At 33.3% G+C, this 72089-nt stretch overlaps 5 protein-coding genes and 2 long non-coding RNA genes across 7 annotated transcripts in view; 2 read left to right on the top strand and 5 right to left on the bottom strand.

The window, feature by feature from the left end:
- Positions 1 to 3413: 3413 nt before the first annotated feature.
- LOC116030548 ((+)-neomenthol dehydrogenase-like) lies at positions 3414 to 10934 on the bottom strand. The gene is made up of 5 exons (XM_031272831.1): positions 10877 to 10934; positions 9832 to 10078; positions 9044 to 9103; positions 4926 to 5099; positions 3414 to 3947 (listed from the first exon to the last, which is right to left on the bottom strand). The coding sequence occupies exons 1-5, from the start codon at positions 10912 to 10914 to the stop codon at positions 3573 to 3575; spliced, it is 894 nt and encodes a 297-aa protein (XP_031128691.1). The 5' UTR covers positions 10915 to 10934; the 3' UTR covers positions 3414 to 3572.
- An 18350-nt stretch (positions 10935 to 29284) lies between these two features.
- LOC116030572 (cytochrome P450 704C1-like) lies at positions 29285 to 34323 on the top strand. Its single transcript, XM_031272870.1, has 5 exons — positions 29285 to 29815; positions 30948 to 31235; positions 32446 to 32802; positions 32911 to 33111; positions 33901 to 34323. Exons 1-5 carry the CDS (start codon positions 29303 to 29305, stop codon positions 34138 to 34140), a joined length of 1599 nt encoding a protein of 532 aa, XP_031128730.1. The 5' UTR covers positions 29285 to 29302; the 3' UTR covers positions 34141 to 34323.
- A 10315-nt stretch (positions 34324 to 44638) lies between these two features.
- LOC116029329 (cytochrome P450 704C1-like) lies at positions 44639 to 49561 on the top strand. Its single transcript, XM_031271281.1, has 5 exons — positions 44639 to 45311; positions 46347 to 46634; positions 47864 to 48217; positions 48319 to 48519; positions 49177 to 49561. Exons 1-5 carry the CDS (start codon positions 44799 to 44801, stop codon positions 49360 to 49362), a joined length of 1542 nt encoding a protein of 513 aa, XP_031127141.1. The 5' UTR covers positions 44639 to 44798; the 3' UTR covers positions 49363 to 49561.
- Positions 44642 to 45804, bottom strand: LOC116029331. The gene is made up of 2 exons (XR_004100317.1): positions 45560 to 45804; positions 44642 to 45461 (listed from the first exon to the last, which is right to left on the bottom strand). It is a non-coding gene; the product is annotated as an uncharacterized LOC116029331 (long non-coding RNA).
- Positions 47835 to 51703, bottom strand: LOC116029330. The gene is made up of 3 exons (XR_004100315.1): positions 51274 to 51703; positions 48394 to 48508; positions 47835 to 48238 (listed from the first exon to the last, which is right to left on the bottom strand). It is a non-coding gene; the product is annotated as an uncharacterized LOC116029330 (long non-coding RNA).
- An 11068-nt stretch (positions 51704 to 62771) lies between these two features.
- Positions 62772 to 66120, bottom strand: LOC116030363 (plasmodesmata-located protein 8). The gene is made up of 3 exons (XM_031272592.1): positions 65271 to 66120; positions 63729 to 63839; positions 62772 to 62979 (listed from the first exon to the last, which is right to left on the bottom strand). The coding sequence occupies exons 1-3, from the start codon at positions 66019 to 66021 to the stop codon at positions 62975 to 62977; spliced, it is 867 nt and encodes a 288-aa protein (XP_031128452.1). The 5' UTR covers positions 66022 to 66120; the 3' UTR covers positions 62772 to 62974.
- Positions 66121 to 70652: 4532 nt separating this feature from the next.
- LOC116030757 (protein GRAVITROPIC IN THE LIGHT 1) overlaps positions 70653 to 72089 on the bottom strand; it is a 2137-nt gene continuing 700 nt past the window's right edge. The window contains exon 1 of the mRNA XM_031273085.1: positions 70653 to 72089. This exon is cut by the window's right edge and continues 700 nt beyond it. Coding sequence (XP_031128945.1) covers positions 71143 to 72089 — 947 coding nt within the window. The 3' untranslated portion in view covers positions 70653 to 71142.

The following is a 72089-nucleotide window of genomic DNA, read 5'->3' on the forward strand; positions in this document are numbered from 1 at the left end:
TGAAGGATCGGCTATACGGATCAGTCTTTTGTGCGTAGTATTTACCCATCATGTACCTTACGAATTTTTCTTATTCTTCACCTTAAGGGACATCTTCGCATTTGAAAAAAGTGGCCGACTCTTACCAATACATCTCATACATAATTTGATTTTATTTAAACTTGGGCTCCATGACTAGCTCATTGAACCTTTCCTCATAGGACATCTTGACCCAATTGACTTAGTTAAGTCAAACGCATCATAATAATAGATAAAAGGCACGCAAATCCTAATTTTACTTGATCACAAAAATGGTGCAATATCAAAAATAAATAACATTCATTCAAGGGTCCAAAGTTCATGACTAAACCGACATACTAGGCAACTAATGCATAGCATAAAACTAAATAATGTATTAATTTGTGTCTTTAGAAGATATAATCAAATTATACCAAAATTGAGTTTTTTCAATTATCACAATTTAAACTTTTATGCAAACAAATTTTCAAATAAGACATCAAACATTCTATTAATGAATTGCATACCAACATTAAATTTGTATAAAATAAGACATCAAAACATATTATTACTTTCATCATCCCAATCTTACAAAGGAGCTAATATATATATATATATATATATATATATATATATATATATATATATATATAGGGCTCATGTGCATTATGTTCTTTAGGTGACAAATAGGATGGAATTATGGCCATAAATCTAATTCAATTCAATGTATGAAATTGCATTCCAGATTTCAATACACGCGCATCATTAAGGGTAGATTTGTAATTACCTCATATTATTTTTCATAGTTACTTGTAGTGCATAATTTTCACTCGTGTAGTGCACATTTTTGTGTTTAGTGCATATTTTTGTGCCTAGTAGTGCACATTTTTATACCTAATAGTGCACGTTTTATGTCTTAGAGTTCATGCTATTAACCATCTAGGAGGTTAGTTTTATGCTCTGTAGTGCATGTTTTTGTGTCATACAGAGCAAAAGTTTGTGCCTACCAATGCACATTCGTATGGTTAATCAAATAAAATTAAACAAAACACACTATTTTTTCATAAATGTTTGCAGTGCATAATTTTCAATCGTATAGTGCAAATATTTGTGTCTAGTAGTGCACATTTTCTCAACTAACAGTGCACGTTGTTCAGTCGTAGAGTTGAGGCTATCATCTATCTTTTAGGTTAGTTTTATGCTCTGTAGTGCATGTTTTTGTGCCATACAGAACAAAAGTTTGTGCCATACAGTGCACATTCTTATGGTTAATCAAATTAAAATACACAAATCACACTATTTTCTCATAAATACTTGCAGTGCATAATTTTCAACCGTATAGTGCAAATATTTGTGCCTAATAGTGCACATTTTCTCAACTAACAGTGCACGTTTTTCAATCGTAGAGTTTTGCCTATCATCCATCTTTTAGCTTAGTCTTATGCTCTGTAGTGCATGTTTTTGTTCTATACAGAGCAAAAGTTTGTGCCTACCAGTCCACATTCTCGTGGCTAATCAAATAAAATTGCACAATACACACTATTTTTTCATAAATACTTGCAGTGCATATTTTTCAACCATATAGTGCAAATTTTTGTGCCTAATAGTGCACATTTTCTCAACTAACAGTGCACGTTATTCAGTAGTAGAGTTTGGGCTATCTTCCATCTTTTAACCTAGTTTTATGCTCTGTAGTGCATGTTTTTATGCCAAACAGTGCTGTAATTTGTGCCTACCAGTGCACATTCTCGTGGCTAATTAATCAAATAAAATTACACAAAACACACTATTTTTTCATAAATACTTGCAGTGCATAATTTTCAACCGTATAGTGCAAATATTTGTGCCTAGTAGTGCAGATTTTCTCAACTAACAATGCACATTGTTCAGTAGTAGAGTTTTGGCTATCATCCATCTTTTAGCTTAGTCTTATGCTCTATAGTGCATGTTTTTGTGCCAAACAGTGTAGAAATTTGTGCCTACCAGTGCACACTCTCGTGACTAATCAAATAAAATTGCACAAAACACACTATTTTTTCATAAATACTTGCAGTGCATATTTTTCAACCATATACTGCAAATTTTTGTGCATAGTAGTGCACATTTTCTCAACTAGCAGTGCACGTTGTTCAGTAGTAGAATTCATCGACTTCACTTCGTCTTCTTCGCCGGAGAGTAGCTTGTTCAAGACGAAACACAGAAGTGTCCTCGCAATAATAACTCTTTCCGTCAACTGTCCTCGCAATAATAACTCTTTCCGTCAACTGTCCTCGCAAATCACAATCCGCCATGGACGAACCTCGAAAGCATCAGGTTCCTATTTCACTTTGTATGCAATGATATTTATATCTCTGTTTCGTTTATATACAATCTATCCTTTTCTTATACTGTGTGTGATTAGTGGTAGAGCTTGACATAGAGAAAACAGAGAAACGGGAAAAGGTAGTGGAAAAGCTACGGACGATTTTGCCCAAAAGCGCTAATCATACTACAGATCAGTTCATGCGCAAATTTTAAATCCAATGGTCTATATTTCATACTATTTCTCATCTAAGGGACTAATTTCACAAGATCCCTTATATATATATATATATATATATATATATATATATATATATATATATATATACAAGAGTTAATTCTATTTTTGGTCCTAGATTTTTAGGTGACAGTCCACTTTTAATAATTCTTTTTCATAATATCTCTCTTTGATCCTAGTATTATTGTGGTATAACTATTTTTTTTGTCCTCTATCAACAAAATCGTTAAAATATGGATTCACAACAATAATTTAGGGTCCGTTTGAAACTCGAAAAATGACTGAAAGACATTTTCTAGATTTTCCTATGTTTGGATATTCAAGAAAAATAAAATCAGGAAATTATTTATTCTGGTCCACGGGAAAAAAAAAAAAGAAACCTAATTTTGGTGGAAAATGTTTACCTAAATTTTAGTCGGAACACATTTTTTGAATTCTTTTTTTTTTTGTATTTATGTTCTTTCTCATATCTTTTGAAGTTAGTTTCCGAATTAGTATTACCACCACCAATTATTATTATTATTATTATTATTATTATTTAACAAATAATATGTTCATTTTCGGGAAAAATTAATCAAATAGACAAAATACAATTTTTTAATTTTTAGCCAAATAAAATTAAAAAGATTTTTGTATGACCTTCAACTAAACATTAGAAAATTAAATTATTTTTCAAAAAATAAATATTTTTTTAAAAATTATTTTCTGGAAAATATTTTTCAGATTTTCTAATTAACGCTTAGTTACCATTATCAATTCCAATCATTATTTCATGGATCATGTTCCACACATTTGTGTGGACCATAAATAAAAAGTACATTATTTAAAAGTACATAATTTTATTTTTATATATTATCAAATAATTACACAAATAATATATTTTAAGATATTAAAAATGTATATTGCATTCATGGTAGGTTCACACAATAGTTTGCCTAGTATGATGGTTTCTCTTCGTCTTATTGATATTTAAAACTTGAAAGTTAAAATAAAAAACACAATATAATTGAGAAACCACAAATGAAAAAAACTCTTATTAAAATGCTACAATTTTATTGCAATCAAAGAAGAGGCCGGAAGGTCCATCTTCGGGTTGCAAAGCCACCCTCACAATATTCTGAGCTCCTTCATTTGCCGTAATCTTTCCCGTGTTGAAATTTATGTCTGTCTTAACATAGCCAGGGTCGACACAATTCACCTGTAAGGAAGGGTACTTGTGTGCTGTGATTCTTGCATGAGCATTCATGGCTGCCTTTGAGACAACATAGGCTGACATGCGTGAAGGCCATTCCTTTTCTTTTGAGGAACCATTTTTTAAATCTTCTAGGAATTTATTCACCACTTCATCTAGCTTTTCAGGTGGACTTTCCACGTTGTTCAATACTCCTTTGGCCCACTCATTAGGTATATTCTGAAATATAAAAGAATTATATGGCGATTTCTATTCGTGATTTTTAGTAAAATTTTTGAGACAAAATGAATGATGTAGAAGTGAGAAAAGGGAAATTGAAAAGACGAGATCCTTAGGGTAAGTTGAATTTTTTGTCTCCTTAAGTGGACCTCACAAATAAAAAGGCAAATTGATTTGCAGCTACGTGAAGCAGCTGCGCCCAGTGGGGCGCGTTGAGCACACTTTTTTTTTTTTTCTGACAATTCATTGTTTTCTTTTTCATTTTTTTTTTTTGGATTTTGCCTCCTACCTTTCTTTCCTAGTTGGCATTTAAAAATTGGTGCTAAAAAGTTAACTATTGAGTAAGGCCTAAGAGCATTTCCAATAGTTGTGGTTTTTGATGAATTTTTGTAGGTATGACTAGGAAAAAGAAGATGGGAGGGAAGAGAAAAAAAACAAGTCTGCCAAAAAAGAGATATAGAAGATTTTACGCGCCCAGGGGCGCATGCAGCACGCAAGTTGCGCTAAACACGCGATTTTGGCACGCCATCTCCTCCATGTAGGCCCCACATTTTAAAACCAAAACCATACCTCCTACAAGAAACCATTTTCTTCTCTCTGCTCACACTCTTTCATCAACATCATTCATGTTATCTCAAAAATCACACCAAAGATCTACCGATGGAGATACTATAAGTTTGTCCACAACTAAAGCTTTCAAATATTGTGACATTATATTTCTATTTTTATCATCCAATCAGCTAACAATTTGATTTTTTTTTTTTTTGTTCTTCCAATGTTTTTAAACCAACCAAAATATTTAGTTTAAAATGTTCAAATTTTCCTCATAATAAAAAAGAGTGAATTAATTATGGTTGATCATGGAATTTAAAATTGACTTAATTTTATTTTTTACTATTAAAATTGTGTCACTTTTTGTCAATTAAATGTAAACTAATTTTTTTTTTTTAAAAAAAAAAGAAGAAAAAAAAGAGGTACCTCCAATTTTGACCAACCAGAGGTGACGTATACTATTCTTGGAGATTTAGATTGTTGGAGGAGGGGTAAAAATGCCTCAGTCATTCTCTTTGAGCCATAGTAATTTATCTCAATGCATTCAGCACTCAACTCATAATTATGGGAAATCGCACCCATCATATTGAGTAGACGTTCCTGCATCCATTTAATTAAGGATATCATCAATAATTTAATTTTCACACAACATTTTAAAAAGCTAAGTAGGAGAGAGATAAAAATAAAAGAGAAAAAGATGAAAAAAAATACCGAAATTAAAAAAAAATAGGAAAGCGACGGTCCTTATTTAGAGTGGTTGTCAGCTGGCAGCCACTCTGATGTGCCCACTGGGGCACAAAGTGTAGTCCAAACGCACTCCTGCGTATTGTTTTTTCTATAAAAATTTTAGTCTTCGTAGGAGAATCCAAACTATTCTATCTCATCACATTCTCTCCTCTACGCACTGTTGCAAAAATTCTCACTTAGGTGGCGCTCCTATATCGAGGCGAATTGCTCCCTAGGCGTCCGCCTAGCTGGCCGGCTGCCTAGGAGGACGCCTAGCGCCTAACTCGGTCGACTAGGCCGAATTTGGCTGAGTTAACTTGCCCAACTCGACAGAGTTAGTCGAGTTAACTCGAGCGAGTCGATCTTGTTAATTTTATTATGATATTTATATATATTTAAATTTATTTATTTATATAAGTAAGAGAAGTAAGATATATATATATATATATATATAACATACACCCACACACATGAATTGATTTTTTGTTTTTATAGGTCGCTGCCTAGGTACCGCCTAGGCGCCTAGACCGCTTTGGCGCTAGGCGCTAGTCTACCGCCCGACTAGCGCCTAGCGCCTACTGTAACCATGCCTCTACATTAGTTAACATTTCTTTAAATAATGTGAAATCTCTAAACAAATAACATGAAGCAAATATCTACTAAGTGTAAGCATGAACTTTCATAATTCTTACCTCTTAATACTTTTTTTTTTTGGTGAGTGAATTCCCAATTTAGTCATCGACTATAATGATTTTTTTTCGATTTATTCTTAAATGTATTTTAATCCAATTTAATTCCTATATTAAGGCTATGTTTGGCAAACGTAGCTGAAATGGTAGCTGAAAGCTGAAAAGTAGTTGAAAGCTGAAAAGCTATAAGCTCGAAGCTGAAATCTGAAGAGCTGTTATGCTTAAAAGTGTTTGGTAAAATTAGCTTTTTGATAAGCTGATAAATGTAAAAGACTAAAAAGGACATTTTCATACAATTTAAATAATTTTTTATTTAAATAGGTTTGTTTATGTATTAAAATATAAAATAATGAAATCAATATATTTAAATAAAATATAAAGTAAGAACATATATTTGAAAATATATAAAGTAAAAAAAATATTTATAATTCATAAGATTAGTTCATACAAAAATTAATGTTCAAACATAAATATCAAACTGAAATTACAACCAAACATAATGAAAATAAAATGTCAAAAGGGTTTTAATTGAGAGGGTAAAGGATGTCATTTATTTAAAATAATAAGGATAAAGATGGAAAAAAGTTAGGAAGCTAGTAGCTTATTTTGAAACGCTACCTTAGGTAGCATTAAAAAATAAGCTCTTATTTTAAGCTACTAGCTTATTTTAGTGACATCACCAAACAGAACTTATAGCTTATTAGTAGCTTAAAATAAGCTATAAGCTCCTAATTAAACTCAGCCAAACAGAGCCTTATAGCTTATTTTAAGCTACTAATAAGCTATAAGCTCTGTTTGGTAATGTTCTCAAAATAAGCTAGTAGCTTAAAATAAGAGTTTATTTTGAAACGCTACTTGGGGTAGCTTTTCAAAATAAGCTAGTAGTTTTTTAACTTTTTTTTCCATCTTTAACATTTTTATTTTAAAGAAATGACATCATTTACCCTTCCCAATTAAAACCGTTTTGGCTAAACCTTTTTTACCTTTTCTCTTCAATATGTTTGGTTGTAATTTCAATTTGACATTTGTGTTTGAACATTGATTTTTGTATGAACTAATCTTATGAATTATAAGCATTTTGTTTTACTATATATGTTTTCAAATATATGTTCTTATTTTATATTTTATTAAAATATATTGATTTCACTATTTTATATTTTAATATATAAACAAACCTATTTAAATTTAAAACTATTTAAATTNTTAACTCGAGCGAGTCGATCTTGTTAATTTTATTATGATATTTATATATATTTAAATTTATTTATTTATATAAGTAAGAGAAGTAAGATATATATATATATATATATATAACATACACCCACACACATGAATTGATTTTTTGTTTTTATAGGTCGCTGCCTAGGTACCGCCTAGGCGCCTAGACCGCTTTGGCGCTAGGCGCTAGTCTACCGCCCGACTAGCGCCTAGCGCCTACTGTAACCATGCCTCTACATTAGTTAACATTTCTTTAAATAATGTGAAATCTCTAAACAAATAACATGAAGCAAATATCTACTAAGTGTAAGCATGAACTTTCATAATTCTTACCTCTTAATACTTTTTTTTTTTGGTGAGTGAATTCCCAATTTAGTCATCGACTATAATGATTTTTTTTCGATTTATTCTTAAATGTATTTTAATCCAATTTAATTCCTATATTAAGGCTATGTTTGGCAAACGTAGCTGAAATGGTAGCTGAAAGCTGAAAAGTAGTTGAAAGCTGAAAAGCTATAAGCTCGAAGCTGAAATCTGAAGAGCTGTTATGCTTAAAAGTGTTTGGTAAAATTAGCTTTTTGATAAGCTGATAAATGTAAAAGACTAAAAAGGACATTTTCATACAATTTAAATAATTTTTTATTTAAATAGGTTTGTTTATGTATTAAAATATAAAATAATGAAATCAATATATTTAAATAAAATATAAAGTAAGAACATATATTTGAAAATATATAAAGTAAAAAAAATATTTATAATTCATAAGATTAGTTCATACAAAAATTAATGTTCAAACATAAATATCAAACTGAAATTACAACCAAACATAATGAAAATAAAATGTCAAAAGGGTTTTAATTGAGAGGGTAAAGGATGTCATTTATTTAAAATAATAAGGATAAAGATGGAAAAAAGTTAGGAAGCTAGTAGCTTATTTTGAAACGCTACCTTAGGTAGCATTAAAAAATAAGCTCTTATTTTAAGCTACTAGCTTATTTTAGTGACATCACCAAACAGAACTTATAGCTTATTAGTAGCTTAAAATAAGCTATAAGCTCCTAATTAAACTCAGCCAAACAGAGCCTTATAGCTTATTTTAAGCTACTAATAAGCTATAAGCTCTGTTTGGTAATGTTCTCAAAATAAGCTAGTAGCTTAAAATAAGAGTTTATTTTGAAACGCTACTTGGGGTAGCTTTTCAAAATAAGCTAGTAGTTTTTTAACTTTTTTTTCCATCTTTAACATTTTTATTTTAAAGAAATGACATCATTTACCCTTCCCAATTAAAACCGTTTTGGCTAAACCTTTTTTACCTTTTCTCTTCAATATGTTTGGTTGTAATTTCAATTTGACATTTGTGTTTGAACATTGATTTTTGTATGAACTAATCTTATGAATTATAAGCATTTTGTTTTACTATATATGTTTTCAAATATATGTTCTTATTTTATATTTTATTAAAATATATTGATTTCACTATTTTATATTTTAATATATAAACAAACCTATTTAAATTCACTATTTTATATTTTAATATATAAACAAACCTATTTAAATTTAAAACTATTTAAATTGTATGAAAAACAAACCTATTTAAATTTAAAACTATTTAAATTGTATGAAAATGTCTTTTTTAGTCTTTTTACATTTATTAGCTTATCAAAAAGCTAATTTTACCAAACACTTTTAAGCATAACAGCTAGCTTAACAACTCTCCAGATTTCAGCTTCGAGCTTATAGCTTTTCAGTTTTCAACTACATTTCAGCTTTTAGCTACCTTTTCAGTTAGGTTTTCCAAACATAGCCTAAAATACTTGGTAATTTTACCTCTATTAATACTCAATTTACTTCTTGCTTTAGTAATTCTACCCAATTTAGTCGATGATCAATTAATTCTGAATAGAAACGTACCTCTGGAGTTTTTAGAGCGCTTTCATTAGCAACAAGTCCAATAACTCCAGCATTATTCACCTAAACCAATAAAATAAGATAAAAGTAAATTCAAAGTCCTACATCAAGCCAATTTTGGTTAATGTTCCCAATATGGATAATATTAAACTATGTGGTTTCATTTTCTTTTATGAGAAAGGAGGGGACACCCGATCACAAATCAAAGCTTATTTCTAAGAATAACACAATGGTTAACGCTATCAACTGAATCTTTCCATAAAATTCAATGAAGGGGTGGTGGTGCATAGTGGAGGTGGTGGTGAGAGAGAAGAGAGATGGAAAAATAATGAATATGAAAAATGTTCTCGATTAAAAAATTTAAGAATGTATTTTTTATCAAATGGGGCCTTTTTCGTTGATCGGAATAAAATATTTTTATTTTTAGTTTTATTTTCTCTAAATACCTAAATAATGAAAAATTTTAAAAAACACTTCTGAAAGTTATTTTTCATATTTTTAAATACAGTTAAAGTTTTAGAGATAGTCAATCGTCCTTATTTTGTGCTCCAAAAATATTCTCGTGGGACTAGTTTAAGTGGCTGGTCACCTGACTTAAAGTCTTTACTCTAGCGGGTCAAGTTCCCTTACATGCTAAGTCAACAATAAGAACTGACTGAGAGATTGCTTTCGTGACTTGTAAACCGAATCAAATTTCATAGTTCCTAATTAAAACTTACACCTTTAGTCCAAGTTAGTACTAATTTGAAAATAAGCCAAATTAAAGTGAAAATTGTTGGGTATACACTCACCAAAATATCAAGTCTTCCAAAGTTGGTGTTCACGAAATGAACAAGTGAAGAAAGAGTTGAGGCATCAGTAACATCGACGCGGTGAAAGAGCACATGATCAGATAGGCCGAGACCTCTGAGTTTCTCCACAGCTTCAGTTCCCTTGTGTTCGTTTCTTGCGGTCAAAATCACCGTGACTCCATCACAAGCTAACTGCCTGCAAATTTCAAACCCAATCCCCTTGTTTCCTCCTGTAACAACTGCATACCTGTGCCCATAAATAAACACAATCAACTAATCAGCTAGCTAGGGATCGGAGAATGAAAGCTAGCTTGAAGAAGCATGAATGTTGTAGACGGCGCTAGTCGGGTGTCCAGGGACGCCTAGCACCTAGGCGGTCGAGTAATAATACTAAGAAAAGTCCGTAAGGACAGCCCAGGTGGTAAGAGTGCTCTACCTACAGCCGAGAGGTTGGAGGTTCGATCCTCAAACCCCTGTGTTTGAGCCGGTCAGTTATGGGTAACTTAGGCTGGTTTACCTCCTTGTGGTCGTTTGCCGGTTAGGGTCACAAGGCGACGAGAAAACCTCGTTAAAAGAATAATACTAAGAAAAGTCCGTAAAGACAGCCCAGGTGGTAAGAGTACTCTACCTACCGCCCAGAGGTTGGAGGTTCGATCCTCAAACCCCTGGGTTTGAGCCGGTCAGCTATGGGTAACCTAGGCTGGTTTATGTGGTCCTTTGCCGGTTAGGGTTACAGGGCGAGGAGAAAACATGTTAAAAGAATAATACTAAGAAAAACAGCACACACAAAAAAAAAAAAAAAAAAAAAAAANAAAAAAAAAAAAAAAAAAAAAAAAACACTCAGACGACGTCGAATAGGCCTACTCGAGCACCTAGTTGGTCAACTTGGGCGCCGAATTGGTCGATTCGAGCGCCTAATCTACCTCCATCTAAGGGTAAAATTTCCTTCATTTAAGGCGCCTAATCGGTCGACTAGGCTGATTTCTACCACAGTGAATTATGATGCATCCTGGGCATGGTTGGTATATATGTCATCTTTACGTGCCTTTTTGATGCGTCAGTAGCGTTGATTGCTCCTGCCATTGATGCCCCTATAATCAATATAATGCCTCACTCATCTACACTATGTATACACGATTCTCCTTTAAATGAATGCAGAATAGAGGCGTGAACATCTGCGGATCCGTAGTGCCCAACTCAATTTTTTTATTTTATTTTTAATTTTTATTGTACTATTGTTAGGACTCAACCAATTCAATAAGTTGGAAATTGGCTCAACTCGTACATTATTTTGGTTGGAAAATGATGGAGCTAATTTCATGAATGGTTTATTATTAAGTATGGATATTTATCCTTTTTTTTATCATTGGCTTTTAATTTGACCATAATTGGTTCATTGACTACTGTTTGATCCTTCAGTTAAACATTCATTTACATTAAATTTAAGGGTAAAAATTAAAAATTAGCTAGAAGAATCGTCTCTACAAATTTACATATTTAAGGGCGTTAAATAAAGGATAAAATCACCTCAAATTTAGAATTAGCTTATGCATCAAATTGTTCTTCACATTCCCATTAATGATGAATCTAGTTGATAGGAAATAACCCTCGAGCGTATAACTGTGTATGATGTATCCGCTCGGTACGTATTACGTATCCCGTGAGGGACACTTCCCGATCTTAACTGACACCACGTAAGGGTCCAACCCAATCCGAGATGAGGTACAGATTCATCCTTTCATATTATTAGTTATTGCAGCGCCTTTCAAGCTCGGCACCGACCTTGACGACTAAACCGGGTACCATTAGCATAATGCCTTCCACACTAGAGAGCAAAGTACCCTTGACGCCGCTTCCCCCAATCACCTCATAATTAGACTCGTCATGAATCATTCCCCACGTAGACTTACTTAGAGGAGCCGCGGACCACATCAGTGTATCTGAAACACGTGGCGGGCAATCGGAACACTTGGCATGTGTCCCCTTCTAACCCCTATAAATAGCACATTTAATGCCTTATTCCTTGTGGAGGGACTTTTAGACCTTTTCCTTTCACAGTACATCTTAGCTCGGGAGCCTCTGACTCACTATTTAAGTTACCGAAGCTCACATACTTAGTAGACATACGTAGGGGTATTCAAAGACCTGAGTATATTTACCACATCACTAGTGTATGAAGTTTATGAACCTAATTTGTCCATGCATCAAGCTAATTTTTACACTTTTACCCTTAAATCTAAGGCTTACTAAATGAAAATTAGACCGAATGACCAAATCTGAAAAATAATCAATAGTCAAGACCATGAACCACTTATAGTCAAATTGAAAGTTGTCAATGATATATAAAAATTGGTAAATATCAATAATTAAGACACCATTTTTCGAATTAACTAATTGAAAAATCTATTTACCAAATTATAATATTTAATTTGCCAACAAACCAAACCTAACTTGGTTTGGTTAAGATTTAATTTGATGCTCCGCATGTAAGTTTGGTTATAAGTGGTTGGAATTAAAATATTGTAGGTGGATTTGCCGAAGATAAATTGAGTAAATGAATCTTAGCTTTTTTTTTTTTTTTTTTTTTTTGAAGATAAATGAATCTTAGCTATGCGTGAGTAAATGTGTGTTTGACGAGAACTATAAAATTAGCGACTGCTATTATTAGAATCTTACAATATTTCATATTATGCCCTAATTAAAACCGACAAAGTAAGTTATGAATCATTGCTTTAAATATGTGAATTTGACATCATTTGGACAAAAATGTGTCGATTAAAAACCCTGACAAAAATATGTAAAGTACCAATGCCATTACCTTCTTTTCAAAATCCTATTTGAAAAGAAGGTAATGGGAGCACCTTCTTTTATTTTCTTTTGCTTTGGCCGATAATGCCACAAAGAAAGGCAATTGCATTGCCTTCTTTTCACAAGTTAAGAAGAAAGGTAATAGTATTGTCTTCTTTACTACTTTATATATTAATTAATTACATATACAAACACCATTAATTTGTTTAATATATGTGATTATAAGCTCTTCAAAGCAATTAAAGAATCGATACAGTTTGATAATCATCCTTAGTAATTCTATATTTAACTAGAACACAACCCTTCCAGTTTGTATTACTTCGAATTTTTTTTTTAAAATTTATATTTTATAAAATATTAATTAACAACATAAAATTTTCAAAAAAAAAATTAATCACATTAACAAAGATTTTAAAATTTTAAATTGTCATTTGTAGTACGATGGATTGTATTATATTTATTTATTTATTTATTTATATTATTTTTTTTATTTGCGACGATCTTGATAATTATAAATGTGTAATTATTACTTTATTAGTGCAACTATATTGTAATTTTTCATGACATTCATATTAATAAAGGAGCAATGGAATACATAGAGGGCATATCGTCATCAACGACGGTGACTACCAAAGTCCATTTCATTAGGAAATTGACTTCTACGTTGTTAACCTCATGAGCTTTCCGACAAGCACCAGAGGGTGGGAGGAAAGTGACCATTGTGGTCAATTGAACTTCGTCATCCGGCAATGGATTCAAGTCTCCTACTACTCTAACAAGAAGACTTTTAGCACAAAGGATTCCGGGATAGTCCCTCTATAATGGCATGCGGCAATGACATAAGCACAAGATAAGCCATCTACCGCCCAACGGCCGCAACTACATGTCCAGTCAGTCAAATTTACCTTAACATAGCATGGTTGGCCGAGAGAACTGGAAGTTGATTCAAGTGCTACCTCATATATCCCTCTTTGGTTGTTATATGCGCGAATGGATACATTGTACTTGAAGCGTTCACGATCGGACATTTGCTTATCAATATTGGTTGGTCAACGCAATCCATCTTGTTGCATTAACTCACCAGCGGATCGGAACGCCTGTTTTGAAGCATAGCCACTAATTTATGGAATGTTAGTCGGGCGATAGCAGTGCTATAATAACAACAACAACGACGACGACAACAATGCCATGCACTGCTCTACTACTAGTGGTTGAGGCTGTGAATTGTTTGCATAAATGATAAGGCTGTGAATTATTTGCATAAAAGATACTACTACTAGTGGTTGAGCCTGTGAATTGTTTGCATAAATGAGGAGAGAGAAGAAGGTGTTGAGAACACCCCTTCTCCCTCCCACGTGACACCTAAGGCAGTGAATATAAATGATGAGAGAGAAGAAGGTACTGAGCTCCTCTGAAACATGTGAGGATTTTTTTGATAAAGAAGTAGTCTGATTATCTTCTTCTAAAAAACTCTAATGAGAAGAAGGTAATGAGGCTAGTACTTTACACATTTTGGTCCACTTTTTTATTCCTACACATTTTAATTTGTCTCATCCTTTTCAAATCAACACAAAAATGTCATCAGCCCTAAAGTTATTTATATAACAAAGACGCCTAGTATGAGGCAGTCCAGGAATCTTATTCCTTCTAGGGTTCTAGACCCAAAATATGTATAGATAGATCCTCTTTACATAGAGAAAGGGGAAGCGATTCTGAGATGTATAATACTGATATGGATTAATTCCTTCGATCTCTTTTGTACATATAGAACATATAGAAAAATCTGTATATAATTGCATATAGAAGATAAAGAGAGAAGATGGCATAAAATAGCTCCCAAAGCCTTCCTCATTTATTGTTCTCCTTCTATGATTTACATTGAGTTGGGAGGAATTTAGAAAGTGTTTTCTAGAGAGAGAGCAATGATTTAGAGTGAGTTGGGAGGAATTTAGAAAGTGTTTTCTAGAGAGAGAGCAAAGAGAGAAAAAAGTCTACCTAAGTGAAGGGCTAAGGCCCTTTATATAGGCTTAGAAGCTAACCGAGCCGTTTGACCTTGACCCGAACCATTTGACCTCGACTCGACTAAAGAAATGAGAGCGTGGACGTATCGGGAGGTAGAACCGGGGAATATTACCTATCAAGTAGCCCCCCGAGTCCGTGCCCTGACGTTGAGCCAATAAGGAAGTGTTTGGGTTGGAAAAACTGACCATACAGTCTGCGACTTACGTTGGTTACCTCGCTAAAAACCAGTGTTGCAAAAATCCCGCCTAGGCGCCAATTAATCCCCGCCTAGGCGCTAGGCGCTGGTCGACCGCCTAGCGTATCACATTAAATGGTGGTCTAGGCGGCTGGCCGGCTAGGCGACCGCCTAGGCCACCTAAGCTCCGCCTAGGCCGCCAAAGCACCGCCTAGGCCGCTTAGGCGCTGACCGCCTAGGTGTCGACTAAACCGACTAGGCCTTCTAGTCGGTCGATTAACTATTGTTCTTTTTTTAATGGGTTATTTCACTCAAAATAACATCATTTTGAGCGAAATAATCCTAAATTGTACAAACTTTAGATTTTTTTAGGTTAATATTTAATATTTTAGTATTAACTATTAAAGTATTATATAATTTATAATTATTAGTCTTTAAAAAATTAAAAATACTTAAACAAATTTTTAAAAAATAAAAAATAAAATAAAAAAATACACGAACGCCTAGGCGTCGATTAATCCCCGGCTAGGCGTCCTAGGCGCTAGGCGCTCCCCGAGCGCCTAGCGATTTTTTCAACCATGCTAAAAATCTTAGGCTAAGAAAAAACCCAATGGAAAAAATCTTAGTTAAGGAAAAAAGAGCACAACCTTAAACGTCAATGAGGAAGAGTTCGAGGTAGAAAAAATGATTGTATAGTCTGCGACTTACGCCGATTGCCTCACTAAAAACCTTAGACTAAGAAAAAACCCAGTGGGAAAAAAAAATCTTAGCTAAGGAAAAAAGAGCACAACCTTAAGCACAATCTTTTAGACTATAAGGTTCGGCTAAACTCTACCGATCTAGGGATCAAATTTGCAATTCGATTGAGAAGTCAAATTTTACCGATCTAGGGATCGGGTTTTACCAATCAGGGGATTGTATTTTTAGATGAGATCTAGCGATCAAGTCTTACCAATCAAAGGATTTGATTTATTCATGGTCTAGGGACCTGATCTACTGATCTTATCGATCGTAGGTGGGAACGCTTTTCCCAATACCTTATACTCAGGTTAACTGGTCGTAGCTGGTTTGAGCTTGGTCAAACCCTAACCTAGATTATATGGGATTAAGATCATTCTTACCCGATCACGTTTAGTTGGTTTTAATTACCATGCTAACCACTATGACAGGTTTCATAACCGAGATTATTTAAACGGGGCATTTCCCCCTCCCNCCGCCCCCCGCCCTTTTAAGCTCAACTTATTATGAACTGAGAATCCCAAGTGGAGGGATGCTAGGATACCAGAAAGTCTAATGAGACTAGGAAGGTTATAATGCTCGAGCAGTATGCTATGGTGTGCTATAATCACCAATGTCACTTTGCTCGAGAAGTGTATTATAGTCGGGAATGGCTTCAGTGAGCTCCATAGGTTGAGGGAGTTTCCCTACAATCGTCTTACGAGTGAGCTCCGTAGGTCGATGAATATATCCCGCTTCTTAGCATTGCCGATCTCTTGATCGTTTTGCCCGACCATGGGCCTTATGCCTGATCTCCAGTATTAGTGCCGATCTCTTGATCGCTTGCCCAGTCATGGGCCTTATGTTTGATATCCGATCGCTTGATCGATAGCATTTGAATCCTCCTGATACGTCCACGCTCTCGTTTCTTTAGTCAGGTCGAGGTCAAATTGTTCGGGTCAAGGTCAAACGGCTCGGGTTAGCTTCTAAGCCTATATAAAGAGCCTTAGCCCTTCACTTAGGGGAACTTTTTTCTCTCTTGGCTCTCTCTCTAGAAAACACTCCCTGAATTCCTCCCAACTCACTCTAAATTATAGAAGGAGAACAATGAATAAGGAAGGCTTTGGGAGCTATTTTAGCCCATTTCTCTCTTTATCTTCTATATGCAATTTCATACAGATTTTGCTATGTGTTATATACGTACAAAAGAGGTCGAAGGAATTAATTCATATCAAATACCTATATTCTTTCCATATAATTTTTCTACATTTTTCCTATATTTTCGCTATTCTAGCGGTAGTGTTGGCTTGCCATTGACTATCCAAAAGTCATAAAACTAACATCAATTTCAATTTTGGGTAACGGCAGTTATCCCCTAGCATATATATCAATTGCTTATATTAGTTCGTGATGCCCTAGCGTAAAGAATTGAATAATGACTGAAAATATAATAAGCATCCAAATACTCTTGATTTCCATTCTTGTTTTCTACCATATATACGGAAATAAAAAATGTAAACAAAATATGTACCCTCTATATGGAAGTTGGTCAAAATAGAGGATAATTATTATGTAATATAAATATTGTAATATATTAGTAAATATATTCTTACCGTATACAGTAAATAGTAAAAAAAAATGACCCAACTTACCATGAATATCAATTACCGTATACGCTAATATTATATTTTTCCGTAAAAAAATTCTTACCATGAATATAAATTAGTGTATATATAAATTATGATATATTAAATAGCAGTATTTTAAAATAGGTAAAATATTATTGATTAGTGCAACTGGATGTGCGTGTGTAATATTTATATTTATATTTACATAATAATACAATTATCGTGCATTTGGAAAGTATATTACCATGAATTATGTTATTACCGTGAGAATTGCGGTATAATTTATGTCTATCATGAGAATTAGGTATAATTTGTGAAATTGGAAACAATATTACCAATTAATAGATATTAGTTAATTTCCATATAACATTTTCTTACCAATTATCTATACTATTAAAGTTGAAGAGGAGGATTTTTACTTTTATTAATAGAAAGAAATAGATAGATTAACCAAGGACCTTGTGATCTAGTGCATTGACTTGCTCCCTTGTATGGGAGGTTGTGGGTTGAGTCTTACTGGAGGTGATTAATAGATTAATTATTTTGTTGTTGTATACTGAATTTATTAAATATATCTATACTTATATATAAAAACAATATCCTCCCCCAAATTTTCCCGCCCAAACCTAGGGACATTTTAGTAAAATCATTTATTTTATTCATTTATTAATTTATTAATTAATTATCCATATATATTTATTAATAAAATCAGTCTTTGTAAACTTAAACTCAAAATTATTTTAGTAAAATCATTGATTTTATTAATCAACCATATATATTTTCATAAAATTAGCAATCAATTATTATTACAATTAAAATTAATTACACTTTCCTTTGAGAGGACCCTTTGTTTCACAATTTTTGTGCTATATATATCACCCTATATTACAGGACAAGCCATCCGAATTTATCATTCCATATGACCTGGAGTCTCTAGAAAACAATTACTCCATAGGAATGAGATTTAAAATGAGGTTTGAAGGGGAAGAAGCTCCTGAGCAGAGGTATGTCAATGTGTTAGCATTGTTGAGGGTGATGTGTCTTTTCTTTGTATCAATTCTAGACCAGTAACTAATATTATGAGCGTTATGTGGTGGTCTTTTTAGGTTTACTGGAACTATTGTTGACATTAAAGATCGTGATCCCCACAAGTGGCCGGAATCAAAATGGAGATGTCTAAAGGTAATACCCTTGTGTTTGAAAGGGAGGGGTTTGGTGATACATTTTTATTTGTGATGCCTAAAGTGATATGTATTGCTATCTTTAGGTGCGGTGGAATGAAACTTCAAGGATTCCAAGGCCTGATCGGGTTACACCTTGGAAAAAAGATCCAGCCCTTTCTCCTTCTACACTAAATCCACTAATTTGTGCCAAGTTTTCCCCCCAAAATTTAGAGGTATTTATTATAAATTAATTTCTCTTAAATAATCATACTTTAGTATGTGTTTATGTTTATTGATTTTAGTCTAAGAAAATTATAAGAAAATTGCAAACTTTATTTGCAAAATTACGATCAAATAATGATTGTAGTCTCCAATTATCCAGTATATGCATAATAATAATAATAATAATAATAATAATAATAATAATAATAATAATAATAATGTTATTAACTTAATTACTTTACTTTCTAAATTTTTGATATGTCAACCATTTAGACAAAAATATTATTTAAATTAATAATAATACTATATATATATATATATATATATATATATATATATTATTGCACCATTATTTAATAATAATAATAATAATAATAATAATGATGATGATGATGATGATGATGTTATTTCCTTAATTACATTACTTTCTATATTTTTGTAATACCAACCATTTAGACAAAAATATTATTTATAATTAAAAATATTTAAAGTCTATATATATATATATATATATATATATATATATATTATACCATACTTTCCCTAATCTACTTTATTAATTCCCTAAACTACTACACTTCATTCCCCTCCTTTCCTTTAATAATAATAATAATAATAATAATAATAATAATAATGGATCCTAAGAAGCAATGTGATGCAAATGATAGTGGATTTGTTAAGAGATGTGAAAGTTGAGAAGCAATTAATAAAATATTTTCCTGTTGAAATTCTAGACAGTTATGTTTTGTTTAAATTTTAACATTTCATGGTTTTACATTACTTTGAATATGCAGTTGTTTTATTCGTTTATTCATACATGTTCAAAGGTGAAATTATAGTTCAAAAAAAGAATATTAAAAAAATATTTAACTGAAAACTAAACGGCACGAAATTTAGGCCATTTAAAAAAGTAAATTAATATTTACATTTGATTGAAAATTGAATGAAAAAGGAAATGAATTTATTTCAACAATTAAATTATTATAATTATATTAATCATATTAATATTTATGAAAGAAAAAAGAAAATGAATATATTAATATTTCATTGGAAATATAATTGGCAATTATATTTATATAATTATATTACTTATTAATTATATGGAAATGAATATTAAATTTTTTATGAATGAAAAAGTAAATAAATATTACACACAGGAATATGTTTTTAATATTATGTTTATTAATGTTACTAATTGGCACAGGAATTAGGCCAAATGAAAAAGGAGATTAATAACAAAAATTCACATAAATATAACATAGCTTTCCCTATGCAAGAATTAGTAACCACCAAATGAAATATTAGAAAAAAATTATGAAGGAAAAATAAATGGAAATGAATATTTATTCTTTTTATGAAGGAAAACGGAAATGAATATATTCATATTTCACTGGAAATATAATCGACAATTATATTATAATTATAATTATATTAAATATTTAGAAGGAAACACAAAATAAATTTATTAATATTTCACTGAAAATATATTCAAAAATTATATTTTTATAATTATATTACTTTCTAATCATATGGAAATTAATATTAAATTTTTATGAACGAAAAGGAAATGAATATTACACGAGAATCTGTTATTAATATTTAATTAGTACACATGTGACATAAACACTGCAGAAGGTCGAACATATTTAATATATAATAATAATAATTTTTGTATATACGAATTGATATTCCTGTTAACGAAAAATAATTAGTAATTGACTAATAATAATTGCCTAATAATTATTATGGTAATTAAGCTAAATATTGGTCGTTAAATTTATTTTTATACTCCGTAATAATTAAAGCTAAATTATTTCTCATTTCTTCCATATTTATTTTTGTAAGAATAATATAATTACTTAAGTTATATTAAATATCGATCTTTTTAAGATAATTGTAAATAAACAAGTCATATATTATTCAATTAATTGAGTGATACTTTTGCACTAATCTTATAATCAAATAAATGTACATGTTCAATATTAGATTTTTTATATAATTTTATCTCTAATTTTATTATCTAAATAAATAATAAAACAATTTATCCGGCATGGGTAATTGGACAATTATTTGCTCTAATTCAAGTAAAGAAAATATCAGAAAACATAATCAATCCAACCAATTTCATCAATTGCGTTATATAATACTCAATGTTATAATTTATATAATTGTATATTGATCCAAATATTCTTAAAATATTATAAAAAATTCATTTCGTGCAACGCACAGGCGAAAATACTAGTTAAATATTAAATATATTTTCTCAAAATTGATTTTCATTCCTTATCCTATTTTATTTATTGATATATTTACTAGACACCATTTGAGAATGAATATATTCGATATTTATTGTTCCGTTTCATTACGAAAAAGTAAAATTATGTCATTTAATGTACTTATTATTACACTCTCTATCACATTTTATTTACACTTTTTTTTTTGAAAAATGCATTTTACTTGTATTATTTACTCTTCATTGTGTAAATTAATTATTTTTCTTTAACAGGAATATCAATACATTCGTATATACTAAAATTATTATTAATATATATTAAATATTAGTGTTTATGAATATAATGAATCAATTATAAGATTATTAAATATTACATCATTTCAATTTTGGGTAATGGCTTGGTTGTGAGCCCCTAACATATATATTAATTGCTTATATTAGTTCGTGATCTCCTAGCGTATAGAATTGAATAATGGCTGAAAATATAATAAGCATCCAAATACTCTTGATTTCCATTCATGTTTTCTACCATATATACAAAAATAAAAAATATAAACAAAATATGTACCCTCTATATGGAAGTTGGTCAAAATAGAGGATAAATATTGCATAATATAAATATTTTAATATATTAGTAAACATATCCTTACCATATAAATAAATAAATTAAAAAAAAAAAAAAACCTCTTTTGAACAATTGATAAGTATTCAACTATATTCTTAATAATATTTAGTAAATATATTTTTAACGTATTTAACATAAATTTATTTTTTTCTTTAATATTTTTATAACTTTTAAATTTAAAATTTAATATCTAATAATATTTTTGATGTAGTTTACAAATATTTAAATTTTATATAGTAAAACTTGACTAAACTAAATATTGCAAAATACTAAATTGTAAATCGCTTGAGGGGATATATTACTTACCAATGGTGTTGAGATTGGTCTCAAGGCCTAAGACATGCCCCATTTTTGAGTGAACATTAGAATGAGAGGCTTCCCTTTGTTGCTCAAAACACTCTTCCTCATAATGCCCGAACTCCGATGAAGTAGCCATCTGTTTTCCTTGTTTTTTTTTTTTTGAAAACGTTTTCCTTCTTGTTAGGATTCGGCTCGAGTAGCCTTATTTCTTCTTCTCACAATTGCATTGATCTTCAGATATATCGGTAGTAATCCTTGCTTCCCCTTAGCAAACACGAAGCAATTGTAAGTAAAGCAAATAAAAAAAAAAAAGAAAAAAAATGAGAAAATATCATTTTTAGTCCCTCAACTATAATACATGTATCAATTTTGGTCCTTGACTATTAAAAATTTCAAATTAGGTGCATGACTATTCAATTTGTATCACATTTGGTCCTTGACTATTAACATTTTCAAATTAGGTGCATGACTATTCATTTTGTATCACATTTGGTCCTGCCGTTAAATTTTCCGGCCAAATTTCCGGCGAAATCATCGTGGCTGACCGGCGTTTTCTATTTTATTATTGTTATTTTTTATTTTTAAGTTTTTTTTTTATTTAAAAGTTACAGAGTATTAAAATAATTTTTAAAATAAAAATTAAATAAATTAGTCGGTCACCGGTGATTTCGTCGGAAATTTGGCCAGAAAATTTAACGGCAGGACCAAATGTGATACAAAATGAATAGTCATGCACCTAATTTGAAAATGTTAATAGTCAAGGACCAAATGTGATACAAATTGAATAGTCATGCACCTAATTTGAAATTTTTAATAGTCAAGGACCAAAATTGATACATATATTATAGTTGAGGGACTAAAAATGATATTTGCTCAAAAAAAAAAAATTAACTAGTCTCCCTAACTCAACAATTATTCATGTCAACCAAAAAAATAAACTATTCAAACACTGACACCACTCCCTCGGCAACAACACTATTTGAACGGTTGATTTTAGAGGTAAGATTTGTGTGGGACGTTATTCTTGCACCGACTTTCGTTTTCAAAGATTGGACCATCCAGTTGGATAAACACAAAACATGTCAAAGTGATTAGAAGCGGCTTTTATGCCATGGACACGGGTCCACCTTGCAAAGTGGACCCAAATCATGTTCACATTTTTAGTATTTTATGTCCATAATTTTAAAATTCTATGTTCACAATTTTAGAACTCTATGTTCACAATTTCATAATTCAGCTCTATATTCACAATTTAATAACTCTATATTCAATAGTATAACACAATTTTTGAATTTATATAACAAAATTGTGAATATAGAGTTCAAAAATTGTGAATATTAAGTAATGTAATTTTGTATATTGAATTCTAAAATTGTGAACATAGAGTTTTAAAATTGTGAACATGGACTTGGATCCACCATACAAAGTGAACCCATGTCCATAGCATAATTGGTAGATTAGAAGCTAGCCTTGACAAATTCGTTATAGAATTTAAAGCATAATTGGTAGATTAGAAGCTAGCTTTTGACAAATTCGTTTTAGAATTTAATAGAAACTGTTAGATGGGGGTACTAAGGCCTAGGCAATCGGCCCAAGAGTGGTCTTACATGTTAGAAATGGCAAGTGCTCAATGGAGGCCCGAGTGTGGACGAGGTCTAGTCTGTGTAGGTGGTAAAGTCCAAGTTATGAAGTAATATTCATGGTGGTGATGTAACTTTGAAAGGAATCAAAGTCAATTATTTGGCAATCTTTACCTAAATATTTTTATATTTCCTAAGTCACAACCTCATTCCATTTTTTTTAGTAGCATAATTGGTAGATTAGAAGCTAGCTTTGACAAATTTGTTTTAAAATTTAAAGCATAATTGGTAGATTAGAAGCTAGCTTTGACAAATTCGTTTTAGAATTTAATAGAAACTGTTAGATGGGGTACAAACCGGAACCGGAACCTTATATTAAGGTTCCGGTTCCGGTTCAACCGTTTTTTTAATGTAATTATATATAATATGTTATATATATATATATCATTGTGACAGTGTGTGTGTGTAACTGTGTATATAATATAATATATAATGTGCGTGGGGTGTGTGTGTATACTATAATTATATATATATGTCAGTTGTCATATGTGCTAGTGTGTATATAAATTATAGTATAATATATAATATGAGTGGCTAATGGCTCTAGATGGCGTGTGTGTGTATACTATAATTTTATATATATATATATATATATATGTGTGTGTGTGTGTGTGTATGTGTGTCAGTGTGTATATACTATATAATAAATAAATATAATATATAATGTGGCTTGCCAGTTGCCACTTGCCAGTAGGCAGTAGCCTAACTGCCTAAGTATAATTTTTAATTTTTTTTTAAAATTTCACGGTTCCGGAACCGGGAACCGTTTGATTCCGAACCGGAACCGGCGGTTCCGGTTCCAGAATCTTAGGAACCTTAACTGGAATATAGGTTCCGGTTCGGTTTGTACAGTACCCGGTTCGAACCGAACCGTGGTCATCTCTATAGGTGATCGGCCCAAGAGTGGTCTACCTGTTAGAAATGGCAAGTGCTCAATGGAGGTCCGAGTGTGTACGGGGTCCAGTCTGGGTCGGTTGCAAAGTCCAAGTTATGAAGTACTCCGTAATATTTATGGTTGTGATGAACCTTTGAAAGGAATCGGAGTCAATTATTTGGCAATCTTTACCTAAATATTTTTATATTTCCTAAGTCACAACCTCATTCCATGAACACAACGACGTCGTTTTGATGCACGGTCAACAGTAAATAAAATTTGCCCAATTACCATGCATGTACACTACTTACTTTTTCATTATGAAAGGTCATAATTAAAGATAAGAAAGATCATGCATGCTAATTAAACTAGCCCCATGCGCTAGCCTAAATCATTCTACAAAGCAGCACTGGTATTGCAGAAATATTAGTTTCATGTGAGGATTATTAATTAGGTGTTCAATGTGTCATCGCCGATCAATGACTTTTTGTGGCTAACTATGGGGTCACAGTGGAAACTCGAAAAATGACTTTCAGAAGTCATTTTTTATATTTTTCATGTGTTTGGATATTTAAGAAAAATAAAATCAAAGGAAATTATTCATTTTGGTCAACAGACAAAATCTTAATTTTGGCAGAAAATATCTTCATAGATTTTTAGTCGAAAGACATTTTTTAGATTGTTTTCTTGTATTTACTTTCTCTCATCTCTTTTCAAACTAGTTTTCCGAATTATTATTACCATTTATTATTACCATTTATTATTATTATTATTATTATTATTATTATTATTATTACTATTATTATTTTATAACAAATAATATGTCCATTTTCAAGAAAATAAAGCAAACGGAAAAAATGTAATTTCTTAATTTTTAGCCAAATAGAAAAGGATAATTTTTCTAACATTCAACTAAATATTAGAAAATTAAATTATTTTATAAAAATAAATAATTTTTAAAAATTATTTTCCAAATTTTCAAATTGACCCTTAGTTACCATTATCAATTCTATCCCGTACGTATTCATGAAATCTAATAGTTAAAAATAAGTTGTGACATACTACATTAAAACCTTTTTCAGTGCACTTAATCAAAGACTTAATTCTATTGAAAAAAGCGTCAAATAGATTATCAAACTTTTACTATTCGTGCAATTGGACCACCGAACCAAAAAAATTTACAATTGCATCATCTAACTCTATAAATTTGTGCAAGTAACATTTATAGCAGGTTATTTGCAGGTAAAGCCGATCATTTTTTTTTTAAATCTAACATGGGCGAAGGAGGCAACATCCTCCTCTAGTCCTCTGACCATGCCGTCGACGAACGGAGGAAGGGTAGCCTCCTCCGTTCAAGTCGCTAATGGATGGAGGAGGCAAACTCCCTCCTCCTCCTCCGCCCAGATCTACGGAGAAGGTGCAACCATGTCTCCTCCTCCGTCAAGGTCAACGAAGGAGGAGGCAGCTGCCACTTATTTTGAACAATTTTTTTTTTTAAAAGAAAAGAATGAAAGATTGAGCCAGGAGAATCCATAATTACAGTGGAGGCAGCCTTGCCTCCTCCTCTGATGAAGGAGGAGGTGGCTGCCTCCTGTAACTTTTTTTTTTTTAATTTAATTTATTTTTTATTTTATTAATATATTAATTTTTTAAGAAATTAAAAATATAATTATTTTATTTTTTAGGAACATATCATAAGAAAATGTGATCGGAAACCTATTGTCTACCTGTAAATAAAGTCAATTGCACACTTTTAATAATATTAAATGATTTAATTGCACACTCTTTTTGTTCGATGGTCTAATTGCATGAATAGTAAACGTTTCATGGCCTATTTGACACTTTTTTCAATTCTATTTTTTTTTATCTTAAATTTATAAGTGATAGTTCACTTTTTTAGTCATTCTTTTTCAAAGCAATCCCCTTTGGTCCTAGTATTATTGTGGCATGACTTTTTTTTTTTTTTTTTTGTTTTTCGTCAACAAAATCGTTGAAATGTCTATCATTAAATATAAGGAAATTTTGATTTTTTTTTTTTACAAAGTGGGTTGACCTGCTAAGTGTCAAATAATTTTTACTGCCACAGTAAAATCAGTGAGCGGTAAATGTTAACTTTGGGGATTATGTTGTTGACGGTTGTAATTTACTGTATTTTGCCTTCAGACTTTACAAGAATGAGATAAAATTTACTCGATTATTGCAAAATTTTCAATTTTGTTCTCGATAATTTTTCTTACGCAATTAAGTACTTGACTTTGAAAAATTTAACCAACTTGGTCTTCCGTTTATTTTGGTGTTAAACAACAGTTAAATCGGGACTAAATTGGTAATTTTGCTATAGCCAAGGGATCATTTTGATAATTACATTTTGGCTAAAGTGTCATCCCGCACCCTGAACTATATCCAATTATTCATGCCGCACCCTGAACTTTCATAATGTATATATCAAGCCACAAACCAAAAAAAAATAATTCGCCTAGAATATTTTACAGGTTTTTCAGTTTTGGTGATGACATGGCACGGTAATAAGCTGATGTGGCCTTATTTCTCAGTCCATGTAAGTGATTTTAATAATTTTTAAAAAAAAAAAAAAAAAAAACTAAACGATTTCCCCTATTCTCCCAAACTCAAATTCCCAAGTTGAAGTACGACAGAGAGAAGCACACCGATTCCCTCACAGTGGTCCATATATGCAATTTGATTAGAGATGGTGAAAGATGGATCATAGTGTTTGAATCTCTCCACTCAAAGCTTATAATTTCTCCAATTCCACCTGAAGTTCTTTGAAATCATACCAATGGCCTCCGAATCCAAGTTGATAGAAAAGGTCGAGCCTTCAGCATGCAATACCACAGATTGCAGCAAGAATGCTAGAAGAAAAAAGAAAAAAGAAAAAAGAAAGTTCATGTAAGCATATTAATTATTACCTAGAACCTGCTGGTAACCTGTAAAAAATTCTAAGTGAAAAACTTTTTTTGGTTTATGGCTCTATATATACGTTATGAAAGATCAGGGTGCGGCATGAATAATCGAATATAGTTCAGGGTGCGGGATGACACTTTAGCCTTACTTTTTTGACTGAAATGGTTCATAGACTATAATAAAATTACCAATTTGATCCCGATTTAACGGATATCAAACGGTAAAATTAATATGAATGACAAATTTGAAACTATAATAGTATAATCAATGTCAAAGGTAAAATATGGCCAAATTAGTAATCAAAGCTTAAATTTTAAAACGTCAACACACTTGATAATTAAATCTTAAATTAACGATCTCTTGTTAGACTGACTCACAAATTTTTATTTGTGAGATGAGTATGATGAAAATATAATACTTATTCTAAAAAAAAATTGTAATGCTAATAAAAAGAATAAATGGTTGGTTACGTATAAGGAGACATGTAATACTTTTGAGAAAAATATAATAATTTTAAATTAAAATGTACTCCATAATATTTAGGATTGATTAGTTATGAGAAAAAATGTAACACTAATCAAGAATTAATTGTTTAATTGTTAGTTATGAGAGAAAATGTAATAATTACAACAAAAAATGTGATACTTTTGATGAAAAAAAAATGTAATATATACTTTTAAATGAAAATATAATCTAAAAACTAATAAGTGTGAATGAAGGTTATACCATTCATTTATGTTCATTTTTTTAGTTACTTTTATATATATATATATATATATATATATATATATATATATATATATACACACACACATTATACTAGAGTTGTATTATACAATATTTTGGTAAAAAAATACCCAACTGCTATAATTTCCTTTATCTTTTTCACCTATTGTTACCATGCATGCGTATGCATCCACCGCATATTTTCTAATCTCCTTCATTATATTTTCTAATATATATGCATTATATTTTCATATCTTCTTAGATAGATTTATTTAGATTTTATAAAAAATGGTTTTCGTTGTTATTATTATACAATAATATAGATATCTAAAATCTAAATAAATCTAGCATTTATATATATATATATATATTACTAATATTGGATATTTATTTTTGTGCATCGCGCATAGAAAATATTAGTATAATATTAAGAGTTGAAAAGTTATTTATGATGAAAATTATAATACTGATATAAAAAAATGTAAACTTATCAAAATTCTTACCCGTCTCACAGATGAAGATATGTGAGACAGTTTGACCAAAGAATTTGTCTAAATTAACTCATTTTAAATCTATAATTTTAGCATTTAAGATAGTCGTTGAATGGTTGTATGTTTGATAAATTTCGCCATCACACTTAAAAAAGCACAAATCAGCCCATCGTTCCCAGTACGAAAGCCATCTGACATTGTGAAAATATCATCCGAAGATAAAATAGTCACACTATTTTTTGTGCTTTTGTTAATTGGTACATTAAAAAAGCCTTCATAGAAATTGACAAAGGGACAAAGCATTAACTTTATCATCATCTTCCTAGACACAATCATTATTGTATACACCATACTATCAAATAATGTACATTACATTCAATGTATAAATAATGTATTTTTGTATATTAAAAATGTATATTATATTCTAAAAAAATACATACATTATTTCAGCACTAAAAGTACATTATTTTGTATAATTACATTCAGTACACTAATAATGTATTTTTAGTATATTAAAAATATATTTTTTTAATGGTCCACACAACATTGATAATTTGCCTCCTGGACCCAGTATTGTGCGGTTGGCAATCAATCATTATTGCATGGACCATGGTCCACACAGCTGTGTGGGCTAAAAATAAAAAGTTCATTATTTTTGTATTGAAGGTACATTAATTTTATATTGTAGGTACATTATTTTAGTGTACATTATTTTTGTACTGAAGGTACATTATTTGATATATACTGTCAGATAATGTACCTACTGTACAAAAATAATGTACCTTTAATATAAAAATAATATAATTTTTATTTTTGGTCCATACAGCTGTGTGGACCATGGTACATGCAATAATAAGGCGTTGGCAATTACAAAAAGATCATTCTTCATCGTCAATTTCCTGTCTAAAGATTTGTGGCAAAAAAAATGATGAACGTTTTAGCATTTGCAGGTCTCTCTTTACTACTTTTGGTCATTCCAATCATAGCTTTCCTGATAAAAATTTACAGTGGAAAGTCAATGAACAACCCAAAATACCCACCAGTTCTTGGCACTGTGTTTCATCAACTCTTATACTTCAACAGGCTTTATGATCATCAAACTGAGACTGCTAGAAAGCACTCCACTTTCAGGCTTCTTGCGCCGGGCCAGAGTCAGATATATACCACTGATTTGCAAAACATTGAGCATGTACTTAAGACCAACTTCGACAAGTACGCTAAAGGCAAGTACAACCAGGATGTTTTTGGGGACTTGTTTGGCACAGGGATTTTTGCTGTGGATGGTGACAAGTGGAGACAGCAGAGGAAAGTTGCTAGTTTTGAATTCTCAACAAGGGTGCTTAGAGATTTCAGCTGCACAGTTTTCAGGAGAAGTGCAATAAAATTGGTCAGAAAAGTGGAAGAGTATTCTCAGGCTAATCAAGTGTTTGACATGCAGGTAGGTAATTATATTATGTCAGCTGTTATACTTGAATCATCATGTTCAAGAGATGGCCCTTGATCATAAATTATATGAGTTAATAACCAGTATACTTATGGACTATAATGATTTTACTCATATTAGTCATAAATAAATTTTTGCTCTTCAACTTTGTTGGTTATACACAATTTAGTCTTTTTGTTAAAAATCCTGTTAGTTGGTTGTTATAAATAAGGTCTTAATGGTAATTTATCATTCTTATCTCATCTGGGATGATTCATTCTTCTTCCCCGTATTAAGCTCCACGCAGAAATGGAGTTCTTCATCCCCAAATCAACTTCAATCCTAAATAAATAAATAAATATTTGGGTATAAAGATTTACATTTCTGCGTGGATTTGATAAGAGGAAGAAGAAGGAATCATCCCAAATGGGATGAAAGATTAGAAATTAATATTAAGACCCTATTTTTAACAATCAACTAACAGTAACAAAGGACTAAATTGTGTAAAACAATCAGAATCGACGACTAAATTAAACACAAAATGTTAAGACTAAATTAAGTAAAACCACTATAGTCGAGAACTATATTGGGTATTAACTCTAAATTATATTATATGATGGTTTTAATGGAGTAAGTTGCGAATACCCAATCTGAAAACAAGAAACTATCCCTAGTTAGTATAAAACAGTTGTATTTGTATGAAGTAGAGCATTATTAGGATCAAACGCTTATCATTACACCAAATGTTATATTTAGGCCCAAGCCAGCTGGTGCTGGGTTTGGCCCTTCATCGTTCATAGCGAAGGCGATACCCCTCGCACCGACCGAACAATCTCTCTAACCACCTGATGTTGGATTTGATTCTTTGGTCCTTCACTGGCCTCTACTCAACAATTCCTCACCCCAGCACTTGTCAGCCTTAGTTGCACAGTTTATGCTAGCTGAGACTCAAACTCAGCTCGTGACCTAGTTATGATACTACTTGTTAGGACCAGGCATTTACCAAGATACTAAAAGTTATAGTTCGTAATAACTGGGTGTCTGCGTAACTTTATTTAGGACTCCACCCAATAATCCTCTAGCCACTTAGGCTTGACCCTTCACGGGCCTTCACCCAACAATTATGATTATGATTTGGTATTTTCAGGATCTGCTGATGAGAAGCTCACTGGAATCTATATTCAAAGTGGGGTTTGGAGTCGATTTGAATTGCATAGAGGGTGAAGGTCTAGGATCAAGCAAAGAGGAAAGCATGATGTTTATGAAGGCCTTTGATGATTCAAATGAATTGACATACTGGCGCTATGTTGATCCATTTTGGACGCTTAAGCGGTATTTCAACATTGGGTCTGAAGCTTCCCTGAGAAAGAGCATCAAAATCATCCATGATTTTGTTCACAAATTGATCACAGCCAAGAGAAAGCAGCTAGACTCTGTAAGTACTTGTATATTATATTATAAGAAAAATGATATTTTTTTGCGTTTTTTCTCTAGAATTATTCATGTATCTACATTAGTTGCTTACCTATTTTTAAAATAATATTTTTTCTTCCCTTTTATGTTAAATAGACATTCTTACTCTTAAATATAGGACAACACATTTATTTTCAATCTCCAACAAATTATAGTTTATATGTTAGAATCATAATAAATGCAAAAAAGAGTAGACACTATTTATAAATATTATAATTTTAATTTTAAACTAATGCTAGTCACATTAGTGCTATAATTATAGTTAATTAACATTAATGAATTGTTAATGTTTAAGCTAAGTCTTAATTTTGCTACTATTAGCATTAACATAAAATTATAATTATAATATTTGCATTTGGTGACGGTTCTATTTCGCATTTATTATGATTTCCAATATAAGCAATAAATTGTTAGATAAGAAAAATAAATGAAATATTTATTTTGAGCAAATACCAATTTTGGTCCCACGAGTATTAGCAAAATGACAGTTTTTGTCCCCATGTTCAATTTCTACCAGTTTTAATCCACGACTATTATTCTAGTATCGATTTTCATCAACAACTATTGTTTTAATGCCAAATTGATCACAATTCGCAGTTCTCATCCTCATCTTAACTTAATTTGAGGAGAAAAACTGTGAATTGTGATCGATATTAGTGCTTAAATCCCTTTATTTATGTTCAAATTAGGATCTTAATTTGAAAAGGACGAAAATAGTCTTAAAATTTTTAGATTTCGACACGTTTTAAACTGAAGGGTGACTGGGATGATAAATTTTGGCACTAAAATAATAATTGTGGATGAAAATTGGTACTAAACCAATAATTGTGGATGAAAATTGATAGGAATTAAACATGTAGATCAAAAATGTCATTTTGCTAATACTCGTGGGACTAAAATTGGTATTTTTGCTCTACGTATTTTTAAGTGTAAAAATGTTTATTTAGCATAAAAAGGAAGAAAATTGTCACTTTTAAATAATTTAGAGCTAATGTAGATACATGATTTTTAAAGAGAAAAAAAAAATGCTATATGCATATAATTTAAGAGAAAAACGTCATTTTCTCTATATTATATTATATTAATGAATCAATAATAGGCCACACAGGCTATATATTAATTATAGCTTTAATTGAATTCTGATTTTAGCCAATATAATATATGTTTTGAAGGATGTTAAGAGTGAGAAAGAGGACATACTTTCAAGGTTTATAAGGGAAAGCAAGAAGGACCCAAAGACAATGACTGATGAGTACCTTAGAGATATCATACTGAATTTCGTGCTTGCAGGCAAAGACTCTTCAGCAAACACTCTCTCCTGGTTTTTCTATATGCTCTACAAAAACCCTCTAGTTGGTGAAAAATTGGATCGCGAAATCGAAGAAGCATTCGGTAACTTGAAGGAGAAAGCTAGTAGTAGTGTTGAAGATTGCATTGCCAGTATTACAGATGATGAAGTTCTTCAGAAAATGCATTACCTTCATGCAACATTGACAGAAACCTTGAGACTATATCCCGCAGTCCCAGTAGTAATTATCCAATTCAAGAAGCTCTGATACAATGTTTCCATTATTGTTTGTAATCAATATTTAAAATTAGTTAAGCTAAGATACTGTATGTCTTCACTTGATGTTTAGGATGGGAGATGTGCAGAAATAGATGATGTTCTTCCTGATGGATTTAAAGTAAAGAAAGGAGATGGTGTGTATTACATGTCTTATGCAATGGGGAGGATGCCGTACATTTGGGGTGATGACGCGGAGGAATTTCGTCCAGAGAGATGGCTAAAAGATGGGATTTTCACACCGGAATCACCATTTAAATTCACTGCATTTCATGTAAGTATTAAGGAATATATATATATATATATATATATATATATATATATATATATATGTGTGTGTGTACACTATCCGCTCCTAAGCATACCTAAATGACGGTGGAGACCCTGGAGTAGATTGTGTGCACGAATACTTGCTCGCGTGTTCTCATCTAAGGAAGTGTTCTTCATTGAACACAAGCCTAATTAGATCATATGAAAACAAGCTCTTAGGAAAAAAGTAAGAACCAATTTTAGTTTTTTTTTTTTTTTTTTTTTAAAGAACCAATTTTAGTTTTACATCTGGAAAATAACACTGCTTTGATGAAATTTAAAAAAAAAAGTGACATTTTTATATTTTCATTAACTATACTGTGCAACTTTTAACACTATACAGTCCAACTTCACAACATTATTCAGAAATGCACATTATATTCTTAAAAAGTGAACCCCAATGTATTAGAAAGTGCACTCTATAGTATTAAAAATTACACTTTGTACAATGCGAAAGCGTAGTGCACTTAAAGTTTAAATTTTAGAGTTTATAACTTTTCTTTTTAGATTTATGTTTGGTTTAGGAATTCACTTTTTTGTGTTTAGAGTTTAGTATTTACGATTTAGGTTTAAAATTTAATTTTTTTCGTTCATATTTTTAAAGTTATCTAGAAATGCACGGTATATTATTAAAAAGTGCAATACATAGCGTTAAAATAGCACGGTAACCAAAGTCAATATAACTATATATTAAACATTACAATTACTTGCAGCTGAGCTGAGGATATTTTGGTTTCTTCTTTAAAATTTTCAGGCTGGTCCAAGAATTTGTTTAGGCAAAGATTTTGCTTATCGACAGATGAAGATTGTTTCCATTGCTCTTCTACACTTTTTCCGCTTCAAATTGTCAGATGACTCGAAGAAAGTAACTTACAGAACAATGTTTTCACTACACATCAGTGGAGGTCTTCATCTAACAGCAGTTTCAAGGAGAAATTTATCTGAGTGTACTAATGTGAATGCAAAACACATTATTAGCAGAATTTGGATATGATTAATTAGTATAGCTAATATCTGGAATTCTTGTATTATATCTCTAGCTACTCGGCAAATTATTGTGTGGACTGTGGTGCGGACCACGGTCTAAAACAAAGTCGCTGAATTTTATGAGTTAAAAAAGTATACATCTACATACATATAATATACGTATACAATTTTAATAAGAGCTAATAAAGTTAAACTCTTAACGGGAACTAAAAAAAATGTTGGTGTAATAGTATGTTATAATAGATTGTACTTCGTGCTCTTTTTATTATACAAAGTCCAGTTAATTTTCTAATCTGGCCCCATTGTTTATTGTTCCATGCCTTGCAAATTAGTTCTTGCTACTGCTGTTCTGAAAATTTATATTTTGATGTTCAACCAAGAGTCAGGTAAATACACTACTATACTCCATCAAGCTCAACATAAATGCTTTCTTAATCTTCTATAATATATTTATGTATGTGTATTCTGAAATTAAAATTTCTTGTCTACCTTCTGTTACATCCTATTAGGGCATTGTTGTAGTCAATTATGCTTAAATAGTTAAATGGCTATGAGGCAAGCATATATGCCACTTTTGCTTTTGCATGGGATTGTTAGCACCTCAGTGAGATTCGTTTTATGGTAAATTCAACTTGAAATGCACAACGGATATATCAAACAGTAAAGTGCTATAAATAAATGTTACGTAAAAATGAAGAGATATATCACATGCAATACTCAAATAATAAGTATGCAAAGTTTGAGCCACATGCAAACGTGGGAATACACAAATTAAACCCAGATAGATAAATTAACACAGTATGAAATGAGCTAGTGAGTCAAGCATGCAAAGCAAATAAAGTGTTGTAAAGTAAATAGAGACAGATTTATAGTGGTTCAGAGGTGGTGTAATCTTCCTAGTCCACTCTTCTCCTTTCACTCCAAAGAGAGAATTCCACTATCTCGTTCACCCAGATACAAATAGTAAATTAAAACACCAGTGCTACACAAGCACTTTCCGAGTGTCGCACACAAAGCTACACTCAATCACGAACTCCTCGCACAAAGCTAAACTCCCGAGCACCTAGCACAAAGCTAAGCTCCTACACTAACCAAGTGTCTTACACAAAGCTACACTTAGTTCCCCGAGTGTCTCGCACACAGCTACACTGAAACAAGGATTTCCCAACTCCTTGCTACTCTCTCTCATTCTACACTTAGTAGAGATATTTTTACAAGAAATAAAGATTTCTTTTCTAGGACTTGAATTTCTATCGTGTTTAGTTCAATACTTAGCACTTCTCATTTTCTTCGATTGAAATTCTCATTGTAAGCTTGTAGAAAGTCCGTGCTTGTCTTCAAGTCTTCTTGGGCCTTTTATAACTTAGAATTATTTGCCCGTTGTGAAAGTTCAAATTTGAACGTTCACTTGATCTGATGGCCATACCAACCTGATCAGACGACCATTCTTCTTAATAACATAACTTCGCCAATTTGTTATGCAACATTTAATGCCTCTGGTAATTTTTGAAAAATTACCTTTGCAAATTGCTCACAAAGTCTTCTAATTCGGCTTGATTGATATTTGAAACTTGTAGCCTCTAATTTTTTACTTTGTTGCCTTCAGAGCATGATATTCTTGACTTTGTTACCCTCAGAGCTTGATATTATTGACTTTGTTGCAATCTTGATTTGATCTTGGCAAGTTGATATTTCAAAATAGGGTCACACTTCTATGAGACCGTCTCACGGATCCTTATTCGTGTGTCAGGTCGGGTCGGGTCAAAACATCATGCAAATGTCATACTTATATGCTCAAATATAATACTAATTGGGAATAAAATTTTTGTTACTTGAGAAAAACTATTACATTTTCATAATAAGTAAGATGGGTTAGGAACTCACTTGCTAGGTTGAAAAAATTTAGGGAGCTAGCTGATCTCATTGGGGTGGAAGCCAAATCGGCCTTACATCTTGATGCCCCTACTAGGCGGAACAGAACCTACATTATGCTTAACGCTGCAATTCAATATCAAAGAGTGTTTGAAGCATATGGTGAAAATGACCCCTCCTTTTCTGCTGACTTGGGTGATGTTCCTTCTTTTCTATATTGGAGTTCCGTGGAAAGCTTAGTTAAGCTTTTGAAAACTTTTTATGAGATGACAGTGAGAATTTCTGGTTCTCTCTATGTCACATCTAACAAATTCTTCTCTGAGATCTCTTATCTCAATTGCATGCTGGAAGATATGGTTGCAGCTAAGCCTGGAACTGAAAAGGTTAATATTTTGTTTTATATTTTCTGCTTTTAGTGCTTTCTGCTTTCTGTGTTTAATTGTTTTCTTAGTTATCTGCTGTGTGTATTCATTGTTTAATAGGTAATGAGGCAACAAATGAAAAACAAGTTTGATAAATATTGGGGGATCCAGAAAAAATGAACTTTGTCATTTTTTTGCCAATATTATGGACCCCAGAGATAAGGAGGAATACATGCCTTATCAGTTTGTCTAGTTGTATGGAGAAGATAAAGGCAAAGCTTGTTTTGCCAAGGTCCAAGCTGCAATGACGAAGTTGTATAATGATTATGCAACTATATATTCTGTCAGTTCAACCCGCTCTGAATCCTCTATTCAATCTGTCCAGCCTGGAACTGAGGCTACAACAATTGGTAGGCCTCAGTCAAGGTTAAAGAGTCAATTGAAAAAAAAAAGAGGTTGGAGAGTGGTGGTGGAAGCAGTAAGCAGACAGAGCTGCAAGTGTACTTGAGTGTAAGTATTGTGGATAATGATAAATCTGCCACTTTTGATGTTTTAAAGTGGTGGAAGGGCAATAGTGAGAGATTTCCTATTTTCTCCAAAATGGCTAGAGATATGCTTGTAGTTCCTTTTTCCACAGTTGCATCTAAAAGTGCATTTAGTACAAGTAGAAGGGTACTTGATGCATTTAGGAGTTCCTTGACTCCTAAAATAGTGGATCCCCTACTTTGTACCCAAGATTGGTTGAGGTTATCAAATCAGCCAATCACAATTGAGGAGAAGTTAGATGAGGTTGAAAGATTAGAGAAAGGTAATTCTTTAATTTATTACTTTTTTTCCTAGTTTTTTATTTTGTATTTTCTTATTTATATTTGTTTAATCTTGTTCTTTTTCTGTTTTGCATAATTGCTCATTGAAGCTACAACTAATATTCCATCAATGTTGGCATCAATACCTGTAATGTATTTATTTGATTATTTCACTTATGTATATATTAAAATTATACTCTGTTATGTTGTATACTTGTTGTTATAATATGGTATATTCATCATATATGGTATCCTGCATATTAGGAAAGTTGGAAGCTAGGGTTTTGAGGTAGTGGTATATGGAAACCTGTGACCATACCATATGTCCTTTAGTTCATATATATAGGATGGCGTACTCTCCTCAAAACTGTGTGAGACAGAGAGGGAACAACTCAGTTCAAAGGTATTCCTCTTAAACACATTCTACATGGTAACAGAGCCTTTGTAAACGATTTTTTTTCGCTCCGCTATCATCACCGCCCATCCACGAAGGCTCGCCGGTGTCTGGCGACCCTCCCTGCAAAATCCGGCGCCGATCTGCCCTGCGCGTGAGGCTCACGCGCCACTGCACCGCCGCCCTCCTCCGCCACGCGCCGGCGCGTGAGCTGTCTCCGGCCACCGGAATTTTTCCCAGCCAACGTCTCCGAGCTCGCCCAGGTCTAGGGGTCTCGGATCTGGTCTTAGTTTGGACCAGTGTTGCTTCGGTTGTTGCAGTTCGTCAATCAGGTTGTCTCGTACGCCCTCTGGTTGCCTTTTTTGACTGTTTTCTGATCTGTTTGGGCTTATTTTTTGGTGGGTATGGCTGAGAATAAGTCGATTGTTGTAATTGATATTGTTCCTGTGAATTCCAAGATCACGGACTGTAAGCTTAATGATTCTAATTACTTAGAGTGGGCTCAGGTCATTAAGCTTTATCTTACTAGTTTGGATAGAAAAGACCACCTCACTGAGACAAAAGAAGATGCTAATTGGGTGAGGGATGATGCACGTTTGTTTTTACAAATCCGTAATTCTATAGATGAGAGTATTCTTGGGTTCATTAGTCATTGTTCTTCTGTTAAAGAATTGATGGAATATTTGGAATACTTGTACTCTGGGAAGGGGAATATCACTCGTATGTATGATGTTTGCAAGTCTTTTTACTGTGCCGAGAAGCAAAGTTTGTCTCTCACTGCTTACTTTATGGAATTTAAGAGAACATATGATGCCCTTAATAAACTCTTGTCATTCACTACTGACGTTAAAGAGCAACAAAAGCAACGAGAACAATTGGCTGTTATGAGTTTTTTGGCAGGTCTTCCTTCTGAGTTTGACACAGCTAGGTCCACAATTCTTAGTAACTCTGAAATCCCTACCCTAGCTGATGTCTTCCCTCGCTTACTTCGATCCGAGCAATCCAATATACCAGAGGTTCCCATCCCACCTAGCAGTGCTCTTGTTAGTCGTAATCCTCACAGTGGAAATTCCCAAGGGCACTCTTCCGGTCATCCTCATAGTGGGAACAATGGATATTCTCAGGGGCGTACTTCCACCATTGTGTGTCACTATTGTCAAAAGCCTGGGCATATAAGGAGGGACTGTAGGAAGTTGCAAAAGGATCGAAGGAACTCTTCTGCCAATGTTGCATCTACACCTGAGGCGTCTTCCAAGACAATCATGGTCTCTGCTGATGAGTTTGCCAAGTATTCTCAATACCAAGACTCTTTGAAACATTCATCTTCTTCCATCACTGCTATTGCTGACTCAAGTAACCCGACCTCTTGTCTTCTCTCATCCTCATCCAAATGGGTTATAGACTCGGGTGCCACCGACCATATGATAGGTAATTCGAGTTTATTTTCCTTCATCTCTTCTTTTCCACATAGTTCTCCTGTCACCTTAGCGGATAGATCCACCTCCAATGTACTTGGGTCTGGCACCATTACGCCAATCCCCACGCTCCCCTTACAATCTGTCTTGCACCTCCCTAATTTCTCGTTCAATTTGATTTTAGTCAGCCAGCTTACCCGTGCTTTAAACTGTTCTGTTACGTTCTTCCCTGATCATTTTCTGTTTCAGGATCTTATGACGAAGAGGGTTATTGGTGAGGGGCGTGAGTCTGGGGGTCTCTACATTCTTGACACTGCGAGGTCAAAGTCGATTGCTTGTTCGGGTGCTGTCACTCCGGTAGATGCTCATTGTCGTTTGGGGCATCCTTCCCTCCCGTTATTGAAGAAGTTGTGTCCACAGTTTCATAGTTTGCCGTTTTTACATTGTGAGTCGTGTGAGTTTTCTAAGCACCGCCGTGTGCATTTGAGTCCTAGAGTTAGCAAGCGTGTGTCTACATTGTTTGAGTTAGTACATTCTGATGTTTGGGGTCCGTGTTCTGTGACTTCTAAACTTGGTTATAAGCATTTTGTTACTTTTGTTGATGATTTCTCTCGAATGACATGGTTATATTTAATGAAGTCTCGTTCTGAACTGTTTGATGTGTTTCGTGGCCTTTGTACTGAAATTAAAACTCAATTTGGTGTTCATGTCAAAATATTACTCAGTGACAATGCTAAAGAATATTTCTCATACCCCTTTGCCTCTTATATGCATGACATGGGTATGTTACATCAATCTTCTTGTGTTGACACACCTTCCCAAAATGGGGGTAGCTGAGCGCAAGAATCGGCATTTGCTTGAGACTGCAAGGGCCTTACTGTTCCACAGGGGGGTTCCTAAGCAGTTTTGGGCTGATGCCGTTTCCACTGCCTGTTTTCTGATCAATCGCATGCCTTCTGTGGTTTTGGATGGAAAAACTCCGTACCATATTATGTGTCCATCACAACCCTGTTCCATATTGACCCCCGTATATTTGGTTGTGTATGCTTTGTTCGAGATGTCCGTCCTAACCTCACCAAGCTGGATCCAAAGTCTCTGAAGTGTGTGTTTCTTGGTTACTCTCGTGTGCAAAAGGGGTATAGGTGTTACTCTCCAGAGCTTGGTAGGTATCTTGTTTCTATTGATGTCACTTTTCATGAGGAGGTTCCTTTCTTTCCTTCTTCTCCGGATGCTATTGGTCAGGGGGAGGAGGAAGGGGATGACATCTTGATGTATACAGTCACGTCCTCTGTTCCTGCTCCTCGGCCTGCTCCTCTGGTCTTACAAGTCTATTCTCGTCGCCCTCGACCTGCTGCTCCCGTTCCTGCTGTACCTCAAGCTTCTCTTCCTGACTCGGTACCCACTCAAATCCCTGAAACCACCTCTGAGCCAGTTGATCCACCGTTGAATGATATCCTTCCTATTGCTCTTCGGAAAGGTAAACGTAGTTGCACCTATCCTATATCCTCTTTTGTGTCATATGCTCAGCTGTCCTCTGTATCCTGTTCTTTTATTGCTTCCCTTGATTCCATTTCCATTCCTAAAACTGTTAAGGAAGCCTTGTCTCATCCTGGGTGGCAAACTCCCATGATTGAAGAGATGAATGCTTTGGATCACAATGGTACTTGGGAATTGGTTGCTTTGCCTACAGGTAAAAGGCCTATTGGTTGTAAGTGGGTGTTTACTGTCAAGGTGAATTCTGATGGGTTTGTTGCTCGATTGAAAGCCCGTCTTGTGGCTAAAGGATATGCCCAAACTTATGGGGTTGATTATTCTGACACTTTCTCTCCTGTGGCTAAGCTTACTTCTGTCAGGTTACTCATTTCAATGGCGGCCATTAAAGATTGGCCATTGCATCAGCTTGATATCAAGAATGCCTTTTTGCATGGGGATCTTCATGAAGAAGTGTACATGGAGCAACCTCCTGGGTTTGTTGCTCAGGGGGAGTCTGGGAAAGTATGCCGACTTCGACGGTCACTGTATGGACTGAAACAAAGTCCGCGTGCATGGTTTGGAAAGTTTAGTCAAGCTGTTGAGAGATTTGGGATGGTGAAAAGTAAATCAGATCACTCAATGTTCTACAAGTGGTCCAAAACAGGCATAATTTGGTTAGTGGTCTACGTGGATGACATTGTCATTACAGGGAGTGACACCGAAGGAATTTCATCTCTTAAGTCATTCCTTCATAGTCAATTTCAGACGAAAGATTTGGGACCACTGAAGTATTTCCTGGGTATTGAAGTCATGAGGAATAAAACAGGTATATTACTGTCTCAACGAAAATATGTACTTGACTTACTTTCTGAAACAGAGAAACTAGGGGCTAAACCATGCAATACTTCTATGATACCAAACATGCAATTGTCAAAGGAGGGGGAGTTGTTTGAAGATCCTAAGAGGTATAGGAGATTAGTTGGGAAGTTAAACTACTTGACAGTAACTCGTCTAGATATTGCATACCCAGTTAGTGTTTTGAGCCAGTATATGGCATCCCCAACTGTTGAGATCGTAGAACACATCTTGAGTTATTTGAAGGGAGCTCCAGGACATGGAATTTTGTAAAAAAATCATTGTCACACTAAGATCGAGTGTTTTACTGATGCTGATTGGGCAGGATCCAAAGAGGATCGTAGATCAACAACCGGATACTGTGTTCTCTTTGGAGGTAATCTGGTTTCGTGGAAAAGTAAGAAACAGAATGTGGTCTCTCGTTCAAGTGCAAAGTCTGAATATAGGGCAATGGCACAATCAATGTGTGAAGTGATGTGGATAAACAACCTTCTGAGTGATGCTGGTTTTAAAGCTCCAATTCCTGCAAAGGTATGGTGTGATAATCAAGCTGCTTTGCACATTGCATCAAACCCAGTGTTTCATGAACGAACGAAGCACATAGAGATTTACTGTCATTTTGTTCGTGAGAAGATACAACAAGGGTTAATCTCCACTAGATTTGTAAAGACTGGGGAACAACTCGGGGATTTATTCACAAAGGCCCTGACTGGGACACGTGTCAGTTATCTGTGCAACAAGTTGGGCATAATTAATATCTTTGCTCCAACTTGAGGGGGAGTGTTATAATATGGTATATTCATCATATATGGTATCCTGCATATTAGGAAAGTTGGAAGCTAGGGTTTTGAGGTAGTGGTATATGGAAACCTGTGACCATACCATATGTCCTTTAGTTCATATATATAGGATAGCGTACTCTCCTCAAAACTGTATGAGACAGAGAGGGAACAACTCAGTTCAAAGGTATTCCTCTTAAACACATTCTACACTCGTATTGTTGTTTGTTGTTGCCTATTGGGTCTGCTGGTACGGTTTCTAACCTCTAAGTAGCTGGGCAATCTGAGTATCTATTGGTGAAATGTTGCTGCCTTTAGTTGAGTTGAGCCCAACTAATGTCCCATACTCTCATTTCTGGAATTCTGGTAAGAAAGAACTTACTTTTAATGCATTATTTTGTTTAGTAAGTTATTAATGTGTATTTTCTTGGCTGGTTATGATGATGCTTCCACCTTTGTCTGAATAAATAGAATGGAGTTGGCATGTTGCTCATGTGCTTGTATAACACATTGTGAGCAATTTGCCCCCATCCTTACTTGATCTGGAAAAATGCAATCTGAACCTATTAGCCTTATGGCTACAGCCTAATATTTGTTACTTAGTTGTTTAGTGTTTACTTAGTTAATCACTTAATGAGTTAATGTTGTCTAATATTGTTTTAAGTTTTTGATATTAACAGAAAGAAGAGTAGACTGATAGTTGAGTAAGCTGCTAGTGTTGAAACTGTTGATGTGTTGAAAGTCTGAAACCTGAAAATTAACTACTTAACTTAGATATTTATATTTTCAATAAAAAAAAAAACTTAGATATTTATGATTTTGTGTAATTATATTTTTGATGTGCTGAAAGTGTTGTTGAAATTCATTCAAAAAGAAGGAAATTCCTTTTCCTAGTTTTCTGTAGAATTGAGAGCACTCATTCTACTTGTCCTCAAAGAGTGGAGATGTGGGATCATTCAACAGAGATTTCCAATAAAATAGCTCTTGATTTGTGGTCTGGATTGAATGAGTTTGTTAAGCTTTGTAATATAAATACGAGAAAAGTGTCAAATTGGCCCCCTAAGTCGATAGTGCAATTAGGCCCTCTAACTGAAAAAAAGTTCCATTCAAGCCCCCTAAACCGGCAAAAAAGTGCAATTGAGTCCTAAATGACTTGTTTATAAGGTCAAATTCAGTTAGGGGGCCAAATTGCACTATCCACCCAGTTTAGGGGCTAATTTGACACTTTTCATTTTTTATTTTATTTTTCAAAACAAATATTTTTATTTATTTCAGTTAAAAAAAATAGTTTTCTAGTATTCAATTTTGCAGTAGTGGTTTTCCAATGACTTTTTCGTAACTCCCAACCAACCATAAGCACAAGAAGACAGCCATCTATAAGGAGAATAAACAAATATGGCCCAAGTTTCGTAGGTTAGAAAAATTTCTGTAAGGTTTTTTTTTTGGTGAATTATTGTAAGGTTTCTTTGATTATACTATAAATGAATAGAATGAAATAAATTCCTTCACATTGAACCAAACATAAGAAGAAGAAAAGCTCAATGGGAAATTGCACCAATCAAGTATATTACAGAGTATATATTACATTATATATTGCAGCAACCCAAAAAAAAAAAATCAAAAATAAAATACAAGAAAAAAAATTGAGTACTTGAAACAATTTAACATAAAATGTAAAAATAAATAAATATATTGACTCACATTGTTCCCTATATAATCTTGTGATGGAGGAGGGGAAATAAAGTGATGAAGAAAAGTTAAAATATTTAGTTTTACATTTTTGCCCTCAATTTTAACACATATTTAACATAGATTTAACAGAAGGACCAAAATTGGTATAAAATCAATAGTTAAAAGACCAACTTTGGTCAAATTAAAAGTCGAGGACAAAAATTGGTAAAAGTCAATAATCGAATGACCATTTCTGGAATTCACTCTTTGTGAGATGAGTTGGATTACGATGAAAATATAATACTTATACTGAAAAATGTAATACTAATTAAGAATAAATTATTTATCACATATACGAAAAATTATACTCTGTAATACTTTTAAATCAAAATGTAATATTTAAGATTTGAATAGTATTTGTGAGAAAAAATTTAATACTAATCATAGATAAAAATATTTAATAGTTTTTTTAAAGGAAATTATTTAATTGTTAGTTGAGAGAAAATTGTAATCCTTACGATGAAAAATGTGATATTTTTGATGAAAAATGTAATATTTTCAAATTAAAATTTAATATTGAGGATTGAAAAGTTATGAAAATTTACTTATTAAGAATTTGATTTGTCTCACCGATCAGAATATGTGAGACAGTTTAAGAGAAGAATTTGTCAAAATTAACTCATACTTGCATTGAAATATCTCAGTTTAGGATTATTTAAGATATTCGTTGAGTGGTTGTAAGTTGGCATCATTTCGCCATCACATTCACTTCCTGTCCAATTTTAGATCACAAATCAGCCCATCGTTCCAATAAGAAAACATACGGACATTGTGAATATGTCATCCGAACAATTGGTACCTTAAAAAAATCTTCATAGAAATTGACAAACGGAAAAACCATTATTAACTTCATCTTCCTAGACGCAATATTGTGCGGTTGGCAATTACAAAAGATCGATCACCAAAAAAATTACAAAAGATCGATCACTCTTCATCATCACTTTCCTGTCTAAAGAGTTGTGGGGGGAAAAACAAAAAATGATGAACGTTTTAGCCTTTGTAGGTCTCCCTTTATTACTTTTGCTCATTCCAATCATAGCTTTCCTGATAAAAATTTACAGTGGAAAGTCAATCAACAACCCAAAATACCCACCAGTTCTTGGGACTGTGTTTCATCAACTCTTATACTTCAACAGGCTTTATGACCATCAAACTGAGGCTGCTAGAAAGCACTCCACTTTCAGGCTTCTTGCGCCGGGCCAGAGTCAGATATATACAACCGATTTGCAAAACATTGAGCATGTACTTAAGACCAACTTCGACAAGTACGCTAAAGGCGAGTGCAACCAGGATGTTTTTAGGGACTTGTTTGGCACAGGGATTTTTGCTGTGGATGGTGACAAGTGGAGACAGCAGAGGAAGGTTGCTAGTTTTGAATTCTCAACAAGGGTGCTTAGAGATTTCAGCTGCACAGTTTTCAGGAGAAATGCAATAAAATTGGTCAGAAAAGTGGAAGAGTATTCTCAGGCTAATCAAGTCTTTGACATGCAGGTAGGTAATTATGTCAGCTGTTACACTTGAATCATCATGTAGTTTAATGAATAAGAAAATAGCTAGGCCTAAAATCTCTTAGATTATGTATAGCTCTTGTTCATCAAGAGATGGCCTCATGGCCCTTGATGTAGGTTGAGAATACCCAATCTGCAAACAAGAAAATAGTTAGCATAAAACACTGTGTTTGTATGAAGTAGAGTATTATTATTAGGATCAAACGCTTACCATTACATCAAAAGTTTTACCTCGTAGTGAAGATAAGACCCAACAACCCCTCCAGCCACCTAGTGCTTGGTTTGGCCCTTCATTGGTCATAGCGAACGCCCCTAACAATTTCCACCCCCAACACTTGCCAGCCTTAATTGCATAGTTTTCTAGTTGTTATGCCATGAACTTGGGTCCACCTTGCAAGGTGGACCCAGGTTCATGTTCACAATTTTAGAACTCTATGTTCACAATTTTTGAACACTATATTCATAATTTTTGAACTCTATGCTTACAATTTCAAAACTCTATGTTCACAATTTCAGAACTGTATGTTCACAATATTATAAATCTATATTCACAACTTCATAACTCTATATTCAATAGTTTCCCCCCAAAAAAAAAAAAAAAAAAAAAAAAAAAAAAACACTCTATATTCAATAGTATAACACAATTTTTGAATCTATATAACAAAATTGTGAATATAGAGTTCAAAAATTGTGAATATTGGGTAATGTAATTTTGTATATTAAGATTTAAAATTGTGAATATAGAGTTCTAAAATTGTGAATATATAGTTCTAAAATTGTGAATATAGACCTGGGTCCACCTTGCAAGGTGGACCCGGTGGGTCCATAGCATAATTTGCCATAGTTTTCTTTGGGCCACTTGTTTGGACCACGTGTTTATCACTCCACCAAAAGTTATAGTTCATAGTAAATGCGTAACTTTATTTAGGATTCCACCCAATAATCCTTTAGGCACTTGGATTATTGACTCATCACGGGCCTCCACCCAACAATTATGATTATGATTTGGTATTTTCAGGATCTGCTGATGAGAAGCTCATTGGAATCTATATTCAAAGTGGGGTTTGGAGTGGATTTGAATTGCATAGAAGGTGAAGGTCAAGGATCAAGCAAAGAGAAAAGCATAATGTTTATGAAGGCCTTTGATGATTCAAATGAATTGACATACTGGCGCTATGTTGATCCATTTTGGACGCTTAAGCGGTATTTTAACATTGGGTCAGAAGCTTCCCTGAGAAAGAACATCAAAATCATCCATGATTTTGTTGACAAATTGATCACAGCCAGGAGAAAGCAGCTAGACTCTGTAAGTACTTGTATATTATATTATAGGAAAAATGACATTTTTTCGCGTTTTTTCTCTTGAATTATTCATGTACCTACATTAGTCGTCCTAGGTGGGATTAATCGACGCCTAGGCGCCAGTGTATTTTTTTTTTTTTTTTTTTTAAAAAAATTTGTTTAAGTATTTTCATTTCTTAAAGACTAATAATTATAAATTATATAATACTTTAATAGTTAATACTAAAATATTAAATATTAACCTAAAAAATATCTAGACTTTATACAATTTAGGGTTATTTCGCTCAAAACGATGTTCTTTTGAGTGAAATAACCCATTTAAAAAAAAAAAAAAAAGAACAATAATTAATTACCCGAGTAGGCGGCCTAGTCAGTGCCTAGGAGGTCTAATCGGAGTCTAGGAGGCCTAGGCGGTGCTTAGGCGGCCTAGGCGGAACTTAGGCGGTCGCCTAGCCAACCAGCCGCCTAGACCACCATTTAAGGTGATACGCTAGGCGGTCGACTAGCGCCTAGCGTCTAGGTGGGATTAATCGGCGCCTAGACGAGATTTTTGCAACATTGATTAGTCCCCTACCTATTTTTAAAATAATAATTTTTCCTCCCTTTTATGTTTTTTTTTTTTTTGAATACCTCCTCCCTTTTATGTTAAATAGACATTGCTACTCTTAAATATAGGACAACACATTTATTTCATTTATTTTCCATTCAAACAATTATTGTTTATATGTTAGAATTATAATAAATGCAAAAAAGAGCAGACACCATTTATAAATATTATAATTATAATTTTAAACTAATGCTAGTCACATTAGTATTATAATTATAGTTAATTAGCATTAATGAATTATTAATGTTTAAGTCTTAATTTTGTTACTATTAGCGTTAACATAAAATTATAATTATAATATTTGCAATTGGTGACTGTTCTTTTTCACATTTATTCTGATTTTCATTATAAGCAATAAATTGAATACTTATTTTTAAGTGTAAAAATGTTTATTTAACATAAAAGGGGAGAAAATTGTCACTTTTAAAATTTAAAATAATTAAGGGCTAATATAGATACATGATTTTTAAAGGGAAAAAACGCTATATGCATATAATTTTGGAGAAAAATGTCATTTTCTCTATATTATATTATATTAATGAATCAATAACAGGCCATACAGGCTATGTATTAATTATAGCTTTAATTGAATTCTGATTTTAGCCAATATAATATATGTTTTGAAGGATGTTAAGAGTGAGAAAGAGGACATACTTTCAAGGTTTATAAGGGAGAGCAAGAAGGACCCAGAGACAATGACTGATGAGTACCTTAGAGATATCATACTGAACTTCGTGCTTGCAGGCAAAGACTCCTCAGCAAACACTCTCTCCTGGTTTTTCTATATGCTCTGCAAAAACCCTCTAGTTAGAGAAAAATTAGATCGCGAAATCGAAGAAGTATTCGGTAACTTGAAGGAGAAAGCTAGTAGTAGTGTTGAAGATTGCATTGCCAGTATTACAGATGAAGTTCTTCAGAAAATGTTTTACCTTCACGCAACATTGACAGAAACCTTGAGACTATATCCCGCAGTCCCAATCGTAATTATCCAATTCAAGAAGCTCTGATACAATGCTTCCATTGTTTATAATCAATATTTAAAATTAATTAAGCTAATATTATGTCTTTACTCGATGTTTAGGATGGGAGAGTTGCAGAAACAGATGATGTTCTTCCTGATGGATTTAAAGTAAAGAAAGGAGATGGTGTGTATTACATGTCATATGCAATGGGGAGGATGCCGTACATTTGGGGTGATGACGCAGAGGAATTTCGACCAGAGAGATGGCTAAAAGATGGGATTTTCACACCGGAATCACCATTTAAATTCACTGCATTTCATGTAAGTATTAAGGAATATATATATATAAGATCATATGAAAACACTTTTTTAGGTGAAAAGTACGAACAAGCATGAGTGCACACTATCCACTCCTAAGAACCAATCTTAGTTTTCCAAAAAAACAAAAAAAAAAAACCAATCTTAGTTTTACATCCCGAAAAACAACACTGTTTTGATGAAATTTTAAAAAAAAAATGCATTGATATTTTTATATTTTCATCAACTATACCATGCAACTTTTAACACTATACAGCCCTTTCACAAGATTATTCAGAAATGCACATTATATTGTTAAAAAGTAAATCCCATTATATTAGAAAGTGCACTCTATAGTATTAAAAATTACACTTTGTACAATGCGAAAGTGTAGTGCACTTAACGCTTAGATTTTAGAGTTTATGAGTTAGCTTTTTAGATTTATTTTTGGTTTAGGAGTTCTCTTTTTATTGCTTAGGGTTTAATATTTACGATTTAGATTTAAAATTTAGTTTTTCCATTCATATTTTTAAAGTTATCTAGAAATGCACGGTCTACTATTAAAAAGTACAATACATAGCATTAAAATAGCACGGTAACCAAAGTCAATATAACTATTAGACATTACAATTACTTGCAGCTGAGCTGAGGATATTTTGGTTTCTTCTTTAAAATTTTCAGGCTGGTCCAAGAATTTGTTTAGGCAAAGATTTTGCTTATCGCCAGATGAAGATTGTTTCCATTGCTCTTCTACACTTTTTCCGGTTCAAATTGTCCGATGACTCGAAGAAAGTGACTTACAAAATCATGTTTACACTACACATCAGTGGAGGCCTTCATCTAACGGCAGTTTCAAGGAGAAATTGATCTGAGTGTACTAATGTGAATGCAAAACACATTTCTAGCAGAATTTAATTCGTATATGATTAGTATAGCCAATATCCGGACTTCTTGTATTATATCTCTAGCTACTGTGAAGTGTAGTTTTTGGTGGTAAGGTTTGTGTGAGAGAAGGTATACTCACATCACATGGCATGCCAAGCATTAAAAAGTTAGTTCTCTCAAATTGGCATAGTAACCATTAGTTAGAGACACTCCCTAAGGTTTAAGGTAAAAAGAGAGAGTTCAGTAGTTACTCCAAACCATGATTAGGCATAAATTTAGACCCAACAAACTTACAAACCTCATTTTTTACATGTTGATAACTCCTTTATTGGCCCATTAACAAAAAGGTTTCCACAAATAAACATTGAAACCACACATAAGATGGTCAAGCATAACCTCTATTCCTGATAAGTTCATATTTGATCACTATTACCCCATGTTTAACATTTAGTTAGTGCTTTAAATGTAGATATTATGTTCAAAAGGACCATCATTTGCTTCATTTATTCAATTAGGTATGAATTCTTTTGTTTTAATTAGCAAGAATGATTGATTTTGCATGTGTTTTAGAGCTCAATTGGATGTGTTAAAGTCATCTTGGCACAAATTAAAGGTGTGTTCCAAATGTCATTGGAAAGGTAACTGAAAGAGCTACAACTTCTATCAAAATCACAAAGTCTAATTTGAACATTTACAAGGTGGAAAATGGATGGGTTAGAAACTAGAATTGCTGCACAAAGTAAAACCGTCATGACTGGACTCAGGATTGTGAGCAACCAAATATTCTGAAATGAGGAGCGATTCCAACTGCTATAAAAGGGGATTGAGAGTTAATTTTAAGCGGACTTTTGATATTTTCACTCTATAAACTTCTCTCTATCTTTTCTCCACTTAGAATAGGGTTAGATTAGATTATATTAGATTTCAATTCAAGATTTCGAGTGAATTTCGATTCAAATCCAACTTCAATTCAAGTTTATATCTTCAATCTACATTGGATCAAAGTTGTGTTTTCTTTACCTACATTTCAATTACCTCCATGTCAATTGTGCTTTAATACATTCAATTCAATTGTGATTTTTACTTTTCAATATAAATCATGAATAGCTAAGTTTTCTCTTGGAATTTGGATTGAGCTTTCTCTTATTATAGATGCTTGTGTTAATTCAATTGCATGAAAGGGATGATGTATTGAATTAGCTAGGGTTCTTGTTGTTAGTTAAGTGTGTTTTGTATGGACTCTTGAGTTAAGAAGATTGGAAGAAGACTTGAATGCTATGTGTTTGGTAAAATGCTCCAATAATTAAGGTTGAATTTCCATGAGAATGGGATTTGATGCTAATTGGTAGTCTAGGCCATGAGAATGGCATTGGCACCTTGTTGTATTTCTCTTGATCCTTGATAAGGTTTTCTTTTTTTTTTTCCGCGTCCTAAGTAAGTCACGTATTTAACTGTTCATATGCTAAAGATATTTATTTAAACAATTGAACCTTTAAGCCTAGAAGAACTAGTACTACGGAATACACAGGTTTAGAATTAATAGGCATGGTGTATACTCAATTAATTCTCTCACGGATTAACCTATGCTAAAATTGGCTAGATATAAGCACAATTAATCACAATACTAAATCATAGGATAAAACTTAATTGATTGGCAAAACGGAACTTATATCAATGCAAAGTGTTCAAGATAAATCATCCATACTCCTAGAATAGCAAATTTAGTACATAATTTTTTTAAAATCAACAACCAATTGCAGTAGTAAATAAACCTTAGAAATTTGGCACTATAATCTATGTGCCACAAATCAATATTCACACACTCACAATTTGGAAATTGAAAGATTAAAATAATGTGTTGCGAATTGAAGAAAAAGGAAAGCAAAACCATACCGGAGATTAAGATGCCAAAATTTCAGCTGCCGCACCATGAAAAATTCCACCGACGAAACAATTGCGAAGTTGCTGGACTGGAAATTCTCAGCTGCCAACGCACAATCTGCTGCTGCCAATAACCGCCTTTCACCGAGCGGAAATCACCGAACGGAATCCGGTGAAAAACACGATGATCCATCCCCCTTCAAACACACCTCTTTTATACTACTCAGGCTCCAAGTCTCCAACCGTACCTCCGATTTCAACATGCAACAGTCGCTAGAATCTCCTGGCATCAATTCGACAGAAGAACTTGAACCAAGGAGTACCATTGAAAATGCTTTCGTCCGTTCAGCTCTCCAGCTATTCAATCAGCGATCTAGAAAGGTCGTTTGGAGTCCTTGTTTGCCGATGCCGAAAGAAAACCCGTCTTTTATCTGTCGGCTGCTCTAGGAAGAAGAAAAGGAAGCTAGGAATTTTATTAGATGGGCTGCCTTGTTATATCGTGGATCATGGTAAAAAAAAAAAAAAATGGCAGTGTTTCTTTTATGGTTGTGGTCAAGTGTTAACAGAGCTCCATAAATGAAATTACAGTTCATCTCAAATAATATTGTTTCATATTTTTTTTATATTATCAAATGAAACTATAGTTATATCAAAATGAAATTGTAGTTGTATTGAAAGGAAAGTGCAGTGTATATAAAATGAAACTAAATAAAAGTTTCACATATTTGAGTGTATATATTGTTGAAACTGTAGTTATATCGAAATGATACTGCAGTTGTGTTGAAAGGAAATTGAATAACAGTTTCACTCGAAATGATACTATAGTTGTGTTGAAAGGAAACTGAATAACAGTTTCACATATTTGAGTGTCTAATATTAAATGAAACTGTAGTTATATCGAAAAAAATGGTAGTTGTGTTGAAAGGGGAGAGTTAATGGCGCGGAACGGAGTCGTTTTTACCGTTTATTTTCATTAATCAAAACGACGTCGTTTTGATGCATGAATTATCATGCATTGTGAACCGCGGTCCATAGTAAAATTTGTGATTGGGCTGATATAATTATTAACAAAAAAAACAAAAAAAAACAAAAAAAACAAAAAAAACAAAAAAAACAAAAAAAAACAAAAAAAACAAAAAAAAACTAAGCAAAATACTAAAAACCCAAACAACATCAATTATAAAAACAAATGAAAGTATAGGCCTAAATAATTAAAATTACAAATGAATTATAAAAAAATTATAAAAATTATAATAAAATAATATTTATCACTTACCCACCAGACTCCTACCCTAAAAAATTTTACTCCCAAAACACTAAATATTCTTCACCTTGTCAAAACTCTTCACTTATTTGAAGTCGTCACTATTCATCATACCTCTTAATACCCTTAAAACATATATACCTCCACCCAAAAAGAAAATCATGACCGATTACATGTATGAACATTAATAGATACAAATCCATATAAACCATTGAGGAGCATTTGCTTAAGGATATTGGGGTAAGTGATTTGTCATGCATGTAAAGGATCTCAGTATAAATACGAATGCCCAATGCACACATATTGCAAGAAATGTAAGGGAACTTGCGAATGTAGGAATGATAAGCATTATTTTTATTGTTATTTTAAGAAATTTTTTTATAATTAATTTACAATAGTTAAATCTACTTTATTATTAATTATTGGAAAAATTGTATTTTTCATCCTTCAGTTATACCCGTAGTACAAATTTAGTCCATGAGTTATATGTGTAACCATATTTAACCCCTAAGTTATGTACGAAGTGGTGATTTTAGTCCCTCGAAGACTATTTTTACTACCAATTTGTCACTAATAAATCTATGACCAAAAATGAAATTAATTATTCTAAAAAGAATTAACAAAAAAAAAAATGGAACCAAGTATTAGATTGAGTTTACCCAAATAGCCTTTCAAATTTATTGTCTCATCAATGTAAATTAGTGCCAACTCAAAGAATGTACACAGAATTGACTAGAAATTAAATAACATTAATACGCTTATTCATAAAATAAAAAACGTGTAGGTGCTCATGTGCCTTTACCCCTTATATGAGCTATAGAAAAACCCAATATATAAATATAAAAATTTCACAAAATAAAACCTAAACCAAATTCAAAAACATTCTATCATAGCACAGATGCAAAATATGAAGGGAACACGGATCAAGGCATTTATTAAAAATTAAAATGCAAATGCTTCTCTTATAAAGTTCACTCATTTTTTTTTATTTGCAAATATCCAAAGTTCACTCATTATTTTTTTCCAAAGAAAACTTCCCCAAAAACCTCGTCATTTTACGCTAGGCATGTTTGGGTTTTCAATTCTGTTTGTACTCATAAATTAGACCACAACATTTATTTATTTATTTATTTATAGTAAATATGTAGGTGGTTGATTCAGCGAAGTAGAATCTCAAAAAAAATTGCAAATAAAATAAAGAAATAAACAAAATACTCATTTTTATTTTCTTTTGAATAATTTTTCAAATATTTTTTTGATATTTTTCACCTCACTTATGCCACAAAGATGATCCTAGAAACCAACAAACTACACCACAATTTATAGCACTCAAGAATTGTTTAAGAATTTAAAAAAGGATATATAAAGTGAAAGATGCATAAAAACTACTAAGAAATTGCATAGATCGAACACAAGAGTTTTTGTGATTTTCAAATTTTTGATTATGTTTTTGTTTTGATTTCTATTTTTTGATTTTTTTTGATTAAGTTATTCAAATATAAAAGTAAAGCAATTAACAGCTAGCCACATGTAGTATACACACTAAGAGCTATAAAAAACCCTGCGTTATTTTCATCATCCGCTATTCAAAGGACTCATCGGGTAAAAGCTAAAGCTCATACTTATTTCCTTTTTTAAAAAAAAAAAAGTGAAAATATTTTCTCCAATTTGAAAATAATAAAGCATAGAATTTTCTATAAGTCTTCAATTCTTTTTTTTTTCAAAAGAAAAACAAACAATTGAAAATAGAAATCTCTTCCCCACGCTTTTTTAAATATTGTCATTGATGTTGAGAACAAAAATTATAAGAGAAACACAAACTTGATAATGCTCATCAATTTATTAAAATGGCATAAACAAGCAAAATGAAAATAAAGGCAAAAGGGAAAGAGAATTGGGTTGCTTCCAAATAGTGCTTCAGTTATTGTCTGCAGCTAGACAACATGGGCATTCATAATCCTGCAACTTTACCCGTTCAACAATCTGGGATGATGGTTCATCCTCAAATTACTGCTTAAGTCTTTGCCCCAATGACTTCAAAGACTATCTTGATGAACAATGAAGTAACCATGAAGTTACATTTCCTTATACTCAATTGAGTTGTTGAGAGGACGAACATGAGCATATTGAACATGACAAGAAGGATGTTAAAGGCTAAAGGTATGCCAAATTCTTTTTGGGGTGAAGCTGTTTCATGTTCTATTTATTTATTAAATAGATCTACAGCAAAAAGTATTCCAAATGTTACTCCTACTGAGGCATGGAGTGGTTTTGAGCCAAATGTGCAACACCTTAAAGTATTTAGCTCTATTGCTTGTGTTCACATTCCAGCAGAGACAAGGACGAAGTTAGATGATCGTGTAGAAAAAGTTGTCCTCAGTGGTTATAAACAAGAAGGAACAAGTTGTATAATCCTATAACTAAGAGGTTTATAATCAATTGGGATGTGGTTTTTACTGAGAATGGAACCTAGAAATGGGAAGTTGACACTCTTGAATACTCTAAAAAGTGTGTTATTTATATCCTTGAAGAAGAAACAGAAACATCTGCTCCAAATGAGATACCATCAAACCCCACAGGGGAAACTCTTGTACCCTGATGAGTGCATATTTGGTTATATTTAATCCCCATATTGAAGCTTATTTTTCCTCTAGATGATATAATTTGTGATCAATATAATTTTGATTTTCTTTACTTTGGTTAATAATTGCTAAATATATTTTATTTGAAAGAGATCATAGTAAAGAAATTAAGTTATAATTAATTAGATGATTTACCTAATCCTAATATGCATGTTAATCTTTAAATTATCTAATATTTTATGGTGTTGGTGGAATTCATAGGTGATGAAAGTTGGTGGAGCCAAAAAGACAAAACAAAAAGAAGACAAAAGTGAAGAGGAAAAAACACAAGAAGATGAGGAGCAACATTAATTGCATGGAGACAAACCAAATCATAAAAAAAGCTCAGCACATTAAATGGGCGTACTGCATTCTGGGAAGCGTACGCATGGGCGTACGTGCGTACGCCCCGCGCGAACCAGCCTGGCGAGCACGCGTTTTTGACCATTTTTCTGCTCCACTTGATGCCTATAAAAGGCCTCATCCTCTCCCAAATCAGACCTAAGCTTAGCAAGATGTAGAACTTAGAGCAAACACTTGTTTTCCTTTCCTTTCTTTTCTTTGTTTTGTATTTTCTTCTTCATTTAATTTATGCAAGTTTATTTTCCTTTATTTTCTTCTTCATTTAAATTATGCAAGTTTATTTTCCTTATGCTTTATGTTATTTACTCTTCTTCTTCTTTTAATATATTTTCCTTATGCTTATTTAATTTAGTTTGGGTTTGAGGTAGGAATTTATTATTTATCTTGAATGCTACCTTTTTAACAATTTCATAAGGGGAAGAATTATAATCTTGAATCATAAGCTTGTACAATGAGGTTTGTTTGCATCTTGTTAATAATTACTAGCTATTTTTATTGGCAAGTAATTGGAGAGTTCTTGCTACAACGGGAGTTGGGTAAAAACTCAAGCCACCTCTTGTACAACCCAAATATCTCACTACGGGAGTAGGGGACGAATTGGGGGGCTTAATATACCGAGGAGCTTCAAGAGCTCGAGGTTGAGTCACACATATTGTGATAAATCTCTTGCTCTAATTCAAGGGACGGAATGGTCTTGAATTCATTAGTTTATGACCCTCTTGATACATGATTATTGCTCTCCCTAATATATGAGTATATGTAGCATCTTGATAGTAATAACTCCTAGTTTAAATCCCATCTTTATGTTTTTAGTTTATTAGTAAATTTATGTTTATGATTGTGCTTGGATTCTCGTTAGTGGGTTAAAAAGCTCCAAAAATAAATAATTGCACAAATACGTGACATAACGCCAATCCCTAGCGGAATGACAAAACAAATTCGAACTATATCTCATTTTTGACAACGATCATACCCCAAGAATCATAGAGGCCAAGGCGCCAGCACCAACCACCAATATACTTACAAGATTACCAGGTATCTCATGTCATGATGATGAAGTTGGTAATGATGGAGAACTTGTACATTTTGCTTTTTCAGCAGGTGATGAGCAAGTGACCTTTGAGAAAGTAATTAATGATCCTAAATGGGTGAATGCTATGAACAAGGAGATTATGACAATTGAACAAAACAACACGTGCGAACTTACTAATATATCTCACAAGGGCACAAAGCCATTGTTGTGAAGTGAGTTACGTTTTCAAGATTAAAAAAAAAAGTCAAATGGTGAGATCAAAAGATACAAGGCACAACTAGTGGCAAAAGGATTTGAGCAAAGAAAAATCCATCAAATAAATGTTAAGTTGGCTTGAATTGACTATGAAGTTTTCTCTCTAGTTTCTTGGATTGAAACAATTAGACTTTTAATTGCTTTAGCAGCACAGAAGCAATGAAAAATCCATCAAGTGGATTTTAAGTTAGTTTTTCTCAATGACCCACTTGAAAAAGAGGTGTTTGTTAAGCAACCATCTAGTTTTATCAAACATGGAAATGGAAATAAAGTGTGCAAATTAACTAAGGCGTTTTATGGACTCAAGCAATCACCTCGCGCATTGAATAGGCGCATTGACAATGATTAGGATGAAGATGTGGATGACTGGAAAAGCACTTCCAGTTACTATTTTACCCTTGGTAGTGTAGTATGTTCTTGGTTCTCAAAGAAACAATCAATCGTTGCCCTTTCAACTTGTGAGGTAGAATATGTAGAAACGTCCTCAAGTGCATGCCAAGCAATATGGTTAAACAATGTGATGAAGCATATCTCTTTTCAGATTAAAGAGCCAATAAAAATATATGTTGATAACATATCTGCAATCAAACTATCTAAGAATCCAGTCACTCATGGAAGAAGCGTAAACACATTGACGTACGCTACCATTTCCTGAGATATAAAGTTAGCAAGAAGTTAATTGAGTTGGCATATGGTAAGACTAAAGACCAAGTAGCTAGCATATTTACTAAGCCGTTGAAGTATGAAGCCTTTATCAATTAAGCTGAAGTAAATGTTGGGAATGATAGTTCTTCAAAATCATAATTAAGAGAGGATGTTTAGTTTTATTTAATATTGTAATTTTGATTTTTATTTTTAGACTAGTTAATACATATTGTTATTATTGTTATTCTTCAGACATGTTATAGCTTGATCCTAGATTGTAGCTAATTGCCTAGCCTATATAAAGGCCTCTACGTATATGTATTGATTCAAGCTTTTAATTACATGTAGTAATATACACACATTTATTAGCTTCTGCAGTATATAATATGTTTGCATATCATTTTGAATTAGGGTTCACAGTACAATGGAAGGTAAACCCTGGTCTTGTATAGAAATTGAATTACATCAATGATTATATCATGTGTCAGGATCCACTATGAACATTATGGAGTCTGGTCCAAATTATGTGTTTATAATTAATAGATTATGAAAATTCAGTTATGTACATTTAGTTATAACTTAATGTATATAATATGTTAATTGTAAGTATATAATATACTAATTGTATGTACTGTTAAACCCATAGCCTGAACTAGTCTTTAAATGATTTTGTTATTTACTATTCTTTAGGCTTTAGTTTTGATTCTGTTGTAACTTCCTTTTGTAGAGTGCTATATATACCTTTAGTGTAAATCATAAGTGTAATCAATTCATTCCAACTCTTCACATGGTATCAAGAGCTAGAAACTATTCTTAAATTTTTTTTTTCCTTTTCCTTTTCCCTAGCCTACACTGCTACACAATGTCTACCACAACTGAAACAACCGCAATTGATACACCCATTGTCCAAATTACTACTCCTGCGAATTTCCCTATTAAGCTTACTTCTTCCAACTTTTCAGTTTGGAGACGACAAATCAAAGCCACTTTAATTGGCTTCAATTTACTAGGCTACATTGATGGAAGTACTATAGCCCCATCCCAATTTTCCGATGCCGCGAAAACTATTCCAAATCCTAGCTATACAAATTGGTACCGTCAAGACCAAATTATAATTAGTGCCCTCCTTGGAAGCTGTTCTGACCCCATTCAACCATTCATCTCTTCCACTAAAACCTCTCATGCAACTTGGGAGTCATTAACAGCGAGCTTTGCAAACACCTCACATGGACGAATTATCTCGCTTAAATCCAAGTTAGCTTGTAATCCACGAGGTAATCGATCCATTGTTGATTATCTCAACGATATGAAGGCTATTGCCGATGATCTTGACCACCGTGGCAAAATTACAACAGTGGACGAGGCTCCTAGAATGGTTTGGTGTGTAAGTTCTGTAATATTCCTGGACATGAGGTACGCTATTGTCGTAAGCTAATCCGATTTTTGAAAGAGAATAATATCTCGCATGTTCAGTCCGCAAGCTCAAGCCCGACCCCGTCTGTCAATACGTCCACCACACAACCTATGCCGACACACCCGTGGTTATTTGATAGTGGCGCTTCTCACCATACCACGTTGAGAACTTCACCGCTACATACTTTCAGCGAATATGGTGGTCCAGATGAGATACGCCTGGGTGATGGTAAGTGTCTTCCTATAACTCATATTGGTCACACTACCCTTTCTACACCATCCCGACCTCTTTCCCTTAATAATGTTTTGTGTGTTCCTACGTTACATATGAATTTAGTGTCAGTTTCTCAATTATGCCACGCTAACTCTGTTTCGATTGAATTCTTCTCTAATTTCTTTCTCGTGAAGGATTGTCGAACGGGGGTACCACTGATGCGGGGGGAGACTGTTGATGGTATCTATTACGCTCCTACCTCATTTATGCCTCAAGTCAATGGAACGAATTTGGTGTCTCTGTCAGATTGGCATCATCGTTTGGGTCACCCCTCTAATAAAATACTTGGTCGTGTTTTAAGTCGTTGCTTCAATGTTTCCAACTTTCCATTAAATCGTTTTCACTGTATTTCTTGCAACATTAATAAGAGCCACAAATTACCCTTTGCAGAAAATTCTATGGCGAGCTTTAGACCTCTAGAATTAATTTATACTGATGGCTATACTTACTATGTTATTTTTGTTGACCAGTTTACAAAATATATTTGGTTCTACCTACTCAAAAAAAAAAAAGTCAGATGTAGCTCTTATTTTTCCACAGTACAAAAAACTTGTAGAAAATTATTTCAATAAAAAAATACTCTCAATATCCTACATTTAATAATGAGGGGATTTCTCATTTCACCACTCCCCCTCATACCCCTGAGCATAACGGAACAGCTGAACGTCGTCACCGCCACATAGTTGAGACTGGTATGTCATTATTACATTCAGCTTCTTTACCTTTGTCTTTTTGGTCTCATGCATTCCAAACTGCAGTTTATCTCATAAATAGGTTGCCCACACCTATCTTGGGTAACCAATCTCCTTTTGATGTATTATATAAAACTCAACCCAATTATGCTAAGCTCCAACCGTTTGGATGTTTATGTTTTCCCTGGCTAAAATCGTACCGCTCACATAAACTTAAGCCTAAATCATCTTGTATTTTTTTGGGTTACTCAAATTCACAGTCTGCCTATAAATGCTATGAACCTAATACAAAAAAAGGTTTTTCTCTCTAGGCATGTTAAATTTGTTCCAACCCAATTTCCCTACAAAACTCTAAATGTGGATGATTCTGCAATTTCAACATCTCAGGTCACAAATAATGTTTGTCTGTTTTCCAATCTACTTACACAGCCACGTCCGTCTAGACATGCAAATACAACCCCTTCGTCTGATTTTTAGGTTTCTCAACCGTCCGTGCCAGCTCCGTCGCCAATAGCTACTCCTCCGCCGGCGGCGGATCTCTTCCAGTCTCAACCAACATTTGTGCCACCTCCATCGCCATTAGCTCATGTTTCGTCGCCCAGTAGTCGTTCTCTGGTGTTGTCTCCACCACGTACGTCATCGCCTCCTCCGGCGTCATCCCCTAATCCGACGCTATCTCCTCTTCTAGCGTTATCTCATCCACCAGTGTCGTCCCCTGAACTGGCGTCATCCCCTCCTCAGGCGTCGTTCCCCACACCGGCGTCATCCCCCACTCCAGCTTCGTCTAGTAGCACACCGGTAGTCGCTCCACGTCAGGTACCTACTACTCGACCTGTCCGGAACCGCAAGCCTAATCCTAAATATTTTGGTCCTTCATTTGTCAATACCGCCTCATCAGTACATCCCTTACCTCCTCGTCTTGAACCTAACACCATCACCCAAGCGTTGAGAGATCCTTTGTGGCGTAAGGCAATGGACGAAGAGTATGAGGCTTTACTACGGAATATCACTTGGGTTTTGGTACCACGACAATCCAGACCGGTAATTGGGTGCAAATGGGTGTTCCGGGTTAAACGTAAGCTAGATGGTTCTGTTGACAGGTATAAGGCACGACTTGTAGCGAAGGGGTATTTACAGCAAGCTGGGCATGATTTCTTTGAAACATATAGCCCAGTAATGAAACCTGTTACTATACGTGTGGTTATTTCTATTGCATTGCATAATAATTGGCATATACGACAGTTAGACATTAATAACGCGTTTTTGAATGGAACGTTGACTGAAACTGTTTTTATGGAACAACCACCGGGTTATGTTAATGTGGATTTTCCTTCTCATGTTTGTGAGCTTAAAAAAGCTTTAAATGGCTTTAAACAGGCACCGCGAGCCTGGTACCTTGAGCTTAGCCATTTTTTGTTGCGTTATGGTTTTGTCAAGTCACAGGCAGACGCTTCCTTATTTGTTTACTCAGCTAATGGCATTCTCATGTACTTTTTGGTGTATGTCGATGATATCCTACTGACCGGGAGTAGTGCTGTATGTGTTGAGCAATGTGTACGAGCATTGTCTAATGCCTTTGCATTGAAAGACTTGGGTTCTGTTCATCATTTTCTAGGTGTCCGATGGTGCTAAGCCAGTTTCCACGCCCATGAGTTCTTCAGAGGTTCTCCCTTTGCCGGACTCTTCTACAGTTGTTGATCCTATAGGTTATCGCAGGCTTATTGGTATGTTGCAATATTTAAGCCAGTTTCTGCAATAGATGTTTCATTTGTTGTGAATCGTTTGTCCCAGTTTATGCATGCACCATCTGCGACTCATTGGCCCGCTGCGAAGCGTGTTCTACGCTACCTTAAAGGGACATTGTTCCATGGGCTATTTCTCAAAGGTACCACTTCTTTTCAACTTACTGCCTTTTCTGATTCTGATTGGGGTGGCTCTAGCACTTAGGGTCGTTCTACCACTGCTTATGTTTTGTACCTCGAGGGTAACATTGTTTCTTGGAAGTCAATGCGTCAGAAGTCAGTTTCTCGTTCTTCCACTGAGGCAGAATACCGTGCCCTTGCAAATGCTACTGCTGAGGTTTTGTGGGTTCAACATCTCTTGTGAGAGCTACACGTGTCACTGAAAAGCTCTCCTATTTTACTATGTGATAATCTCAGTGCTACATATGTCTGCAAGAATCCTGTGTTCCACTCTAGAATGAAGCATCTTGCCCTTGACTATTTCTTTGTTTGTGAGTTGGTGACGTCAGGGGCTTTGGTTGTTCGTCATCTTTCCTCCAAAGAGCAGCTAACTGATATCCTCACAAAGTCATTGAGTCGTGCGCCTTTTCAACTTTTTCGGTCAAAGATTGGAGTCTCCGATGGATCCTCCATCTTGCGGGGGCATGTTAAACCCATAGCCTGAACTAGTCTTTAGATGATTTTGTTATTTACTATTCTTTAGGTTTTAGTTTTGATTCTGTTGTAACTTCCTTTTGTAGAGTGCTATATATACCTTCAGTGTAAATCATAAATGTAATCAATTCATCCCTACTCTTCACATGTACATGATTTAGATAAGGGTCTACAATGTGTATGATGGATCATGATTCACAATGTAATTTGAATAATTATATACAATCTAGTCAATTTAATGGATTTTAACATTTCAATATCCACAAAGATGTTATATATAGCCTCTTTAGGACATAAGCTTAGTGACTAAACATAATTCATTATTGTGTATGAATTATATATGCAATGTCTATAAGTCAAATATTAATTCATTCAGATCAATTCATTAATTAATTATATTGGGGAGGAATATATTCCACAAAGTTGATTGCTTGATGGTGATTTGCATTGGGAAGAATAACAGGTTGGAATCAGAAGTACAGTTATTTAAGGTGAAGGAGCCGAGGATAATGGCTTTTGTAAAGCGAAGAGCACCTTAGCTTCTACTTTATGCCTTGAGATAAAACACACCTTTTCCACAGATCGGCCATAAATTGCACAACTTATAATTGGTCTTATTAACAATAGAATATAAGCATATAAATATTGTCCTATGGCGTCCTTGTGGGAAAATTTAATTATAAATTAACCCTTATAAGGAAAAGATCGAAAACAAATTAAAATAATGAAACTTGGTTCCTTATTACTTTGCTCTTTGTCAACCTGCGTCAAAAGAACGGGGGGAAATATCAGTGGAAAATCAAATCCTCACTTTCAAACTTTTTTTTTAGCTACTCTGTTACAATATAATATGTGTCCATTGAAACACAAAGAGTCAATGTCACTACTGGAATTATGTAGTATATGTCCATACATACTACTTTCGGTCCATACATACTTGCACTATTGGGGTTATGTAGTATATGTCCATACATACTACTGGGGTTATGTAGTATATGTCCATGCATACTACTTTCTGTCCATACATACTCTCAACCGATTGAAGCACTACTTTCTGTCCATACATATATACTTTCAACCGATTGAAGCACAAAGAGTCAATGACTCCACTGGGGTTCGAATCTGTGACATTCCATTCGGAAGCCACGGTTATACCACTTGACTACAATGTCTTAAAAATTAAATGTGATAATTTGTAATAATTGAATGATTAAAAATAAAATTTAATTATTTTTTATGTTACATAAACAATTAAACATAATAAATCTAGTTGATTCCTATAAATCCAAGTGTGGCATGTTAAAAAATGATGAGATTATATTCCAAGAAAATTGTTTTTTTTTTCCTCTTTATTTTCACTGCTGTTATGATTTATGTTTATTGGGTCTCATTAATTTGTTAACGCATATATTCGTTATGAAATGCTAAAAAAATCCAATTAAACAAAGTAATGTCAAAATTGGAGATTAGAATGAAAATTTAAGAATTATGGAGAAGAGAAGATAGATTACCTACTAAAGCTTTTCGGCAAATCGATAGAAGAACAACGAAAATGGCAACACCGGCCAGTACTCCAACAACTATGGCCACTGTTTTCCCTACTTCATCATCGTTAGTGGAATCTGCATATACAAAATACAAGTTAGAATTCAAATAGTAATCGCAAGTTTTATATTATTCTTTTTTAAATATAATAATAATAATAATTATTATTATTATAATTATAATTATAATTATTATTATTATTATTATTATTATTATTATTATATTTTAATAGTGATTTAAAATCGTAAGGACGTAGAAAAAATAATTATAAATTACAAAAATGATGATATCACACTATGGTTGCCTTTCAAAAGTTTGAGGAATTTGCAAGGTTAAAATAGCCGAATAAAGATGGTGATATGTAATTTTGAAACCAATTTGTATGCCAAGTAATAGTATTTCAAGAATAAATATATAGCATTAACTATATTATTCTTTAAAAAGTTATAAAAAAAATTCTCAAATAAGACTAAAAAGACATCCAAAGGACAATTAAAGCACGTGTTCCATATGTACTAAAAGTATAAATTGATAATTGGATTACACATTTATGTTTATATATTATATGCTTCTATATATGGTAATGGACAATTGAACGATGTACCCCATCTTGCTAAGGGCTCTATTACCAAATTGAAACATTTGCTTCATCTCAATTAAAACCAATCATTATTCTATGAATCATGGTTTACATAACATATTGCCTAGACCATAAATAAAAAATACATTTTTAATATACTAAAAGTTCATTATTCGTGTATGTATAATACATTATATTATTTGAAAGTACATTACTTAAGTATTGAAAATACATTGCATACTATCAAATAATATATATTTAGTATACAAATAATGTACTTTAGTATATTAAAAATGTACCTTGTATTCATAGTTCACACAGCTCTGTGAACAATGATCCGTAGAAAAATTTGCCAACTAAAATGGTAATTTGATAATTGATTTGTACATTTATGTTTATATATTATATTATATACTCGGTTTATATGGCTATGGACAATTGAATCATATGCTTCATCCTGTTAAGAGCTCTAATACTAAATTAAAAGAGTTAATTCCATTTTTGGTCATAGAATTATAGGTGACAATTCACTTTTGGTCCTAGTATTATTATGGCATGACCATTTTTGGTCCTCTATCAACAAAATAGTTTAAATTTTGTTAAATACAACGGCATTTTGATCTTCAATTATGGATTGTTTCAAAAAAATAAACATAAAAAATATAGTGGGTCAACCTACTTTGTATAAAAAAAATTTAAATGTCCTTGTATTTAACGAAATTTCAATAATTTTGTTGATGGAGGACCAAAACTGGTCGTGTCACAATAATACTATGACTAAAAGTGAACGTTCTGATAAAAATGACCAAAAGTGGAATGTTACATATAAATCTAGGACCAAAAATGAAATTAACTCTAAATTATAATATTTTTTTAGTCTCAATTAAAAAGCTAAACTGATAATTGGATGGCACATTTTGAGTCGTACCTGGAGCAGCTTTGTAGTAGGTAGAAACCCAATATCGAGCATAACACTGAGCCAAGAACACATCGGCCGCGGTGGCGGAGCGACTACACAAGCTTATCATCTTGGCAACCGCATCAGACAAGCAAGCCGAGCAATCCGAAGCGCTGAGATCCCCCAAGCACTGGGCCAGACCGTGGACCGACCCGGACGAACTGATCCGAAACCCCGCCATGGCGGCGCCTTGCTGAATATCCGCAACAACCTCGTCTCGGCGCTTAACGAAATCCTCGGCGTCGTTAACCCCGTCCTCGTACCCACACCGCTTGAACATAAGACTGGTGTCCAGTTTCCCGATGAAATCCGAGTGCTCATATCTCACAAAACACCCCTCCAGTTGCATAGTGGCGCCAAGGGTATAAGGGCACACCAAACTCACCTCTTCTATGGCTTTAGCAACGCATATTGAGCACTCCCTCGTCTTCAGATCGCCCCTACATTGGTATAACCCGAAAACAGACCCGTCCGGGTTGCCCGAGCTATAGTTTCCCAGAGCGAAACTGTTGTATAGAGACTGAGAGGATGAGGTAGCCATGGAGGATAGGAGAGAGTTGAGGGTGGCTTCGTAGGGCGTGTTTGGTTGGTACTTGTTGCCTTGGGAACACCCGGCGTAGATGAACATGTTGGCTTTCACAAGGTTATTGGTGAGGACAAGGAAAGTGAATAAGCGGTACAAGGAAGGGGTTTGGGTTTGGGTTATGGTTATGGTCTTCATCGGCTAGCTATGTCACTATGGTTGGTTAATTTCATTCTTGGGAAAGCTGTTTCTTTTGTTTTATGCTTATTTCGTTTGGTGGTATTGAGAATATTTTGGGTTAAAAGGGTATTGCTTGCTTTATTTCTTTCTATGGAAGGGGCCAAATTGCAACAAGCTAAGATGGCTATAAAGTGGATCGGATTATATTCCTTGTCACAAAAGTGCAATATTAGCTTCCGAGACTCAACCATTGGTTTCTTGTGATAAATAAATTTTACGTGTACAACTAGTTGAACTGGCCATACTACATGGATTTCTAATTATATTGCTTGAACATTTGATACTTTCTTCAAACGATTTACACTACAATTGTTATACGAGTTAATTCCATTTTTTGGTCCTAAATTTATAGGTGATAGTCCTCTTTTAGTCCTTTTTTATTAAAACATTCACATTTCGTTGTAATATTATTGTGGCATGACCATTTTTTGTCCTCCTTCAACAAAATCGTTAAAATGACTTTAAATACAAGGGCATTTTGATCTTTTTTTACAAAGTAAGTTAATTTGCTATATTTTTTATTTTTTATTTTTTGAAAAAGTTCTCTATTTGAAGACCGAAATGCCCTTGCATTTATGAGAATTTTAACGATTTTGTTGATAAACGACCAAAAATGGTCATGCCACAATAATACTATGACCAAAATATGATGTTTTGAAAAAAAAGGACTAAAAGTTGAATAACGCCTATAAATCTAGGACCAAAAATGGAATTAATTCATTGTTATACCATGGGCCAAGGAAGGTTCACCTTGCATTTTGGATACTGGTTCAAAATTATGTATTTGTACTTAACATATTATGTATTTTTAGTTAATAAATTATGTGTTTTTAAATAAATTGAAGGCACATAATTTGTTAAAAACAGACACATAATATATTAACTACATGCATATGTTAACTGCAAATTATGTTCTTACAACTAACATATTGTGTGCTTGTAGATAACTTATTACGTGTCTTCAATTTATTTACAAAAATTTAATATCTTCATTAAGTACTAAAACCTTGGAAGGGTGTCCAAGATCATATTCCACGCGTTCATATTATATTCTAGGGAATCATAGACCATAAGATGAAAGATATAAATCCGAGAGGCAATTTTGTGATTTTTTTTGAAGTGTGAACAAAACTATGAAAAATAACACTAAGAATATTGTTTTTTTTTATTTGGGTGAAAATGGTATTCACCGTTCATTCCCAAAAGAATTTTTTTTTTCTAAAAAAAATGAAAATTTCATATTTCATTTGCAATTGAAACCAAGAGGATGTGTGTTGATACCAGAGAATTCGTTGATGAGTTTGCACGTTTTAGTGTAGAGTTTGCACACTATCAAGCAAATTTTCATGTTTATTTTAAAACAAATTTGATAAATACTCTATATACCAATCAAAATGGTAAGTTTACCTGAAAAATAAAACTTTTATTACATGTCTAGATTTGATTAAAGAATAAAATAAAATATTATTTTTGTTAACCAATCATAATATGTCACGTTGATGAAAAGTAATGATGTCAACTTTGGTGTGTTAACCTACATTCAAATGTGTCGTGACGGGCCAATGGCCCAACCTACATTTTTGAAATGGTAATCCAACCCAACTAACTTTAATTTATTAAAATATTTAAATTAATAATTTTTTAGAAAATAAAATCTATAAATTATAATTTATACTTTTTGAACTTTAATTATAACTATAAATTGTTAGTTGTATTACATATTTGTATAATTTTGTCACGAAGAAAATTAAAGTCATTTCGTTTAGTCTGAGATCACTTGACACCTATCACCTATCGAAGTTTTATTCAAAAACTTCGTTGGAGAACTTGTACATGCAGGTCAATACGTATGCGACAAGAAATTTCACAACTTAGGACAATTAAAGTTATTGTTGCCATTTACCGAGGCTTCCTATTAAACTATATATGTATAAAGATCAAATACGCCCCTCAACTATTTATAAAAATGTAATTAATTGCTTCAACTATTTATAAAAATGCAATTAATCGCTTCAATTACAAAAGGCTAGAATTGGCACTTGAACTCCGAAAAAAAAAAAGTGCACAATTAAACTATTTTTACATAACATGTAAACAATTAGCAATGACATGGATTGTTGTTGTTGTTTAGTTTTCTATAAATAAAGTTTAGTTTTCTATAAATAAAAAACAACAAACAATGCCATGAAGGCCCATGATATTGTGCCTGATCGAACCCATAAACTGACCCAATCACTGTACCATAGAACATGGTCTATCTTACATACCTTACAAGAAAGACTATTAACATTTTTAAGTATGTTGAGAGTTCATCTTTTTTTTCTTTTAGTAAGTTAAATGTTCATTTTTATATAGTGAAATTTTATCTTTTAAGTATATTAACAAAAAATAAATTTTTAATACATTAAATTAAAAATGATATATTAAAAATGAATATTTATCAATGGTAGACATGGCAATGTGAATATCAGTTGTTATATCATGGACACGGGCCCACCTTGCAAGATAGACCAGGTCTACGTTCACAATTTTAGAACTCTAGGTTAATAATTTTAGAACTCTATATTCACAAATTTCATAACTCTATATTCAATAGTATAATACAAGTTTTGAATTTATATAACAAAATTGTGAATATAGAATTCAAAAATTGTGAATATTGAGTAATGTAATTTGTATATTGAGATTTAAAATTGTGAATATAAAATTCTAAAATTGTATTTTGAACATAGAGTTTTAAAATTGTGAACATAAAATTTTAAAATTGTGAATATATAATTTTTAAATTGTAAATATGGACCTGAATCCACCTTGCAAGGTGGACCCATGTTCAAAGCATAATTTGTCATGTGAATATGGACCCTAGTCCATAGTATAATTTGTCAAACCAATCCATATGGGCTAAGCTCGGTTGTTATGCCATGGACCCGAGTCCACCCTCAGGTCCATATTCATAATTTTAAAACTTTATGTTCACAATTTTTGAACTCTATGTTCACAATTTTTGAACTCTATATTCATAATTTTTTAACTTTATACTCACAATTACAAAACTCTATGTTTACAATTACAAAACTCTATGTTCACAATTTTAAAACTCTATATTCACAATTTCATAATTATATATTAAATAGCATAACACAATTTTTGAATATATATAACAAAATTGTAAACATAGAGTTCAAAAATTATAAATAGAGTAATGTAATTTTGTATATTGAAATCTAAAATTTTGGATATAGGATTCTAAAATCGTAAATATAGAGTTCTAAAATTGTAAATATCAAGTTTTAAAATTGTAAACATAGACCTGGGTCCACCTTGCAAGGTGACCCGGGTCATAGCATAATTTGCTGGCTACGCTAGTGCCAACCCATATATGGACTTAGCACACTCTGATAAAGGGTATAAAATAATAAAGTAAATTTATAAATAAAAATAAAAAGCAATCGTGGAATCACTGACACACAAATATGAAAGTCTACCAGTCTACCACATACATAAAATGCAAAAATTTCGTTCAATCACAACCACCCTTTCACAAATCATGAAATTTCTACAAGGAAACTTATGTATTGTGATTGGTGATTGAGTGTCAAATGACACCACGACAGATTCTTAATTGGGCAGCTAGTCAATCACAGTGCCTTAATTCTTCATTCAAAGCCCAAAGTCAATCACAGTGCCTTAATTCTTCATTCAAGTCCTAACATAGAAGGGACAACAAGGTGCCAAATGATGCTCACAAGAGCTCTATTTGAGAGGGCAACAAGGTTGCAGAAGGCACTACTTGGGCGACCGGCAGCGCCTATAATAATGTGTAGCAGCCCTAAACCCTTAAAAAAAACATCCAGTCGAGTTAGGCGCTGGCTCGACAGAGTCGGGCACTTAGTCAGCTGGCCGACTAAAAGGTGCCTAGGGATGAAATCCCCTTTGCCTAGGGGCGTGGCACCTAGGAGGCCGCCTAGGCGCCTAGGCCGATGTTTAAAACACTGGAGGGCAATAAGATTGAAACAAGTAAACCATCCCCTTGGCCTAGGGGCGTGGCACCTAGGAGGCCGCCTAGGCGCCTAGGCCGATGTTTAAAACACTGGAGGGCAATAAGATTGAAACAATTAAACCATCCCCTTGGCCTAGGGGCGTGGCACCTAGGAGGCCGCCTAGGTGCCTAGGCCGATGTTTAAAACACTGGAGGGCAATAAGATTGAAACAATTAAACCATCCCCTTGGCCTAGGGGTGTGGCACCTAGGAGGCCGCCTAGGCGCCTAGGCCGATGTTTAAAACACTGGAGGGCAATAAGATTGAAACAATTAAACCACCCTTATTGCACCGCTCCTGTCAAACTTATCTTATCCCTCCATTTGAAAGGAAGGATGAGCTGCACATTACTAATTGTTCCAACCACAGCTCATTCAAATGGCCTCCTACCAGAGAAAGGGTGGGGAGGTAAACTGCTCTAACCACTCTCGCAAACACAAACTTATTCTAAATATGGCAAGAAATTGAAGAATTCTCAGGAAAATCAACCACTACAAACCAAATGAATGTGCCTCCTCATTATATAATAGCATGAATTGCCTAAGAGAAATAACATCAAGAAGTAATAACACGTCGTTGAACAAGTTAAACCTAGTGGTCTCATATTCAGATTAACAATTACAAGAAGTTTGATCCTGTAGTTTTACTGTAATCCAAAACAACAAAGGAAAAAAGATAATGGAAGAGGAGAAAGTGAAGCACTTTCCCCCTATAACATCATTCCTTTATATACATCTCTTTTGAGACTCATAAGAAATACTAGCCACTTGAATTCCTATGCAAACACAGATATACAAACTCGACTCAAATATAACTACATAAAATGCAAGTCGGGTAAAGAGCATCCACATACCTATCGCGCACTTGAGCCTGTCCCACCGTGTCGAGGGCAACACACACTTGTATATTGGGTTCTTGTTGCTATGGTACCATGGACTCGATTGATCTACAAATTTGGGCTCTTTGATACGCTAAGCCAATTCAACTGACCAATATATCGAACATAATACTCGACCATCAGTCACTACATAATGCAAATTTCAGATTTTCGTCAAATCCCGCTGGGAGCCATGCTGCTCTGGATGCTTACAGCTGGTTAGATATACTTGAGACTGAATGATTGTCTGGCCAATTTTAAACCCCGGAACAATTGTGAAACCGACCTTGGGCCTAGTCTTACCCAAAAAGAAGCTGCTTTTCCTGGTAATATCTTCCATGTACACCATTGAGAAATCAACCCCTCCCTCCACTTGGAAGATCTTTACCACGGGATTAAACGAAAACGCTAGCTTGTGAAGCAGCCATATCGAACTCGCCATCCTAACAAACAACTCATAGAATACGCTCAACGATCTCCAAGAATCCAACACGACTTCCTTCTGATCCATGTTGCTAAAGATCGACGATTCCATCGTGGGATGGATCAGTTGCTCATACTTCTTCTCACAAAACTTTGAAAAACCAGAATTTGGGTTCTTTTGCAAGACATCCATTGGATTGCATGAGACATGCTCGATTAATTGTCTCAGATAACCATTTTCACCACCACAAATCGAGCCATTACCATTGCAAGCATTGTTGTCATCAAGTATACCAAAATCATCCTTATCGAAACCTCTGAATATCTCCAAACAAACATAAGACAGAAATGAGTATTTCTCATGCCCTTTTTCCGCATAATTAACACCAGGATAAACTGAATTTGCAGCCTGCTCTAGATCCCACCCAGCTTTTTTCATCAATTCCAGTAATAACTTGCTAAAACAATGCACAGACTTTAATGAATCCCGCAACATTAACTCAAAAACACGAATTGTTAACAACACATCTATGCTATTACTCAAATTTTCTGTTCTAACCCCTAACTTTCTGGATAAACTCGAATTAGTGTCATGAATTTTATCTAACTTCTTCCTTAAAATCAAAACTTCATCGTCCTTAGACTCAATATCAGACTGTAATTGATTTACCATGGTCTCCAAAGCCC

This window comes from Ipomoea triloba, chromosome 9 (assembly GCF_003576645.1).
Source record: "Ipomoea triloba cultivar NCNSP0323 chromosome 9, ASM357664v1".
Lineage (NCBI taxonomy): Eukaryota > Viridiplantae > Streptophyta > Magnoliopsida > Solanales > Convolvulaceae > Ipomoea > Ipomoea triloba.

Bases quoted from the DNA above. Each gene is read 5' to 3' on its own strand.
- LOC116029329 (XM_031271281.1), top strand. From the start codon at position 44,799: ATGATGAACGTTTTAGCCTTTGTAGGTCTCCCTTTATTACTTTTGCTC. The intron at 45,312-46,346 runs GTAGGTAATTAT...TGGTATTTTCAG, and splicing joins ATCAAGTCTTTGACATGCAG to GATCTGCTGATGAGAAGCTC. The intron at 48,218-48,318 runs GTAATTATCCAA...CTCGATGTTTAG, and splicing joins TATATCCCGCAGTCCCAATC to GATGGGAGAGTTGCAGAAAC.
- LOC116030363 (XM_031272592.1), bottom strand. From the start codon at position 66,021: ATGAAGACCATAACCATAACCCAAACCCAAACCCCTTCCTTGTACCGC. The intron at 63,840-65,270 runs GTACGACTCAAA...TTGTATATGCAG, and splicing joins CTACTACAAAGCTGCTCCAG to ATTCCACTAACGATGATGAA.
- LOC116030572 (XM_031272870.1), top strand. From the start codon at position 29,303: ATGATGAACGTTTTAGCATTTGCAGGTCTCTCTTTACTACTTTTGGTC. The intron at 29,816-30,947 runs GTAGGTAATTAT...TGGTATTTTCAG, and splicing joins ATCAAGTGTTTGACATGCAG to GATCTGCTGATGAGAAGCTC. The intron at 32,803-32,910 runs GTAATTATCCAA...CTTGATGTTTAG, and splicing joins TATATCCCGCAGTCCCAGTA to GATGGGAGATGTGCAGAAAT.
- LOC116030548 (XM_031272831.1), bottom strand. From the start codon at position 10,914: ATGGCAGGAGCAATCAACGCTACTGACGCATCAAAAAG. The intron at 10,079-10,876 runs GCACGTAAAGAT...TTATGGGCACAG, and splicing joins GCTACTGACGCATCAAAAAG to GTATGCAGTTGTTACAGGAG. The intron at 5,100-9,043 runs GTACGTTTCTAT...AAATGGATGCAG, and splicing joins GCGCTCTAAAAACTCCAGAG to GAACGTCTACTCAATATGAT.